Source organism: Marmota flaviventris, chromosome 7 (assembly GCF_047511675.1).
Source record: "Marmota flaviventris isolate mMarFla1 chromosome 7, mMarFla1.hap1, whole genome shotgun sequence".
Lineage (NCBI taxonomy): Eukaryota > Metazoa > Chordata > Mammalia > Rodentia > Sciuridae > Marmota > Marmota flaviventris.
The window spans coordinates 37,496,179-37,568,267 of NC_092504.1; the positions used below are offsets into that span (position 1 = coordinate 37,496,179).

The 72,089-nt window shown below is 33.3% G+C and overlaps 1 protein-coding gene across 1 annotated transcript; it reads right to left on the reverse strand.

The window, feature by feature from the left end:
• Positions 1–41,150: 41,150 nt before the first annotated feature.
• On the reverse strand, positions 41,151–41,396 carry Cox7b2 (cytochrome c oxidase subunit 7B2). The gene has a single exon (XM_027937663.2). The coding sequence runs from the start codon at positions 41,394–41,396 to the stop codon at positions 41,151–41,153; it is 246 nt and encodes an 81-aa protein (XP_027793464.2).
• Between the last annotated feature and the right edge of the window lie 30,693 nt (positions 41,397–72,089).

A 72,089-nucleotide genomic window follows, 5' to 3' on the forward strand; every position in this document is an offset into this window, starting at 1 on the left:
TGTGTTCCATGTTGTCACTATTTTTTTCACAGATCCACAGATGAAAGGCAAAGTGGATGAAGCTGCCATAAAATACTAAGCTGTATTTTACAACAACTGCACAATGACTACCAATGAATTCCCTGCTGAAAACTGTCATGAGCAGACCTTTCCTTTTTTCCTTTATATTTAGGTAATATAGAAAAAGGATTATAAACAACTCAAGATGTCATTCAATGCTTTAGTCTATCTCTAACAAAGTCCAGATTTTGATTCCCCCCCCCACAAAGAAAGTAAATTCATGTGTTTATTTTAAAGAACACAAAAAGTAAAACTAGATGACATTCCAGTTTAAAGGTCTTTAATTGACCATAATATCTACTGATTATCTATGCTAGGTAATATGCAAATTTACAGGTCATGATCTTTAACCTTAAAAATTCATAATAGCCTTAAAGCCTTAGTTAAGAACAACAAATGTCAGATGATATGCTATTAAAGAAATCTTTACCACATTTGGGTAAGAGAGGAAATTGATTTTCCCAAAAGCGCATATCTCAGCATATAGAGGTAATATTTACATCAAAGTAATTTCAAAATTCATTCTCATTCATCTACCATATTGCCCCTTAATTGGTCTCATCCATCACTCTTCCTAATTTTCAGAGTGTCTTTGAGCAGTGATTTGAATCTAGACACTAGCATGAAGAAGAAACAAGTCCTGGGTATGTTTACCTTTCCTGGATGACTTCTGTAGGCGCACAGTCTAAAATATTTATTGAAAATTTATGCAATTATAGACTAAAATATGATCCAACCCAGGCTGTCTGTTGAACCCATCATTGATGTTGCTAATCGACTTCAGTTCATTTGAAAATTAGCTGCAAATTCTTTATTTTCAAAGAGCTGAGGGTGGCATTATTAAATATTTAGGTTTATTATATAAAATTAAAACTGCTTATTAATGCATAGTCTAGTCTAAACTTTATCTCCTCAGCTTATTATATACTGAGCACACCATAAAAACTTAGTACAGTATTTTGTACTGCATAAATATTATTACATGACATCTAGAATTTACTGGCAATCAACAGAATCTTTGTTATAGAAGAAAATTAAAATGGTTTCACAAAATGTATTCTTCACAAGAATTGCTGATTATGAATCTTCCTCTGATTCAGAAAACCTCCATTATACCTTGTCTTAATGTTAGTAATTTCAATTAGGTCGTAGAGGCAGAAGTGGAGCCATACCAGATTGAGCTGCAAGGGGTGACATGGGGAGTAGAAATGTTAAATACATATTTCCCTACATATAAGCTTTAATAAAGCAAGCAAACAAACAAACAGAAAAACCTCTGTTTACTTTGAGGTATATACTCATGGAAAATGTGTGAATTGATTAAATAATAATAAAATAAAAGAAATATTTAAAAATGCAGTTTTATCCTGGCTTGCAGCCCTCAACCAGTGGAATGACAGGATATACTAGCATTTAAGGACCTACATTCCTTATCCTTAGGATTTTATGAGAACTCAGAGACCTATTTGTATCAGCAACATGGGAGGCAAACTAGAGTATGCAGCTGTTCAATGTTGGTTCATAAATTCTGGATAAGCCTTCTTTCCCTAGGTGGGTCACAAGATGCCTCTGAAAGCCTCAAATCCTGTATTAGTCAAAAAAGATCCTTATCATTGTTTTCTAGACTCTATGTTCAAAGGTCAGTCTCCATAGGCATTTTGCAGCTATCCACCAGTGAAATCTTACCACACTGTAGAGTGTACACACACATGGATAACATATCCAACCAATCTTCAGTCCTCACAAACCAAGAATCTCATCCTTTGCCAAAGTCAGGTATTTCCACTCTCTTATCTATGCCTCTAATCATTTGGACAAGAACTGTCCAATATGACATCTATTAGCTTCATTTAGACAGTGAACCTATGAAATTTGGCCAGCCTGAATCAGGTGTTCTATGAGAAACATACTGTAAATCAAAGACATATGAAGAATTTAATGTATTTATGATTTTATTGATTATATGTTGAAACAATATTTTATATATATTGCATTAACCAAATCTATTAAGATTATTTTCATCTCTTTTTTAAATTTTAAAAATATGACTACAAAAACTTAAAACCTCAGATGTGACTCATGTTATAACATTATTAGAGAATTCTACTTTAAGATAATTTCAGATAATTTACTGGAATATTACTTATTTTAAGGTGTTTTTTCAAAGAGATGAATTTATCATAAATTTTCCCACTCCCAAAAGAACATAGAGAAAATTCTAGCTGTCTTGGAAAAAGCAAAGGGAAAAAAACACTTCTCATTTTTTACCTTGCAGAGCATTTAGTGAGAAAGATGCAGAGTTAATTTTTCAGTTAGAAATAACTCAGAGCTATCAGTACTACTGTGAGATTTAAAGATGAATCCAAGGTAAGAAAAAATTGTCTTTTCCCTGTGTTACAACAAATTACATAGCACAACCTTTGTGAGTTACTCTGGGTTTCAGTCTCCATATTTCAAACACATACAGGCTATTTAGCTGTTTCCCATTTAGACCCCCTGTACTATACAGAAACCATCACCTCCTTTTCCATGTCATTAGAGAAATAATCAGACTTTGGTGGGCAAAATCAGGTTCCACCAAAAGTTTTACTCTTCTATCCTTGCAGAAAGTTGAACTTTCAAACTTTACATGGTTGGCCAAGCCACATCTGTGTATATTGATTAGACAGATTACAACAAAACAGAATTACCAGACCATTGACTATATTCCAATTATTTTTGTCATTCAGAAAAAGTTTTCTTAAGTTCATTTACATTTATTCTCCTTCTCATAGAAATGGTTCTGTATTGTGCTAGATTCTCTTAGTATCATTTGAATCAAACTCTTTCCACATCTCAGGTTCTACCTGTGGATTTCAGTGTCCTCTTGGGTTTCATAAAGTGGCATGACTTTTGTAACTTGGGTGGTAAGAAACACAATGTTCTGATCCAGTACCCAGTTAAATAGCAAGGAAAATGACTCTCTCTTAAAAGATAGATGCTTTTCTTCAGAACTAAATCTGATGAGAATTTTAATTGCCACTAATATAAAGTCAATATTCATTTTAGAAAAACAAACAGAAATGGCTTTTCATTGAAATTAGAATGGCTTAAAGGGGTTTAATATTAACTGGTATCTATAGTATTCAAACTTATGCCTGAAAAATATAGCAAGATCCAGTATCCTGTCTACATTTCATACAATGTGGGTAAAGGTCTTGATTTTAATCTCTTTTAGTGCTTAATTTTCTTGAAAACATTACATTTCTAAACTAATATCTCATATTGAAAACTAACTAAATGGACATGACTCAGCTGCAATTCAACAAAGATACTGTCCAAAATTATCCTTCTCAGCAACATTACAAAAGATATATGACTTTCCATTAAACTAAACTCTTTCTTTTCTGGCAAGCATTTATACTGGATAGTTCCATTAGTTTGTTTATTTATGTTTTATTTATCAATTCTAATGTAGATGTTATTCTAATGATATTTGATTTTTAAATATTGACATCTTTCCATTAAAATATTAAGGTATGTGGTTATTAATATTTCATGATAAGAGAGATGATACAGGAATGATCTTCAATTCCGGTACAGAGTAATAGAATTTTTGAGGCACTATTCCATCATGGAGATGTATTAGAGAATGGGAGTGATTATACAAAAGCCTCCTCTAGATATACTTAAGGATTAGATTGGTGACTAGGTGGTTTAAGAAAAAATCTTAAAGAAAAATAGTCTACATTTCTCTTCTATTGCTTTAAAATACCATAGCTGTCTTTTTAATTTTGGAAAGATTAGAAAATATACTGTGCTATGTCCAAACAAAAACAACTAACTGAATAGTATTTTAATTAACTGGATTGAAGCTTCTGATTTTATATGAAATAAATAAATACAACAAAAAGTATCCAATAAAAGTGAAAGCTTCTAAATATCATCTAAATACCATCTCTACACCAATAATCACCAACATGATTTATTTCTTCTGTCCCCAACCTTCTGTTGAAATTATTCTCAGTAAAACTACTAAATCACCAATATCCTCCTGATATTGAATGCCAATTTTTGATGCTTCATTTATTTGATGTTATTGCCATATGACCTCCCTAAATGCTCAGAAATTTAAATGCTTACCTTCATTACCTTTTGTGCAAATGCTTTTTCTTGCTTTTGCTTTTTGCTATGTGGTCATTCATTCACAGATTTATGCTTCTTGTCTTAAGCTTTTAAATAAAGATGTTTTCTTGGGGGGGGTGGTATTTGCACATTGTGTTAAACAGTTTGAGACAACAAACAAGGGAAGTACAGCCCTCAATGACTCATAGAGAAGAAAACCATTACCATCCCTGTGTCTGAAGCTAAAAGAGGATTCTGGAGCCCTGTGAAATGGAGTCAGAAGGGAGAAGCCAATTGGCAAATGCTTTGTGTTGAATGAATTGTAGAGCAACTTCTGGAAAACTACCAAAGCAGAGAGGAAAAAAAGACCAAGGAAGAGGAAATAAACCAGTTGCTCTGATTATTTCAGTATTGCTCCTTTTGTCAAACCTGACCAGAAGTTAGCCAGAGAAGAGGTAGAGGATACAGTCCTTAAAAATCCATCTTCCAACAACCAAAGCAAAGCAATAATGTCAGATAAGGTATTCAGGGTTGAGGTAGAGGGTAAACAAGGAAGGGACAATTGGGGATTTGGATTAAAGATGGAAAAATAAAGCCTTCTATAGCATCTTTTACATCTTCAAAAACTGGGAGAAAAATCACACACACATATACACACCCACACACCCCCAACACACACAGCATAACAAACATACACAAAAAGTATAATATTCAATTATTCTTGGAAATAAAGTACAATTATGAAGAAATACTACAATATTTTATATTGCCAAACTTTAAAAATCTGATAGATAAAAAAATGGTATTTCATCTTAATGTTCATTTTAGTAAGTTTGGCCAATTGTATTTAGTTTATTTTTCCTTTTTAAAGTGCTGGTTTATTTTGTCCATATTTTTAAGGAGAAACGTCTATCTATCCTTTTCTATTCATAACAACATATTATAATTAAATAAATAAAACCTATGTTAATTACATTTGGAAAAACTCTATCCTGTACCTAAGTGGTACCAACAATCAGTATTTCTACATAGACATTCAGAAATTTTCTAACCAAATACAGCCATGTGTATGTACTCCTTTTCCTTGTGGAGCAGGAAAGTGAGAGAAATTCAAATGGTGTTGTTCATTTAACCCACAAGTTAATTTCATTGATTGGTTGTTATAACTTGTTCACAGTGGAATCTAATAAGAAGATTTCTCCTTTGAGAGAAAGGAGAACAATTATAAGAATATAATCTTATAATTTATTTATAAGATTTAAAATCTTCCTTTAGCCTACAATCAATAAAGTTGACAACTCTTCAGTCTATAATGCAAATTCAATATTATATTCAGTTATCCAAATTTTATATATATACACACATATACGTATATGATTTATATATACATATCATATATATCATATAGATATGTAGATAGATATGTATGGTATATATATGATATATATAAATTACATATATATATATGTGTGTGTGTATATATATATATATATATATATATATATATATATTTCTTACCAATTGAAAAATATATATAGTTAAGGGGGGTACTGGGGATTGAACCCAGGTGTGCTTTTCCACTAAGCTACTTTGATCCCCAGCCCTTTTGATTTTATTTTTTATTTTGAGGGTTTCACTAAGTTGCTAAGGCTGGCCTTGAACTTGAGAACCTCCTGCTTCAGCTTGCCCAGCTGCTAGGATTTCAGGAGTGCACTACATACCAGGCCAGACTAAGTCTTTTCATTTGGATAATCTATCATTATCTGAAAATTAACTTGCCCCAAATTGAACCTGTTTCCCCTAAACCAGTTCCTCTTAAAATGATAACTCCTGTTCTTATTAAAGGCCCACCAGTGACTTAGATATTTAACATGAAAATGTTGAGATCTTCTTCCAAACAACTCTGAATTCAGGCAAGAAGGAACTCTGCCTGAAATACATACTTAAAAGGAGCTCAAATGCACACACACACACACACACACACACACACACACATCCTACTCCATTACTGAGAAAGGCATGGATCCCCACCCCCCGCCATTGCCGCCCTTTTTCTCTCTCACACAGACACACACGCACGCACACACACACACACACACACACACACACATCCTACTCCATTACTGAGAAAGGCACAGGTACCTCAGTCATTGTAGATGTGTCACTCAGCCCTGGAGCAAGGTGAACAGTGCCACTAATATCTTTTCTCTTGACTGGAACCCTTGAGAATCCATGAGAATGCTTCTCACACTTTCCCTGTATGCTTGAAACAAAAGGGTATTGCTTCTGGACAATAGGAAGGAGTAGGGGTTATGTCCCTATTGACTTCAGAGAGAGATCTTGCTGTGAAGAAGGATGTGGATATAATCTGCAGACATGCTTAGTTAAATGAAAAGACAAATTAATGAACTTGTCAAATCCTTCTTCAGATAGCACAACTACAATGGATGCTTGCAATAATGAAATATCATTTCCCATTAGTGCGAAGCATCCATTTTCTTGTTCTCTTCATGTTCCAATTTGTAGTTCCAGAGGGATTCAAGAATATTGTTTCAAACTATTTCTCAATGGAGGCTGCAGAACATTTAGCAATATTAACAATGCATATCTATTTGGGTATGTAAAGGTGTATACATATATATTTGTATATATAAATACCAAAAGGAAACATTCATGAAGTATGGTATTAGTCCTTTACATTAGCAACCAAATGAACATTGAATGCTGAAAAATTAGTTAAAATAATGATATTAATTACAATTTTAATTTTAATTTTGATAAATAATTTTATTTTTAGGGAAGAAAAATCTTTCATAAAAATATAAAAATAATTTTTGTTCCATAAATCTGTCATTTTGTTGAAAATATGTTAAATTACATATACTTCTGAGTACAATTGCATTTTAGTTTTTTAATCTCTTAGTCCATTATTATCTTGAAACAATGCTGACCAGAACACTCTGATATGTACAGTAGTTATTAAATTTGATTTTGATATGTTGTCAACTCTGTCATATATAAATCATAAATTAACACTATGGTTAGTATGATATTATAAAGCTATATTTTTCAAGATAGGAGGATAGGACATATTTTAAAGGGTTGATAGTTTTAGTTATAAGTTTTATTCATGAAACTTTGGCTTGCATTTGACTTTGCATCAGGACCTTGAAACATATGCTGCCAGCTGTGTCTTCCTAATCTCTCATTCTTCTTCACTTCCACTCAATCCTTCACCAAGTCCTGCTACTTCAACTTCTATGCTTCTTGTATTTCTCCCTTTCACTACCAATTTATCTCTAATGCCCCGTGGATTGAACCTGGTGATAAAAGTAGTCCTCTACCTCATTCCCACTCTCATCAAATCTGTTTTTCACAGTTGCAAAGAGTGATTTTTCTATACATCAAGCAAATTGATATCCCTACCTGGTTTTAATTACTTAATATCCCAATTGACTTTTGGATAAACTATGAACATGTTATCACAACATGTTCAAGGACACTGTGTAACTTTTACATTGCTCTCTGGTCATTTTCCCATATATCTTATTCTTGGTCTTATTGATTTTTAATAGGCTTTTGTTTTTAGAGAGAAGTTTTAGGTTCACAGAAAAATGTAATACAAAGTTTATAGAATTCTCATATGTCCCTTGCTTCTGCACATGCCTATTCTGTCTTAGAGTGGTATGTTTATTACCATCAAAGAACTTACATTGACACTCTGTCACCACCCAGAGAACCTAGTGAGCATTAAGGTTCACTTTGTTTATTCTGTGGGTTTTGAGAAATATAACATGTATTCAATATGTTAGAATAATAATTAGCAGTTTTACTGACCTAAAAATCTTCTCTGTTCTACCTATTCATCCCCCTCTCTTCCCTAACCCTTTAAACCACTGATATTTTTACTTTCTCTAAACTTTTGCCTTTTCCAGAATGTGTAGTTAGAATCAGCTTTTACAGATTGTTTTTTTTTTTCACTTAGTAATAAACATCTGAGGTTCCTACATGTCTTTTGAGGACTTGTAAGCTCATTTCTTTTTAGTGATAAATTATATTCCTTTGTCTATATATACAACCTACTACTGAAGGACATCTTTGTTGCTTCCAAATTGTGGACAATTAAGAATAAACCTCCTATAATAACAGTGACACAGCCACACCAATGTTCATAGCAGCTCAGCTATGGAACCAACCTAAGTTCCTTTGAACATGGATAAAAGGAAATGTGATACATATGCACAATGGGATATTACTCAGCAATAAAAAAGAATGGCTTTATGATATTTGCTAGTAAATTAATGGATCTGGAGACTATCATGCTAAATGAAATAAGCTAATCCCAAAAATCCAAAGGTTGAATGTTCTCTCTGATATGTGGATACTAACAAACAACAAGTGTGTGTGTGTGTGTGTGTGTGTGTGTGTGTGTGTTGGGGAGAATAAAAGTTTAATGGATTAGACAAAGGGAAATAAAGGCAAGGGAGGGGGGATAGGAATAGACAGAACAGTGGAATGAATCTAACATCAATTTCCTATGTACATATGTGAATACACCACAGTGAATCTTCACATCATATACATCCACAGGACTGGGATCCTAATTAGAATAAGATATACTCCATATTTGTATAATAATGTCAAAATAAACTCTACTGTCATGTATAACTAACAAAAAAGATTCAGTAAACTGAATAGTGTTGTTTATGAGACATTTTATTTTTTTTAAATATACAAGGAATTGCACTATATGTATAACATCTAATTCTCCATCTATGTATTATTTCATTACAGCCTTGGGCATCCAGGAGTGAGTGAAACAATTAGAAATGAGCCATTCATTTCTAAACATTTTTAGGGGTGGGGTGGGGTACTAGAGATTGAATTCAGGAGCACTCAATCACTGAGCCACATCCCCATCCCTATTTTGTATTTTCTTTAGAGACAAGGTCTCACTGAGTTGCTTAATGCCTCACTTTTGCTGAGGCTGGGCTTTGAACTTGCAATCCTTCTATCTCAGCCTCCTCAGCTGCTGGGATTTCAGGCTTGCTCCACTGCACCTGCCATTTATAACCATTTTTGTTCAAATGTCATGGCTAGTAAATAATGAGGAAGGGCATTGAGAGGGAGGGAGGAGATGAGGGTATTAGGAAGCACTGAGGAATGAAATCTACCAAATTAATTAAACTGTGTTCAGATATGAATACACCACAATGAATCATATATATATATATATATATATATATATATATATATATATATATATATATAATTGTAACATATATATAATTGTAACATATATATAATTGTAACATATATATAATTATAACACTTTATTATTAATAATAATAATGGAAGGGTTATGTGTTGAGTAGAGCAAGTGGATTCAGGGAGGGAGGAGAGGGAGGAAACAGAAGATATTTGAGAATGAAATTGATTAAATAATGTCATGTGTATGTACGAATAGGGCATAAAGAATCCCACTATTACTTCGATTATAACGAACCAATAAAATAAATAAATTTAAAAGAAAGGAAGAAAAAGAATAAACCTGTCATAAGCATATGTGTATGGTCAGAAGTTTTCAGTTCATTTGAGCAAATATCAAAGAGTGTGACTGCTGGATTGTATAGTAATAATATGTTTAGTTTCACGAGATGCTATCAAATTGCTTTCCAAAGTAGTTGCATAATTTTGCATTCCCACCAGCAAAGAATACTGCCCCATATCTCTACCATCAATTGTTGTTAGCATTTAGGTTTGGGTCATTTTCAATAGTTGAGAAGGGGCATTTGTTTTAATTTGCAATTACCTCATAGCATATAAATCTGACCATTTTTTTCATATTGTTATTATAAATAAATTTTATATATATATATATATATATATATATATATATATATATATATATATATATATATATATCTCCATATCCTCTTTAGTGAGATCTGTTTAGATATTTTGTCAATTTTTAAATCTGGCTGCTCATTTTCATATTGTTGAGTTTTGACTATTCCTTCTATATTTTGATTAAGTCTAACAGACATGTCTTCTACAAACATTCTCTCCCAGTTTGTGTCTTGTCTTCTTATTCTCTTGGTAGAAGTTTTAATTTTAATGAAATCCAATTTATTAATTTTTCTTTTTTAGCTCATGATTTTGGTGGTGTACTTGCCAAAGCTAAGGTCATCTACTTTGCTCTTAGACTAGTGTTACAGGTTAGGTTTCTATACTTAGGCTTATGATCTAACTTGAGTTTATTTTCATGAAGCCTGTAAGGTTTGTGTCTAAGTTCATTTGTGTGTTTATTTATTTACTTTGCATGTGAATATCCAGTTGTTCCAACATCAATTGTTGACAAGACTATCCTTTCTCCACAGTAATGCCTGTGTTCCTTTGTCCAAGATCAGATGATTGCACTTGGAGAGGCCTCTCTCTGGGTTTTCTATTCTGTTGCATTGGTCTATTGTCTATTCTGTCCCAGTGTCACACTGTCTGGATTATAGCTTTCTAGTAAGCCTTGAAGTCAGGTCGTGTCAGTCCTGTATCTTTATTCTTTTCCTTTAAAATTGTGTTGACTATTCTTAGTCTTTTGCCTCATCATATAAACTCTAGAATCCGTTTTTTCATATTTGTATCCAAAAAAATTATTCCCTAAGGTTTTAACTGGTATTGTCTTGAATCTATAGATGAAGTTGGGAAGATCTGACATCTTGACAATATGATCTTCCTATCCACGATCATGGAATATCTTTTTTTAAAAATTTTTATTTATTTATTCTAATTTGTTATATATGACAGTAGAATGCATTTCAATTCATATTACACATATAGAACACAATTTTTCATGTATCTGGTTGTACACAAAGTAGAGTCACACCATTTGTGTCTTCATACGTGTACTTGGGGTAATGATGTCCATCTCATTCCACTGTCTTTCCTATCCCCATGCTCCTGCCCCTCCCCTCCCTCCCCTTTGCCCTATCTAAAGTTCACCCATTCCTCCCATGCCCTGCCCATCCCCATTATGGATCAGCATTCTCATACCAGAGAAAACATTCAGCTTTTGGTTTTTGGGGATTGACTTAGCATAATGTTCTCCAACTCCACCCATTTACCTGCAAATGCCATGATTTTATTTTCTTTTAATGCTGAGTAATATTCCATTGTGTATATATGCCACATTTTATTTATCCATTAATATACTGAAGGGCATCTAGGTTGGTTCCATAATTTAGCTATTGTGAAATGTGCTACTATAAATACTGATGTGGTTGTGTCCCTGTAGTATGTAGTTTTTAAGTCCTTTGGGTATAAATGGAAGAGTGGGACATCTGGGTCAAACAGTGGTTCCATTTCAAGTTTTCCAAGAAATCTCCATACTTCTTTTCATATTGGCTGCACCAATTTGCAGTTCCACCAGCAATGTAAGAGAGTGCCTTTTTCCCCACATCCTCACCAACATTTTTTGTTGTTTGTATTCTTAATAGCTGCCATTATGACTGGAGTGAGATGAAATCTTAGAGTAGCTTTGATTTGCATTTCTCTAATTGCCAGAGATGTTAAACAGTTCTTTTTTCATATATTTGTTGATTAATTGTAAATCATCTCCTGAGAAATGTCTGTTCAGTTCCTTGGCCCATTTATTGATTGAGTTATTTGTTTTTCTTTTTTTGGTATTAAGATTTTTGAGTTCTTTATATATTCTAGAGATTACTGCTGTATCTTGTCACCAGCTGCCCGGACTGGTGAGATGAGCTGGGTTTAAAGGAGCTGGATGCAGCAATAACTAAGAAAATGGTGAAGAAACTACACAACACACAAAAATGAGTTTCTAAGGTCGAGGGCAGGACTGCTCAGTAACCCCATGGGTCAGCTCCATGCTGGGCAGAGCTGAAAAAAGCAAGAGAGAGAGAGCACACCCAGAACCCCACTATCTATTGGGGAAAGGACTATTTATTGGGGAATATTCTCCCCAAATAAGGCAAGGGATAGGGTTTCGAAGGGTAGAGTCTTGCTTGGTAATATCTTGTGGTCACTAGAATGACTGACATCTTGGTAAGTCACACCCATCTCAGATGTTGTGTACAATCACAGGAAGAGTGAGAGGAAAGGCACACTTGTGTTGCACAGCCCAATCAGCATGCAATGCCATACAGGTCCCCTCATATGCTCAAATGCGCATAGCTCACACACAGAGCCCATGGATGGCTTGAGACACTATCTGATGTGCATGTGTAAAAATTTGCTCCCAAGATATAGGCTCTCTATTCACATCACTAATTATTTCTTTTGCTAAGAAGAAGTTTTTTAGTTTGCATCCGTGCTCTTGATTCTTGATTTTAATTCTTGCACTAATAATATATTTTATGTGATTCTAGTTCTCTCCTGTTTCTTACAATATAAATTGTACTTTTTTTCTTTTTTACTTTTTTTGGTGATTGCTTCTAGAATTTGTAATAGTCATTTACAATTATTCCAAGTCCACTTCCAAAAATACCATACAAGTAGTATAAGTACCTTATGATAGCATAGTATTCCTAATCCCTCCTTCCCACCTATATATCACTGTTGTAATTATTTCACTGAACCCATATGCTATAAGCATTGAACGCATGTTACTATCATCTTAAGGCATTATCTCTTCAATTAATGAAAATAAGAAAAAACGTTTTTATTTTACCTTCACTTATTTCTTCTATAGTGCTTTTACTTTTTCTTAGTGTAGATCCAATTTTCTGACCTCTACATTTTCCTTATATCTGAAGAATGTTGAACACCTCTTGCAAGGCAGTGCTTTCAGCAACAACTGCCTCAATTTTTTTTTGAGAGTCTTATTTTTCCTTTACTTTTGAAGGAGAATTTCACAGGATACAGAATTTTAGGTGGGTTTCTTTCTACTTTCAACACTTTAAATATTTCATTCCACTGTATTGTGGATTGCATGATTTCTATGAAGACTAAAGCAGTTCTTGTCCTTGCTCCTCTATGCAGAGGAATTTTTCTTCCCCTCTAGCTCTTTCAAGTTTTTCTTTCAGAATTTTGTGTTTGATTTTTCACAGTTTGAATATGCTATGTCTAGGTATATAATTTGGGGCATTTATCTTCATGATGTTCTTCATATTTCCGGAATTTGTGGTTTTGTGTTAGACATTAATTTTGTGAATATCTGACTTACTACTTCTTCAAGTATTTCTTTAATCCATTTGTACTTCTTCTTCTCTTGATATTGTCAAAATACATTTTCCTTTTTTTTTGGGGGGGGGAGAGGGGGTGCCAGGTATTGATCCAGGGGCCTCACACATGCTAGGCAAGTGCTCTAACACTGAGCAATACCCCAGACATATTTAGCAAATTTTGTTATCCTACAGTTCTTAAATATTCTGTTTCTTTTTTCAGTATTTCTTTTTCTATACTTTTATGCCTCAGAAGTATCTATTGAAATGCCCTCAAGGTCACCAATTTTCTTTTCTTTTAGCCTTAATTAGTCTACTAATGATTACATAAAAGCCATTCTTCATTTCTGTTAGTGTTCTTGATTTCTAGAATGGCAATTTCTGTTCACATTATCCATTGGTTGTAGCAGATTGTCTACCTTTCCCATTACCGTCATCATAGTTGCATTGGTATAGTCATCGTAGTTGCATCAAATTCCTTTTCTAACAATTCTAACAGTTCTGCCATATCTGAGTTTGCTTCTCATGATTACTTTATTTCTTAAAACTGGATATGATGCACTGGGTAGAGAAAACTTCAATAAATTGGTCTTTAGTGAAGGTAAGAGGTGGGGGAAGGAAAACACTATAATTCTTTAATGAGACCTGTTTTTAGTGAACCTGTAGCCCTGGGTCATGAACTTCTCAGTCATCCCAATCCCTACCCTTACAGGAAATGAGATGGCTAGATCCAACTAGAATTAGACTGAGTAAAATCTCAGTAGGTTAGCCTAGCAAACTATTTTTTCTTAACATCAGGACTTGTTAAGAAAATCAAAATGCTCTGGGTGTATTTCAGAATAGTTACTCTGATTTCTTCCTGTGCAAGGGCATGAAGGAATTTATTGATAACTGTTTCTTTGAGAATCTGATAGGGCTTCTGTGTCCCCCAATCTTGGACCCCCTGGAGTTTTTGAATCTCAGACATGAACCCCTTATGTTGTCAGTTACTGTTTAAATTTCTGCTCTAGTAAGTTGTGATTCTCTGTGTCTACCTGTCAGAGTCTCCAATATGTAGGACAGTGGCATGCCCTGTGATATCTAGTTCTCTGATGGATATAAGAAGAGGTATACATTATCAGCTTTTCAGCCTTTTAATAATCATTATGACAGTTAACAATGTCCAAGCTCCTTACCTATCAGACCAGAATTCTCAAGATATTGTTAACGTCTTAATTTGTCCTGGTATCTCTTTTATCTCAAAGCCTTTACACAAAGGTGTGTATGGCTGTGTTCTCTGCACTTGATGCCACCTCTACACTAATCCACACTGTGGAACAAGAATCTTTGTTTCACTTGAAGATGGAAACTATATATTCAGTGTCTGACAAGGCATCAAGAAACAATTGTTTAAAAACAACAAAAGACTAGAAAGCCAATCAAACTAGCTTAGTCAAAAAGGAAACTAAACAGCTTGTTTAATAAGAAAATAAAATAGATATTGTTGTTATTATTTCATACTTGGCTCCATTTGAGTGTTGAAGTGTTATCAATAAAATCCTGATTCTTTATACTAAAATGGTCTGTATCCTCATCTTAAAAAGGGCAGCTCTAGATTTGCTGAATCCTTATACAGATTATTCCCATCTCCAAAAACCAATCTCTTTTCTAATCTATATCTGTATTAACCCCCTGAAAAGTTCTGGAGATTTTACTGTTCTCCAAAAGAAGGATGAATCAGACTGGGTTATGATCTTTCTCTGAACCATAGGCTCTCACATAGACAGCAGGGGAACTTAATCATATAAAGGTCATATAAGATATAAAGGTCATACATAAATTCTATGGTTTGTAATCTAGTAGGATATGAAAAGATGTTCAGATAATGAATATAAATCTCAATAGACAACAGAAGTTAATTATGCCTAACATCACTATTTTTCTTATTTATTTTTTGTACATGTTGCTCAAATTCACTAAAAATTTATTAACTCTCATTAAATAAGGCAGTTTGAGATTTCCACCATATCTGCCCCAAATATTATATATCCATTAATAGTTTAGAAAATGTGATGTAAATTAACAACAGCTGTGCCTCACAAAACTCAATTTTATCCAAAAATTATCTTTAATATGATTCTTCTATTGTTTTAACAATTATAATTTTTTGAAAAAATCACTGTTGCATAAAAGAGAATATTTTTAAAACATTTTGAAAGCTGTTTCCATTACTATAGAAACAACCACACCACCTGCTATTTAAAGAAACACTAATTTTTGCAATTGTGGCAGCTTTGAATGTGAATTTAATAATCTTTCCATTATTATGATAACTTGATAAGGATTTCTTGTATTGTCTAACTCTGGTTTAGAGTTTAGAACACTTTTGACCGCACCAACTAAGAAATATTGACATCACTATGAAGGAACATCACAGATATGATTATTTTCAGCACCTTAAGGATAAAAATTCTAATCAAAGACAGAATTTCTGATTTGTCTTATTTACTTATCATATCATAGACAAGACTGAAAGAAAGAATTGATCTTAGCACAAGGTGATTCTACAGTTCTCTGCTCACTCAAAATTCCCTAATTCATTCATTCATCAAATATTTCTGGAGTGACAGCCCACAGCAAATGCTGTGCTAGATACTGTATTTCTTTGCATTCTTTGTAATTGGCTTCCAAATATTTCTCTTGGGTGAAAATCTAACTACCACAATTTTGTTATGTGTTTCATTTCTTTACTTTTCTATAGTTTGTGATTTTCTTTTAAGATGTTAGCAATATGCACAATCATACATAGATAATGGAAATACACAGAGAAACCTTAAAAAATTGGCCATTTCAGTCAAGCTACACACTACTAAATATATAAAACAAAACTGTTGGCATATATATAAATATTTTCAATACAGAATAAATTTTGACACAAAATTCTGAAATATATATAATATATAAATATATAATATATGAATATATAATATATAATTATATATTATAAATATATAATTATATATCCATAGATATAGATATAGATATATAATTAAATATAATTGCATTAATAAAAATAATAAATAATAATAAATAATAATAATTTCAAAAAAATCTGCAAAGGACCCAAGTAGATAATTTGAAAGAAATAATAAAGAAGTCAATAAAACAAAAAGCTTGAGTAATAAACAAGGAAAACCCAAGAAAAATAGGTGTAATTTCTATCCATAGAATTGGCAAGTTTAAAAACCATTAATATCATGTTCTATTGAATCATTGCTGAGAGGTCCTCTCCTGTACTGCTGATGGATATATTTTAGAACATAATTTGACATATGAATTTTAAACTTTTATGACATTTATTGCCTTTGATTCAAAAATTTTACTTCTAAACTAAAATTCTGAAATAATCAGAGATATAGGTAAATATTTATGTACAGAATTGTCATTGTAGCTTTACTTATAATAACAATAGGGAAGGAAACATTTTAAATTGCCATCATGAAGGAGAATAAATTAGATTATGGTATACTCATGCATAAAATGGAGAAACTAAGTTTCCTTTAAATTTTATTTATGAATAATTAATATTTGCATGGAAAATATTTACCTTACAATGTTGTGATCAAATTGGGATACAAAGTATACTAGGATTATAAGTATAGAAGTAAAAAAAAAGAAACAGCTTATTTGAAAAAGATATTATTACTAGTGATAAGATTATTGGTGAAAGTTATTTTTTGTTCTTTATGTTTCTGAGTAGTGCAAGTTTTCTTCAATGATTGCATATTTGTTTTAAATTAAATAATAACACTTACTTTAGGCAATCACTTTACCAATCAACCACAGCCCCACCTGATCTTAACACATTTTAAAAATAAGTTACTTGTGGCTTCTGGCTCAGGGCAGCAGATTAAATACAAATTTTTCTTCTCTAATCTCAAGGTTCCTATAAATTGACAATAAAGAGTAAAAATACATACATGAATAAAGTAAATAAAGAGAAACAAGGGCTTTCATTTACTAAATATGTTAAAACAGAGGAAGAAAGCAATCCTGGAGTTTAAGAATCCTGCATAAATAGAAGCAACCAACCTTTCAGGTGTAACACCTCTGGAAGAGGTTTTCTTTCTCTTTGCATTTTTAAACCTAATTGCCTAGTAGTTGCTTATTGTGTAAACCATTTCAAATGAGTGGGCTTGCTTTTCATTCTGAGATTAGTTCTTAATGTTATTTTGTTCATTATATTTCAGTTTTAGGGTTTAGTGTGCTTTGTTTTAGCTTACATAGTTCATTGTGAATGTTTTTTTTTTCCTGACAACTAGATGTTTCATTTAGTTATCATTTGTTATAAAAAGAATTAATCTTTACCTTTTAAAATCTAATAGCTAACTTATTATACTCCTACGGATTCGAATATACTGTGTTCTCATACTCTTTATTTTCATGAAGTCCTGAAATTCTGATACTTTTTCTTTTACCTGAGAGTTGTATAATGATTAATTTCATCTGTCAATGTGAGAGAGCCACAGGGTATGCGTTATTTGTTCAAATATTATTCTGAGTGTCCCTGAGGGTGTACTTGAATGATATTAACAGAGTCAATACACTGAACAAAGCACATTGTCCTCTCCATTGGTGGGCTAACCTTCAGGCTAAGCCAAAACATCAGGTCTTATAGGGTTTGAGCTTGTTGGTCTTTGGATTAGAACTTGAAGCCCTGGCTCTTTTGGTTCTTAGGCTTATGGGCTTGGACAAGAACGGTGTATCAGTTTTTTGAATCTCTAGCTTGTCAACAATAAATCTTGTGACTTCATAGCTTCCATAACTGTGTTAGCCATTTTATTATAATAAATCTCTGTATGTGTATATAGTGTATGTATATATTTTTCAATATATATGATATACTATATATTGTGTACATACATACGCATGAATGTACACACACATTCTTTCTATGTATCTGGAGAACTCTGACTAATACAAGTTCTTAGCAGAGTTTTATTTATTTATCTTTATTAATGTATGATAGTTACACATAATACTGAGGTTCATTTTAACATAACCATACAAGCATAGAATATAATTTGCTCACTCTCCAGTAATTTCCCTTTTACTTCTCATCCTTTCTTTTCCTGTTCTCTTTCCTCTACTCTATTGGTCTGTTTAATTTATAGTTTTTTTTTTTAAATTAATGCATTACAGATACATAGAAAGATGAAATTCACTGTAGTATAGTCTTATACGTACATAGGGTAGTTTGGTCATTTTCATTGTACCATTCTTGTGTTTCCCTGTCCCTCCTCCCTTTCCTTCAATCCCCTTCCTATACTCCACTGATCTCTCTTCTATTTTCATAGTATTACCTCCTTTCCCCTAATTTTGGTTTAGCTTCCACATATGGGAGAATACATTCAACACCTGATTTTCTGGTTATGGCTTGTTTAACTTAGCATGAGAGTTCGCCAGTTTCACCCATTTTGCAGCAAATGCATAATTTCATTCTTCTTTGTGGTTGAGTGAAACTTCATTGTGTATATATATCACATTGTATTTATCCATCTGTCTGCCAGAGAGCAACTGGGCTTGTTGCATAACTTGGATACTGTGAATTGCACTCTTATAAACATTAAGGTAACTGTATCCATATAGTATTCTAATTTTAAATCTTTGGGATATATAACAAGGAGTGAAACAGCTGGATCATAAGGTGGTTCCAGTCTTAGCTTTTGAGGAAACTCCATTCTAATTTTCCTGAGTAGTTGTACTAATTTGCAGTCCCACCAACGATGTGTTAGTGTATCTTCCTCCCCACGTCTTCATTAGTATTTATTAATTCCCATTCTGAATGGTGTGAGATAAAAAGCTCAATACAGCTTTGATTTGCATTTCCCAAATTGCTAGTGATGTTGAACATTTTTTCATATATTTGTTGGTAATTTGAATTTCTTTTTTTCAGAAGTGTCTGTTTAATTCCTTTGCCCTTTTATTAATTGTTGTGTTTTGTTTGTTTGGTTGGTTTGTTGTTTTTTTTGTTGTTGTTTTGTTTTGTTTTGAGTTTTTGAATTCTTAGGTATTTTGGATACTACACTCTTAAGGAGCAGCTGGAAAATATGTTTTTCCTATTCTATAGGCTCTTTCTTCATACTCTGGGTTCCTTTGTTGTACAGAAGTTGTTAATTTGATGCCACCCCACATATTAAATCTTGTTTTTATTTCTTTAGAAAACTTGCTGTGGTGCTGACCCTATGTTTTCTTCTAGCAGTTGTCAAGTTTCTGGTTTAATTGTTTGATCCATGTTAAGGGGAATTTTGTACAAGATAGAGACAGGAATCAAGTTTTATTTATCTACACATGTATATCCACTTTTCCAACATCATTTGTTAAAAAAGACTAGCTTTTCTCCAATATATATTTTTGGTACCTTTGTCAAGTATCAGATGGTTATATCTATGAGGTTTGTCTCTGTGACTTCTATTCTATTTCACTGGTCTTGGTATCTATTTTGGTGCCAAAACCATGTTGTTTATGTTACTATAGCTCTGTGGTATAGTCTGAGGTCTGGTATTGTAATGCCTCCTGCATTACTCTTCCTGCTCACTACTGATTTGGGTTTTCTGTGTCTCTTTTTCTTCCAAAAGAATTTTAAAACTTTTTTCTACTTCTGTGAAAAAAATGTCATTGGTATTTTGATGGGGATTGTACTGAGCCAGTACAATGATTTTGGTAGCACGACCATTATGACAATAATAATTCTACCTACTGAGAACATGGGAGGTCTTTCCATCTTCTAAGGTCTTCATCACTTTCTTCAGTATTCTATAGATCTCACTGTAGAGGTCTTTCACTTCCCTGGTTAGACTTATTCAACAGAATCATTATTGGAATAAGAAAAAGCAATTGATTCATATATGTTGATATTGTTTTCTGGCACTTTGATGAATTCATTTATCAGCTGTAGAAGACTTCTGGTATTTTGTTGGGTCCTCTAGATATATGATCATGTCATCCACAAAGAAAGATAATTTGACTTCAATTACATTTGTATCCCTTTAATTTCCTTTTCTTGCTTGATTGCTCTGGCTAAAGTTTTAAGAACTTTATTGAATAAAAGTGGTGAGAGTGGACATCTTTGCCTTGTTCCTGTTTTTAGAGGCAGTGCTTTCAGTTTTTCTCCATTTGGTATGAGGTTTACCTGGATTTATCATATATAGCCTTGACAGTATTTCAAGTCCTTTCTATTCATAGTTTCTCTAGTGTTTTAAATATGAATAGATGCTGTGCTTTGTCTAATACTTTTTCTGTGTCTATTGAAAAAAACACATGATTCTTGTTCTTAAGTCTATTTTTGTGTTGAATTACATTCATTGATTTGCATATATTGATCTAACCTTACATAATTGGGATGAAACCTACTTGATCATAGTCCGCTATCATTTTTATGTGTTCTTTAAATGTGGTTTGCCAACATTTTATTAAGGGTGTTTGCATATATATTCAACATGGATATTGACCTGAAGTTTTCTTTCCTGGCTGTATCTTTGTCTGGCTTTGTTATGAGGATAATTCTGGCTTCATAGAATCAACAATGTTCCTTCCTTTTCTATTTCATAGAATAATTTGAGGAGGGTTGGCATTAGTTTTTCTTTAAAGGCCTGGTAGGACTTGGCAGAGAATCATTCTGGTCCTGAGCTTTTCTTTCTTTATTTGTTCTTATTACTTCATGATAATAGAATGTACTTTGACGTATACATATATGGAGTATAGGTTCTCATTCTTCTGTTCATACATGCTGTAGAATTACATTGGTCATGTAATCATATATACACATAGAAGAGAAATGTCTGATTCATTTTATTATCTTTCCTATTCCCATTCTCCCTCCATTCTCTCATTCACCTTTGTCTAATCCAAAGTACTTCTATTCTTCCCTAATCCATCCCCACTTTATTGTCAATTAGCATTTTCACATCACAGAAAACATTTGGCCTTTGGTTTTGGGGGGATTGGCTTATTTCACATAGCACAGTATTCTCCAGTTCCATCCATTTACTAGTAAATGCCATAATTTCATTCTTCTTTATGGCTGAGTAATATTCCATTGTTTATATGCAAATGTATATGAAAATTTAAGCCAGCTAATACCAAACAATTAAATTGAAGCAGCTATTAGAAACTTTCCAGAAAAGAAAAGCCCAGAACCATTCTTCCCTGGAAGGTTTCTAATAGGTGCTTCAATTTCATTGCTTGTTATTAGTCTGTTTTTCTGTAACTGTATCTTCATGGTTCAAATTGGGTAGGTCATAGATCTCTAGGAATTTGTTAATTCTTCAAGATTTTCTAGTGTATTGGAAAATAAATTTTCAAAATTATTTCTAATGATCCTCTGGAGTTCAGAATTATCTATGGTGATGTCTCCTTTCTCATCTCTACTTTGTTGATTTGAGTCTTCTGCTTCTTTTGGTTAGTTTGGCTAAGGGCTGATCAATCTTCTTTATCTTTCAAACAAAAAATTGTTTCATTGATACTTTGTATTTTTATTATCAATTTTATTAATTTTATTTCTGATTGTAATTATTTTCTATCTTCTAGGATTTTGGAATTAGTTTGTACTTTTTCTATGAACTTGAGGTGTATTATTATCATTTATTTGGAATCTATTTTTTAACGTAAAAACTTAATGTCATACATTTTCCTCTTATTTAACTGCCTTGATACTATCCCAGAAATTTTGATATGTTGTATTTCTATTTTCATTTGTTTCTAACAACTTATTTCTTCCCTGAATTATTCTGTGATCCATTCTTTATTCAAAAGAACATTATATAATCTCCAGGTTCTATAATGATTTCTATTTTTTATCTTTTCTATTTCTAGTTTAATTCAATTATGATCTAATAAGATTATGATGCAATGAATTATCTATTTTGTGTGTTTGTTAAAATTTTATTTCTATCCTAAAATATGACCTATTTTAGAGAAAGTTAAATGATCTGTTGAGAAATAAAGTGGACTCAGTTGTTGATGGGTGAAATATTCTATAGATGCCTGTTATGTCCATTTGTTTAGTAGTATGTTTAATCTCTAAAGAATCTGTACTTAGATTATGCATAGATATCCTATTCAATGGTGAGACAGTGTTGACACTAACCAATATATTGTATTGTACTCTACTTTTTTCTTTATATTGAGAATGGTTTTATATACATAGATGCATTGTTTGGACATAAATATTTATATCATCATATCTTGCTTGGATGAATCTTTTTATATGAAGTGACATTCTTTGTTTCTTCTGATTAATTTTGTTTAGAAGTCTACTTTGTATGATATGAAAATAGCTACACCTACTTGCTTTTGGCTTCCATTTTTCATGGTATAGCTTTTCCTATCCTTTCACCTTCAGTCTCAATGACTGTGCCTATAAGATGAGTCTCTTGTAAATAATATATGATAGATTCTTATTTTTTAATCTAATCTGGTCATCTAGGTCTTTTGATTAGAAAATTTGGACCATTTACATTCAATTTTATTCTATATAGGGAGATGATTTTTATTTCCTGCCATTTTGATTTATTTCTAATGCTCAATTCAGAATTAATTCTCCTTTGACTATTCATCTAGTACAGTTTATAACTATGTTCATTTCCATTTTTATAACTTTTTCTGCAAGAAATATATTTTATAGTGCAAACAGTCGTTATGAATTATTTAAATTTTGGCGTATCATGGAAGGTTTCTATTTCCTCATTAATTCTGAAGAATATCTTTGCTGGATATAGTGATTTCATTTGGAACCTCTTTTCTTTCAGTGTTTGGTATGTATTATTCCAAACCCTTTTAACTATTAGGGACTGTAATAAAAAATCAGTTGAAATCTGATTTGACATATATAAATGTGACTTTCTGTTTTTTTCTTATGGTTTTAAAAATTCTATACTTATTAGGCATTTTCATTATCATGTGTCATACAGAAGATCTTTATTGGTTTTTCCTATTTGGGGTTCTGATGTTTCTTGTATTTGGTTTCCAGTTCATTCCAAGATTTGGAAAATATTTTGATATTCTTTCATTGAAAAAGATTTTGGATTCTTTTATTTTGCTTTTTGGAGCCTTCTTCTACCCCAATAATTTTAAAGTTTGCTCTCTTAATGTTATTTTCAATTTCTTGAATGTTATAGTCATGCTCTCTTAACATCTTTTCTTTATTGTCAACTTTATTTTGTCTACAAGATCTGAGGATTTAGCATCAACATGGTCTAATATACTTTTGAGTTTTTTCACTGACTTTTCATATTTGATTTACAGAGTCATTTCCAGGATTTCCATTTAGCTCTTTCTGTTTGTTGAAATCATTTTCACTTCCTGTTTTTTAAAATTCATTCTCTACATCATCTTTTAATTCTTTCAACATTTTAAATCCAAAAGTTCTAAATTCTTTCTCCAACATTTCCTGCACTGTGGTGTCAATGGGATCAGTTATTGAAGTGTTGGGAAATCATTGTTTTTTTCACTTGCCTTTTCATATTGCTTATATGTCCACATATCTATTGGGATGATTATCACTTCTTTTATGCAAGGAACTATTTAATTAACTTCTTTCTATTAAGAGGCCCTAACTGGGAAATTATGTAGGTATTGCTCCTTTCACTCAATGTATTTTTCCCCAGTATCAGCACCATTTGAATGATAGAAGACATTAAACCCTGTTTACTACAATTGCTTCAGAGCAAAGCTGGATACTAATCAACCTTAGGAAAAACAAAAAGTTATTGATAGCATTCTCTACAATTCCTCTAATATAGGTATAAATGTTCTCTCAGGTCAGTTGCTCCTTCACTGTCTCCTTTCTGGGGTATGGAGGGCCAGGAGTCATAGCAAGTTCTGCTCTGCTGCCCCTTCTAACCTAGTAACTGCACCTCTGCTTCCCCCTCATTGTCGTGTTTGTCCTTCTATCCCATAGCCTTGGTGGGGACCACACCAGAAGAAGAGACAGGCATATTATGGTAATTTTCAAAATGGCGCCCTAAGCTATTACAGAGTTTTATCTTTGTATTCTTTTTAAAATTCTGATGGAAGAGGCTTTCTGTTTTATGATTAGGGATTTTTTTTAAGTTGCAATGTAGACAGTTAATAGAATATATTGCTTTAATTATATACATGTATGCAATCTTATTTAGTAGGACTTTTATAACCACACTATTTTGGAAGAAAATGAAAACTTATCTTTTTGGCTTGAGGAAAGGTGTAATTCTCTTCCTTTTGTCAATGCCTCCTCTTTGTCCTTGAGTATCCTGTGGCTTATTTTTATGAAAGTTGTTGCTATATTCAGTGCAATCTACTGTCATGAACTGTTTGCCTAAACTGGAGTGGTAAATAAAACAAAAATAAAATTTTATTTGTTCATACTGTGTATACTTTTTTCCTCTTTAATTTTATCTTACTGTATCTAACTAACTATAGAAAAAATTATCAAGTTTATGGGTCCAAAAAGAGATAGGCTCAACAATTTAGCTTTATTAAATAATCAGTTCAAATTAACATGCATAAAATATGGCTCAAGTTTGGAAATGATTCATAAAAAGGCTACTTTTTTTGTTTTACCACTTTTTCCCCACAACCATTTTGAATTCTAAAATTCTGTTCCACAAACTAGTTAATAATCTTGCATTCGTGGAGGATTCATAAAATTATCCAAAACATTATTAATTTATAAAGGGTAAAGAACACAAAACAGTCTATTAGTTGAATAAGTGTAAGTATGTTAACTTTCTATTGCAGTGAGAAAATACATAAGAAAAATAACTTAAAAGGAATACAGGTTTATTTTGGCTCATGGTTTCAGTTCATGGTCATTTGGCTGGTTTGTTTCTAGGTCATAGTGAGGAAGAACATCACGGTGGTGAGTGTGTAGTAGAAAGCAAAGCTGTTCGCTTCATGGTGGCCAGAGGCAGAGAGACAGAGAAAAAGGGGTCCATAACAAAATAAAGACTTCAAATATATGCCCCAAGATCTACTTCCTTCATCCAGGTTCCACTTGTAAGTTCCCACCACTTCCCCATAGCCCATTAAATTATGACTCCATCAGTAGATTAATCCATTGGTAAGGCTACAGCCCTCATGATTAATTGAAGGGATCAAACTTTCAGTCCAAACCATTACTTTATATGATAAATAAACAAAGTTCTACTTTAAAATTTTATGTGAATATCAGAAAAAGCTGTGAATAGTATATTTCTTACAATTGCCAGAGAAATTTCCCTTAAAATGTATTAGCAGCATGTTTTATTTTACATAAATATCCCAAATTTCCTTTTTTTAGGTAATAACAAAAGAACTAAGCACAGTGAAGTTGCACAATATTTAGGAAACTAAAGAAACTCTATCTTTATTTTGTTGGTTAGATTCATTAATTAACCAGATTTTAATGCAATTTGTTCCATCATAAAAAGTAAAATTATTATTTTTAAAAATTGTATCAAACAATTTTCATGCTCATCAAAGTCATTCCATATCATCATAGTGGGAAAATGACAGAAGCGTAGTTCAAATTTATTTGGCTTTCATGAACAATACTTTGGAAATCTGTTAACAAATTGAATTTACACTTTTATGTGTGAAAGGGAGTAGTTCTTAACAAGCAAATAACTTTTTTGACATGTGTGAGGTCACAAGTCTTATCTCATTGAAATGGAAATAATAGCCTCTACTACTTATTCAGTATTTTTGAAGAGTAATTTATAGAATTACTGGAATTGAAAAAAAACTCTTGGTATTACAACTTAGAGAATGGATGAGGTAAACTATTTTGGCAGCTTGATCTGTGAACATCACCACCATTCTCATAATAGCAGATGATACAGTAATAATGTAATAATCTGCCTACTTTTTTACTAGAGTAGTAATAGTTGGGAATGCAAGTTCACAAATGATTTAGAGGTAGACATAGAGATAAAAAGAAGAATTTAGAGTGAATTTGAGGTTATTCCTAATATATGTCCCTCTTACATACTAGCATTTGAATGTTTCATTAAGGCAAAAAGTTGTGGTGGCAACTATAATGTGTTTGAAATTGTGTTTTAACTATAAACCTATCTTAACCTAAGGTAAGCATAATTTGAAAAATACATGGTTAAAATACATGAGGTAAGTATAAATTATATGACTTGAAATGTCAGTGCTTCCTTCAAATTAGTAATTGGAGAAATTCTATAATTAATGTAGTAATTATGTATTATGAATACTTTTGTGAATACCTGTGATTAACCCACAAAAATATATATGTTCTCATTGCTTTCATATTTAAAAATAATCAAATTCTGAACACAGCCTTGGAAGTTGGTCATAATCCATTAGTCTTCACTTGTTGCAGCAGAAAAAACTTAATTTTTTTGCTTAATTTTAATATTGTCTATATGGTAACATATTAATCCCATCATACATGCATTTAGTTTAATCAGATTTCACCATATAGATTTAGTGATAGAGACAGGGAGAGAGAAAAGGCAGAGATGGGGTGAGAAGGGGAGAAACAAAGAGACTAGGAGACAGGTATAGAATGATAGAGATAAAAAATTAAAAAGATAGGTAAAGAGGATAAGAAAGTTATATACAGGACAGAAAATTCCATCTATGGTTTTGCACAATAGGTCAGCATGCTCCTGAGTTGTTGTTGTTGTTGTTGTTGGGAGGGCGTGTCACTTTTCTCTCATAAGGGCATGTCCTCACACTCAGTGAAGTCTATTGTAATATTACATTTGTCATGAATAATTCTTGGCAAATGTATACTACCGTATGAATTTTTATGTGACAGAAATCTATATTCAAATGGACACTACATTTTTATATGCAATTCAAGAAAATATTTAAAATATGATAAATAAACCTGTTAGGTAAAAATCTACAATATGAACAAGTTTCTTCCTTATCCTAGTTCATATGACACAAGTGCCAAACAACAGTTTAAAAGTGAAATTTTGGATATTAGCTATATTTCAAAGTTAACTTCATGGTTGGAGCTCTCAACTATTAGAGAATGTGGTGTCCATATTTAATATCTATTTCATAGAACAAGACTAGCTTTGAATAACCATTCATTGCAGAGCTGTAACTGTCATCATCAATACTTCCATCATTCATTAATTTGCTTTATCAGATAAATATGGACAACTGCTTATTAAGCATTTATCTTAACTCATGTAATCTTGGAGCAAATTCTGTAATTTAGTTATTATTGCCCTCAACAATAAGAAAATAGGAAAGATGAGCTAGATAGCCATTGGGCTGAGTTAGGCTCTGAACACAGATCTTTCTGAATCCAAAGTCTATACTATTTTAGGAAATTTTCTTTAATGCAAAAATCTAAAAAGAGCAATATGTAAAAGGAATAATAGGCAAAGTGTTATTTTCAAAACTGTGTTTTACTTTATTTCTGTAGTTGGCATCATATTTACCATTTATTTATGAAGTAGTTTTTAAAATCTTTTGCATATATTATCAAATAAAATATCCATATACTTCTTTATTCTTGTTGTTATATTTGTCAGATACCCATCAGTTATGGTTATGTTTCTGATTGGAAGATTTTTCATTTCAAGAAAATGTGAAATGTTTCCATGGAGATCAGCTTGAGATAGCCCAGTGACGAACTTCTTAGCTATAATTTCACATTGGTTTCTATGGTTTCCAGATAGGGGAAGAAAATGAAGTTGCAGATTTTCGTGTAATGTAAAAGGTTACTGGAAAATAAATAATACTGCTTAAATTAATGGCATCCCTCTCATGAAAATAATTGCTGTTAATATCAAACATGAAAGATTTTATGATTATGTCATACATATATGCACTTTTCTGTAGTTTTAATACCTATCATGATACTTATCAGGATAATTAAACAATGCAAAATCAGCACTTACCTCTCTTTATTTTGGCAACTGTTACTAATAACTGGTTTGCAATCTCAAATTCACATTTCTTATATCACATCTTTAAAGATATCATACAGCACCCGTTAAATCAGTAAAAGAAAAAAACTTTGTGGGAAAAAATTCTATGACAAAGATCTATGTCTTTTCTATATCTATATTTATTTATACCTGAGACCAAAATTCATATGGTTAGTTAGGCAGGTCTTATAATTATTGATTAGATGGTTTCATGAAGTAAGAACTGAATTTCATATTTAAATCCCATTAAATTGGTTGCACACAAATCAGAGTGATGAAATAAATATCATCCACTTGGCCCTACTAACTAGTGTGACTTTTTTCTTTCCAATTCTCCCAATAGTTGGCATGCAGCCACACCATTTATCTATCACTTAAACATCATCTCTCAGGATAAGAACAGTGCTATCTTTTCTTGGAAAGTTTGTGAATTTTCTAATGGAGCAATCAACTAAAAACCAAGAGGTGTGTATTTGATTTCTATCTCCATGTTTAACTGACCTCCATGTCATTTAACCAACCCATAGCTAATAGTGGGTATATATCTAGTCAACAGAGTAAATGAACAGTTAATGGAATTTACAGAAATACTGTAAATTTCAAAGGAGAAAACATTTTGTCCTATACCAACTGTAAATGCACATGGTTATGATGAATTTTAATTATTCACTTTCTACCTATTATTCATACTTAGAGCTCAGTAGTAAAACATACCTCCAGTAGACCAGTTTCCAATTAAAAAATAGCATGTGTTAAAACTAATTCTCCATCTTGTATGAGAGCAAACAAATATGTTCAATAACTATCAAATAGTATATTTTATTAATAATATATAATAATATAATTTTCCAAGAAGTATGTAGGACAATGTAAGAATAATGTTGTGGTTGGTAAGTTTTCTGGAAAACAACAAAATGGCTTGCATCCAATATTTTAAATATGGTCTGAGTATAATTAACTTTGAGAAAGGTTAGGAATAGTAAGATTTAATATCGAACTTTGATTATAAGAAACCAATGGCCAAAAAATCTATACATAAGAATTATTTTAAGGAATATATACACACATGTTGCTTAATATTATTGTGCTTGGAAGAAATATGTGTATATAGGTATGCATATTTACTTCTATTTTTATAGACAGACATTAAAACATACACATTTTCTTTCTCTCTACACACACACACACACACACACACACGCATATACATATGTAAGTCTAAAGAAGTTGATTTAAATTCCAGTTTCAAATAAGCAAATATTGTGGATAAAGTTAAGGAAAAAAAGTAACTATGATTTTAAAATACTTATTACATGTCACACTCATACCTTACCACCAGTTCCTATTTGGTACATTCTTTTCAGAATCTTATTTATTCCCATAACTTTCACAAAAATCAGATTCTCTTTCTAGCTCCTTATTCAATCCTCTATTACAACTTTCAACTTACATGTGAAGAAATACTGGTAAACAGTGTAGCTTGGAAGGAAAAGAACAGGTTCTACTAAGGAGGTAAAAGATCTCTACAATGAAAATTATAGAACACCATAGGGAAAAAAATTAAAGAAGATCTTAGAAGGTGGAAAGACTTTTCATGTTCTTGAATAGTCAGAATTAATATTGTAAAAATAACCATACTACCAAAATAAATATAAAAATTCAATGTAATCCTCATCAAAATACCATGACATTCTTCACAAGAATTAGAAAAAAGTTATGAAATTCATTTGGAACAATAAGACACCCAAAATGGCCATATAAATTTTGAACAAGAAGAGTGAGGCAGGAGATAATCACAATATGCAATCACAAATTATATTATAGAACTACAGTAACAAAACAACTGATATTAGCATAAAAACAAACATGTAGATAGAACAGAAGAACAAAGACAAATCCAAATTTTTACAACTGATACTGGACAAGGTGTCAAAAATATATGTTGGAAGAAAGACAGCCTTTAAACAAATGGTACTGGGAAAGCTGAATATTGATTTGTAAGATGAGAAATTAGATCCCTATTTCTCACCCTGTACAAAATTCAAATAAAAATGGATCAAATACTTAGGAACTAAACCAGAAACCTTGCAACTTCTGGAAGAAAATGTAAAGCCAATACTCTATCCCAAAGGTGCTGGAACCAACTTCCTTAGCAGAAACTCCTAAGACACAAGAAATACAACCAAGAATCAATAGGTGAGGTGCCATCAAATTAAAAAGCTTTTTGCACAATAAATGAAATTATTAAAAGCATGAAGAGAACATCTAAAGTATGGGAAAAAATTCTTTGCCTGCTGCTCCTCTAACAGGGGAGTAATATCCAGAATACATAAAGTACTCAAAACTAAAAGTCATAATAAAAACAACCCAGTCAATAAACGGGCAAAAGAACTAAATAGACATTTCTCAAAAGAAGAAACACAAATGGCCAACAAATATATGAAAAAATGTTCAACATCTCTATCAATCAGAAAAATGCAGATCAAAAGTACACAAAGATTTCATTTCACTCCAATCACACTGGCAATTATCAAGAACACAAATAATAATAAATGCTGGTGAAGATGTGGGGAAAGGGTACATTCATATATTGTTAGTGAAACTGCAGACTAATACAACCAATCTGGAAAACATTTTAAAGATTCCTCAAAAAACTAGGAATGGAATGCTCATATGTCCCAGCAATCCCATCCTTGTTATTTATTCAAAAGAATCAGCCATTTAAATATTCACAGCAGCAAAATTCACAATAGCCAAATTATGGAATCAGTCCAGATGAATATCAATAGATGAATGGATCAAAAATACAGATGTATATTCTCAATAGAGTTTTACTCAGCTATAAAGATTAAGGAAATAATGAAATCTGCTAGTAATTAGATGGAAATGGGTTCAAATGTTTTCTCTCACATGCAAAATAAGGGAAAGAAGGTAATGGTGGGGATTGGATATCACAAATACATAAGGAAGATCAGTAGGGCAGAAGATAGATAGAAAGAGGGAGGGAATAAGGACAGGAAAGAGGAAACTTTGGATTTAATTTTAAAAATCATGTTATATGCATATATAAAGATACCAAAGGGAATTTCACCTTTATTTATTTGTAGAAAGTACAAATTAAGTAAATAAAGGAGTGAAAGGAAGACCAGTAGAGCAGGGGAAGGAGAATAGGAGAATAGGAGAAGGGAGTAGGGGAAGAAGGAGGCAGCGTGGGAATTGAAATAAAATTCCTTGCATGTATGATTTTGTCAAAATGAACCAAATTACTTACTATAATGCTCTAAAACAGAAAGAAAGGAAGGAAGGAAGGAAGGAAGGAAAGGAAAGGAAAATAACAGGTTCTAAAGCCAAAAGAGATCTTGGTTTGAGTCTTGAATGCGTTGTTTACAAATTGTTTGTTCAGGAAAGTTTTAAAACTAGAGATTACAGGCATGTCCATCTATAACCCCATAGATAGTTATTATAAGCTTTCCAAAGAAGAAAAAAATCAGGTTTGATCCTGAAGGAAAATGATTTTTTTTCCTGAAGAGCTGTACAATTGTTCTTCCTCTCTAGAAGGAAAGATAGTCAGAAGGACAATTATACACGGAATCATGAGTACAAGCTAATAACTTGATAGGATGGTCAGAGAATTAGAAGGAACTCTTAGAAAATTGGTAATAAGAAGTCTGAGAATGAATTGTATGAATATATTTCAACAAATGAGTGCAGAGATAATATTCATGTCCCACATAAATAAATGCTCACTGAAAAGATACTCAGCAGAGAAGCATCTTAATAATGAGGTGGACATGATGATCCATTATTATAGCTTTCCTAGCCACCCTGTGTTTTCATAGTGTCTCAGAGGTAAGAGTTACCATGGCAGCAAGGATTAATGTTACATATCAGCTGTGCAATGCAGACTTACACTCATGAGAGCTAGTCTGGTTATAGCCATTGCTGAGCCAAATGGACAGACCAACACTGTACCTACATTTGGTACCATTCTCTGAGGAAGAGAAAACCATCAGTACTGAGTTGATTACATTAAACCAATTCTATCATGGAAAAGGCAGCACTTTGTTCTCCTTTTAATACACATTAAGTAGATTTAACTTTTATCTCTATAAATCTTCTATGAACCACTGTCATCCATGGACTTGAAACATACCTTATTCAGCATCATGTTAGGCTATTCATTCCTGATTCTGATTAAGAAAATCATTTTATAACAAATGAAATGCAGTGATGTACTCATGCTATGGGAATCAAGTAGTGGCATGTTTTCAATCACTGATAAAACAGTGTAACAACCTTTTGAAGTGTTAGATATAGGTTTTTAGTCAGATTTTTCACTTCTGTGACAAAAAGACCTGACAAGGACAACTTTAAGGAGAAAAAGTTTATTTTGGGGCTCATGGTTTCAGGGGTCCTCACTCCATGGAAGGCTGGCTCCATTCCTTAGGGCCCAAGGTGAGACAGATCATCATGTGGAAGAGTATGATGAAGGGAAGAGGCTCAAGACATCACACCAGGAAGCAGAGAGAGAGACTCCACTCACCAGATATAAAGTATATACCTATAGGCATGCCTGCAATGACCCATCTCTTCCAGCCACACCCTACCTGCCTTCCATTACCACTCAGTTAATCCCTCTCATGGATTAATTCAATGACTGGGTTAAACTCTCATAACCAAATTATTTGACTTCTGAATATTCTTACCTTGTCTCATACATAAGATTTTGGAGGATAGTCCAAGAGCTCATATTCATCTCACAGTGAAAAATATATTTAGTCAATTTCCAAGAGTCCACATAGTTGCAGCTGTTCCAAGATTTCCCAAAGTTCAAGTCCAAAGTCTTACATCATAAACCTCTATAAAAATCAATAGCAATTTACAAGTATCCAACATATAAAGATATAGAGTAAATATTTCCATTCAGAAAAGTAGGGGCATAGAAAGAAGGGATGGGACCAAAGCAAAATGAAAATCCAGTTGGGCAAACAAGTCTTGTAGTTCTGTGTCCAGCACATGGAGCACATTGGCATCATGATTTCTCTCTCCAAAGTGCTTATGGAGCTCCGCCCCTGTGGCTTTGCTAATTGCAGCTCACATTGCCTCTCTGTTGTCTTGTCTCTGCTCTATTCCTGCAGCTTTCCTAATATTCCACAAAAACAGCATTTTTTAATCTTGGAGGTCTCCACTTTGGCTTTGGCTTCATCTACACTTCTCTCAGGGGCTGCCTGCAGGGACTATGGCTGGTCTGCCATTTTTCCTTTGAAATTTTCGTGGAAGCCTCCATGATTCTCTAACTCCAGCATCCTGAAATCATGCAGAAACAGCACCATGTGGGTGACACCAAGGTCTGCCACCATCTCGATCAATAGGATCAATAGACAAGTCTCCAGGGATCATGGCCACTTAGGCAGCTTCTGGGAGCCTGAGCATGGTAAAAACACTTTGTAGACTGCCCAATGCAAGAAGAGTGCCCAACTAGACTCTTCTCCAAGGAATTTTTACTTTTACTCCCTTGAGGCTGGGATGGGTATGTTCCTGCCAATTCCTGAGATGCACTCAAGTCATTTTTCTTATTGTCTCTGGTCAAAGTCTTTAGCATTTCTTTAGAGGCTTTAAAGTCTTTAATAATCACAGTCTCAGTTTTACTCCTACCTTTCAAGTCCAAGATATTCAAATATTTCTGCTCTGCTCTCAGCTCCTGAATATCACAACAAACTTTACTAAAAGCTGCAAGCAATAACCATGCCACTGCCTGAATACTATGCTGTCTAGAAACTTCTTCTGCCAGATTAATAATTCTATCACCTATCAATTCATCCCCAAAGAAAGTCTCAGGACATAGGCAAAATGAAGACAACTTCTTAGCCAGGACAAATATAAATAGTCTCTAGTCAAAAGGAGTCTTCCTCCTCTGAAACCTCATGAGCTCACTCTTTACTCTCCACAGACAGATCAGTATTTTGGTCTTCTAAGCTCCCATCAGAATTGCCCATAAAGCTCTGCTTATAACAATCTAAAACTTTTCCAGCTTGTACTGCTAAACTTTCAAAATTCCTCCCACAACTTCCAAAAAGCTAGAAAAGCTTCTTAACCACACAGTCAGGTTAGTAACAAGATGTAGGCACTCTGACCACGGAAATGTACAGGAAAGCATTCCTCTGGTGAGCAAACATCGGCGGGTAACAGGCACTGTTTCCCACACTTGGATGCCCAGCAGTTTCCCCTTGAAGCTAGTAAGATAAATATACAGGCACACTATCTAATTTCTATGGTGATGTCCTTGGAGCAAAGGACTCTGTTTTAGTTAGCTTGGACTTGATCTCAGTTATCTAGCACTTGGGATTAAAGGAATACTAGATCATAATGTAGTCATGGTACTAAGGAGCTATGTAACTTTTGAGATAAACAAGGCTGCTTGAAGGAGCAGCCACTTCTTTTCTTGCCTCTGCATCTTGTCTTTGTGTCTCCTTTGATTTTCTTTAAAAGAATGGTCCCACTTCTGGTTATCAATTTATTTTAGTTTCTTCACTGCTGCTATGAACAAAAGACCTGACAAGAACAATTTTAAGGAGGAAAAGTTTATTTGGGGGCTCATGGTTACAGAGATCCTCAGTCCATAGAAGGCTGGCTCCATTCCTTGGGGCTCAAGGTGAGGCAGAACATCATGGTAGAAGGGTGTGGTAAAAAACACAGCTCAAGACATCACACCAAGAAGCAGAGAGAGAGACAACACATACCAGATACAAAGTATGTACACCAAAGGTACGCCCTCAATGACACACATCTTCCAGCTAGACCCTACCAGCCTTGAGTTACCACTGGGTTAATCTCTATCAGGGATTAATTCACTGATTGAGTTAAGGCTTTTATAACCCAATCATTTCAGCTGTTATGCCTTCTTTCACTGTCTCACACATGAGCTTTAGGGAGACACATCACGTCTAAACCATACATATAGCAACAATTGGTTAACACCATCTTACATGGCTGAACTAATATCTTCTAGGATGTTGGATATGCTTTACATTCTCAGAGGCAGATTTGTAGGTCTGGAAATAAAAGGTGAATATAAGAGTGGTTATTCTCACTCTTACACCCAAACATCCACAGAAATGTTTGTCTTCTGTTGCCCAGACTGTAGGCTTTCTGGGACTAGAAATCTTAGTTTTCTCTTAGGGATCACAGCAATGGTGACATTAAACTAGAAGGTGAAAGCCTGACCCTAAAAGGGCTTTGTAACATTTTTTGGTGGGGGGATAAAGACAGTATTTTTTTAGTTTAAAGAATGTTGCATCATCTTAGAAGGAAACATGTTTTGCTGCTGCCTTCATTTGAATTGAAAGTATGGATAGGATAACTGTGTACTAATGTCAAGTTGGCATAGCATAAAATAGCTTTCTAAGTGTCAATGTAGGTAAGTTTAAACTAATTTTCCCAGTTTTATTAGCCTTAATTATTACAACAAAGTATAAAAAGCAGCTAACTATGAAAAGAAAAGTTTAATCTAGCTTATAGCTTTGGAGGTTCAAAGTCCAGGATGGGGCAGACCTATTGCTTTAGTAAGAGCACCAGATGGCAGCTCATCATGGTAGGAATGGAATGTGTATAAAGAGCTACATCACCAGTCAGGAAGTCTGAGAGAGAATAGCATCCCACAGTTCCTTAAATCATGCCCTCAACTACTTAAGGATCTCCCACTATGACCTACACCTCTCCATAGGGCCATCTTGGGGACCACACCTTTAATATATGTACTTTTGGAGACACTCAAATTCAAATCATAGCACCAGTGTTCCTTTCCCTGTTTGGTTTCAGGTTAGAGTCAGCCACAAGAGAAAAACGTATGAGATAGTGCAAGTGAATGTGAAATACAATTTTACAATTAGGAGGTTAGTGTAGAGCATCCAGCACTATGGCAGCTTGTGTAATTTCTTGCTGATCTGGCTTGTTTCTTTGATAAGAAATACTATCTAGGCCTGTAACTATTTAAACTCCCACCACTTTTTTTCCTTCAGCATTTCTGAGTCCTTGGCCAGGTGAATATGTATTCCCATAGTGAGGAGCACAAATTCTCTGGTAGGTCATCCAAGTTATTTTAATTACAACTAATCAGCTTCATGATTTCAGGGCATTCTTCCCAATTCCAGTTGGTTGTACCTTTCCCCCACTTCACATGAAGCTTTTCTGTACTGACAATCTGTTTTATACTGGATACACAGGCAATAGTCTTGTAAAGGATTCTCTACCAGCTCCCATAATTGCACTCATTCTAATTATTCCATAATTAATCACATATTCTATGCTACTCATACTGGTTCTGCCTCCCTGATTAAACTCTTACTGATCTAAGTGGTATGCAGAATATACAAAAAAAAAATCTACAAATAAGTAAAACCAGCAAAAGAGAAAAGTAAGCAAAAAAAAAAAAAAAAAAAAAACAGAAAAGTCACACAATAGGAAAAAAATGAAAAGGTAACACAGGATGTTCAAACTCATAAATAATCAGAAAAATAAAAATTAGTTAAAAAATAAAAAAAAACATGAGCTACTATTTCATCCTCATCAAAGTAGAAAATAGTAAAACTTATGAGAACTCTAACCACTTTCAAAAATAATTTAGAAATACCACAAAGCTTAATATGGGCATTCCCTAAAACCTACTAATTCTGCATGTACAAAGAATTCTGGAGGAATTCAAGACAGTAAAAACTGGGGATAGGGTGACATGTAATATCCTTTATCTTGAGAATAATTATACTAACATAGATATATTTGATGTTGAGGATATTAACCTTGAAGTTGGTCATACAGCAGGAGGAGAAAGTCTTTGTTGGCAATTGAGTATCCCTTAAGGTAGCCCCCAATGATCTCTTCCATCAGGTAATCATGTCCTTGTATAAACCCACCCCCTTATGTATGGGCTTGATTTAATTGCTTATATCTGGAGAATAGAATGTGGAGTGGTAACAGACTTTAACCCACAAGATGAAGCCACAAAAAGATTGGCCTCTACCTTGGGAATCCTCTCTAATTTTGATGGATATCAGGTAATTTATCATGAGCTTCCTTAAGGAGAGATCCACATAACAAAGATTTCATAGCCAGCCAACATCTAACAAGGACCTGAGGACAAACAATCATATAGGTAAATTTGGATGTGGATCCTCCCTCAGTTTTGCTTTGAAATGATGAGAATACTTTATGACACTCTGTAGAAATATGAGATCCCATACTCAAGGCACCCAGATAAACCATGCTCAGATTCCTGACCCATAGAAACTGTGAGTTAATAAATGTTTTAAGCCACTGAGTTTGGGGTTGTGTTACTCATCTCGGTGTTGCTGTGACCAAAATACCTGACAAGAAAAACTTACAGTAGGAGAAGTTTATTGGGGGCTCATGGTTTTATAAGTTCATTCCATGGTTAGTCAACTTCAGTACTCAGTACTTTAGTTCCAAGATGAGGCAGCACATCATGGTGGAAGAGAAAGGCAGAGGAAAGCTTGTCACTTTCTGTTAGTCCAAAAGTAAATAAAGAAGATGAGGTGGAGGGCCAAAACACAAACCCTGAAGTCATTTCCCTAGTTATCTATGACTTGACTCCTCCAGTCATGCCCTACCTGCCTACAGTTATCAAATCCACTCAAATTTTTAATCAATTAAATGGATTATTCAGTTTATTAGGTTATAACTCTCATAACCTAATAATTTCATCTCTGAAAACTCTGCATTATGTAACATGAGTTTATTGGGGACACCATCCAAACCATAACATTCTATCCCTGACCCCAAAACAACACATTTATCTTACAATGCAAAATTGTGAGATATTTAATTAATCATCAAGTGTCCTCATAATTTTAAAGAGTTTCAGATTTGCCCAAAAGTTTAAGCCCAAAATGTCCTCCAAATCTCAAAGCAAACTCTTATCCATGAGTCCCTATTAACAACAACAAAAAAGATAAAATACTGTATATTTTCAATATACAGTAGCATAGACTAAATATTCCCTTTCCAAAGGGGAGAAAGAGAGATATAGAAGGAATGATGCCAAAACAAGAATGAAAATCAGCTGTAAACATTAGGTCCTATAGCACCATATCTAGCATCTGGGGCAAATGGAAGTGAACTGTGCTCTCCAAAAAGCTTGAGCTTTAGGCCCTGCCCTATGGCCTTACTGGCTGCAGCCCACATCATCTCTCTCTTAAACTGGCTCTGTATGCAGATAGCAACTACCTCAGTAGATGTTCCTCATTACAGGCCTCTCTTAATCCCCAGGGTCCCAAGGTAGCTTCAGTTTCCTTCTTACAGTTTCACATATTGCCCTCTCAAGGACTTTCCATAAAGATTCCACCAGGCTTTCTTTTGAAAGCTTTGTGAAGCTTCCATGATGCTATAACTAGCATCCTGTGTTCCTGAAGAAACAGCACCAAATGGACGATGCCAACATCTGCCATCAACTGAAGCACTAGCTTGACCACAACTGCAGCAATTTCTAGTACTGGGGTGGATAAACATGGTGAAATGAATCCTAGTGAAATACCTCCTAGGTTCCTCTGTGTAAGCCAGGTGCCCCCCAAGTTCTCTTAAATGAGTTTTCATTTTTATACCCTTGAGCCTGACATGGGTATGGTTTTGTTGATTCCTGAGATGACTTTAAGGCACCTTTTCTATTGTCTATATGCAAAACACTTAGATTCTCTTTATAGGCAGTAATCTCATCAACAACCATGCCTTGCTTTGTCCCAGTCTTATGTCTGCTTTTCTGTACAAACTGCAAATTAAAAAAAATATATATATTAATCTGCTTTCTGATCCTAGTTCTGCTCCTGGATAAAAGCTGCCAGAAATACCCATGCCACTGCCTGAATACTGTGTTACCTGAAATTTCCTTCATCTGGTTAATTAGCCCATCACCTTTAAACTCAACCTCACAGAAAGTCTCTGAGCATGGGGAAAATGTAGACATGTTCTTTGCCAGAATTTAACATGAATGGCCTACAGTCCAATTCCAAACAGAGTCCTCATTTCCTGAAAAGTCATGAACATAGTCTTTAATGTCTGCATTTCTCTAGGCATTTTGGTCTTCTGAACTCTCACCAGAATCATCCATTAAGCTCTGATTACAAAAATCTAAGGCTTCTCCAGCATGCATTTTCAGACTTTTCCAAACTTCTCCCACAAATCAGTTCCAAAACTTTTGAACCACAAGATCAGATTAGTCACAGGAATGACCCCACTTCTTGGTACCAATTTCTGTATTAGCTTTTCATTAGTGTGACCAAAATACCTGACAAGAACAATTTACAGAAGGAAAAGTTTATTTTGGCTTATGGTTTAAAGGTTCAGTTAATTGACTCAATTGTTCTAGGTATAGAGTGTGGCAAAACATTATGGTGAAAGGAAATGACAGAGGAAAGCTGCTTGACTCATGGCTGCTAGAGTGTGAGAAGCCAGGGACAAAGCATATAACTCCCAAGGCATGTTATCAGTAACCTGCTTCTCCAGCTATACCCCATCTACATAAATACAACTTAGTAATCCATTCGAATTATTAATCTATCAACCATCAAATGAATTAGTCAGCTCATGAGGTTATAGCTCTCATAATCTAATCATTTCACCTCTGAAATTTTTTACATTATAAACATGAGCTTGTTGGGAGACACTTCATAACAAATGCAAAAGTAGGATAATTCCTAAAATGGCAATAATATTCTCTCCAGTAATCATTGAAACCCACAGTGGAAAAAAATCATATTAGTAGATTAATAAGGACTCTGTATTAGCTTAAGTCTCCCATTAATTCATTAATTTTTTCTAAGTGAAAGCCTATCTACCAGGTCTTGTTCTAGGGTTAAAATGATTAAAAAAAAAAAAAACATTCTAATTCCTATGAGTTTTACACACCAAAAATAAATAAGTAAGTAAAATATATGATGTGAGATGATGTAAATACTAGAGAACAAAATAAAGTTAGAAAGCAGGATAGAGAAAGCCAGGTCAAAACTGTAACTGTAATTTTAAAAAGAGTAAACAATCGCCTTTTCCTGAAAAGATGATCTGTCAAGCAATCTCAAAATAACATGACAATGTGAGTCATACAGAACTGGAGTCATGCATTCCCTATACAGGAAATATGCATGCAGGAGGTAAACTTGTCAATGCAACATGTAGGGAGCTCCTATAGAGAGAATTCTTGTTCTTTTACCTCTGAAGAGAAATGGGGAGTTATTAGATTTTGAAGTGAATAGTGCCATCAATAGATTATGTTTAAAATGATCACTCTGCTGCTACAATGAAAACAGAATGTATGGTGTTAGGGTTTGGGGTTCAGGCTTAGGAACAAAGGAAGAAGTACAGAAGCAAAGAGGCAGATAGATAAAAATTATAATAAATTCAGTAAATAGAAGAATACATGTTTTATTAGTTCTACTTTCAAATATTTGTTATTTAGCTGAGCATGGTGGCCCACACCTGTAATCCAAGAAGCTCAAGAGGCTGAGGCAGGAGGATTGCAAATTCAAAGCCCATTTAAAGCAACTTAGAGGTTCTAAGCAACTTAGCAAGACCAATCTCAAAATAAAAATTAAAAAGGGCTATGAATTTGGCTTAGTAGTTAAGGACCCCCAGGGTCAATCTCTGGAACCGAAAAAACAAAAAACAAAAACAAATATATATATATATATATATATATATATATATATATATATATTCATAGTATCCTGTAATCTAGACCCACTGCATTGCTTTCAGGCACTAAAATGAAAATTCTCTATGACTTTAAAGATTTTATTTTTTTTCAAGCATATACATTGTAATGAGCAACAGTGCTCAAAAGACAAATTGGCTTTGAAACAATTCTGAATTATAATAATAGTGATGATTAATGATTATTCCACTCTTTGGGGGTAACTCTGCCAACAGGAGATGGGTTCCATTGTATCCCCATCTGTGTAGTTAAAAACACCCATGCAACAACACAGAAAGTGGTGCCACTAGCTAGTACTATGTTGCCATATTTGTCATGAAAATCTGGTGATTGTTTTATGTGACTCTGTCTTGCCATAATTTGCTGAATTCTCCAAATTTTGAGACTACTGAATGCGTATCTTGCCAAGGAAAACATCATGAAGGTATGACAGGATTGCAGTTGATTGCAGTTACTGGTCTAGAGACCTGGGAAAACAAACAAAAAGGGCAATGAAATCTGATCTGCATTCAATTCCTTGCTTTCTGAATGTTTTGCCCGTATCATCATTTGGAGCAGTGGTTAGGCATGAGAGTTTTGGTATCATGATGTCTGGATTTGAATCTCAGCTTTGCTATTGGTTAGTTATATGAACTGGGTCAGTTATTTTACCTCTATTTGCCTCAGTTTCCTCTTTGACAAACTGAGATAATAATGTCCAACAAGAAGTTGAGTAAACATGCAATAAGTGCTAGCTTTTCTACTTTTCATAAACGTTCAATGGCTTGCTCTATAAATAGAATCCAACTTTAACAGGCTTAAATAGCTATTTAAAATCATATCCAAAGTGGCCCATTATCTAACAATCTAGTCTCATTTCTAATATATACTCCAGACTTCAGTCAGAATTATCAGGCAATCACAAAATATGTTACATCTTGCTTTATCTTCTTCTTGTTTAACTCCTACTTCTCTCTTCTGCTCTGTCTATACCTAAACATTTAATTTCCCCTTTTTACAAGAAAAATTCTGTTGGCATTTGAAATTTCAGCATAAAGTCACTACTCCTGTGAAATCTTTTCCAAGCATCCCTAAGCTGAATAAATCCCCTTTCTTGGGCTGCCACACTTTTTAACCCTTCTTTTGTAGCATTTGACTTGAAGTATCATCTTTTAAAAACAGCTTTTATTCTTTTAGAGCAGTTTTGGTTCATAGTAAAATCAAACTGAAAGTACAGAGATTTCCCAAATACCCTCTAACACCATATAATCACAGTCTCTTAGATATCTACATCTTCCAGTAGAAAAACATAAGTGTTGTAATTGATGAACCTATAGTAATATATCATTATCAATGAAAGTTGACAATTTACATTATGCCTTATTATTGGGGCTGTATACCCTATGGGTTTTGAGAAATATATGATGACACATACAGAATAGTTTCTGTTACCTAAAAATCCCTCTGTGTTCTATTCATGCTTTGTTGTTCATTAATTCTATCAACCACTGATCTTTTCATTGACTCCACAGTTTTACCCTTTCCCAGAATGTCATATAGTTGGAATCATATATTATATAGCCTTATTAGATGTACTTCATTCACTTAGTGATATGCATTTACTTTTCTTTCCTGTTTTTTTAGGGTTTGCTAGTTCATTTCTTTTTAGTGCTGCATAATATTCCATTGGTTGGCTAGACAAAGAGGTTTTTTAATCCATATTTTTATAGAAGAAAATTTTGGTTCATACCAATTTCAGGCAATTGTAAAAAAAAATCTAAACATCTATGTGCAGGTTTCTATGTAGACATAAATTTTTGATGAATTCAGGTAAATACCAAGGAGTGTGATTACTGAATCATATGGTAATAGTATGTTTCATTTTGTAAGAAACTATCAAACTGCCTTTCAAAATGTTGTGCACATATATATTTTTTTCACTTCCACCTACAATGAATGAAAGTTCCTATAGTTCCTTAATAGCATTTGGCATGTTAATGTTTGGGATTTTGATCATTCTAAGAGGTGTGTAGATTATTTAATTTGCAGTTTCCTAACTGACATATAATGCTGAGCACCTTTTCATATATTTATTTGCCACCTGTATATCCTCCTTGTTGAAGTGCCTGTTTCAAATATTTTATCCATGTTTTTAATCAAATGGTTCATTTTCTTATTTTTGAATTTTAAGAGTCCTTTGCATATTTTGAATAACATGCCTCTATCAGATGTGTCTTTTGAAAATATTTTCTCCTTGCCTATGGTTCACCTTATAATTCTATTAAGGTGTTATCTTTTTATTCTTTCCTGTTACACTGTAAGGTCTCTGAGAGGAAGAGATCGACATTTTCATGAAAAGTAGATTGATACAAAAGCCTAGAGAGAACTTTTTGAACCAATTCAAAGTATAAATGAATATTGATATCCTCATAAGAAGCCACATAAATACAAAAGTAAGTAAAAAATAACAAAATCATATGTGTGTTTTGTAATAGCTCTAATGATTTTATTTCTTTATAGTTATAATAATAAATATAGAAGTAGAAACAGATTGAAGAATTCTCTTGATTTCCCTTTCTTCATGAAAGCTGTCAAACTGCTCAGCCTTTAGCAATGACATATGTTAACTGTGGCCTAAATGTAGACAACATGGATATAAAAGGGCCTGAGGTCAATATTTACAAACTTATAATTGTTCACTGAGATTTGCCAACTCAAAAGAATTTATTCTCAGCATAGAAAATAAGACCTTAAGGTTCTCTTTAATTTCCTACCATATGGTAAGTGGTACTCCTCATGATTGTGACAAACAAGGCAAATACAGAGACAAGTTAATTTTTTCTGAAGTTCCAAATATTCAAAGATGTTTCTAATTAGTGGTGAACCTCTCCACCAAAAGGCACCAAAGTTTAAATCTGAATTTAATTCATAGTAAACTGAAAGTAAAGTAGGTCAGATTGTGACAGGTGTAGCCTTACTTCAACACAAAAGCACATATGGCACATACTACTTTTGGACTTTAGAAAGGCAGGTAACCAAAGGACCTCTAGTGGGTCATCAACTCATGCCTGCTGCTTTATGACACATTGATTGCATTACTCCCATCTTCACAATGTTAAGTTGAAACTCAGATACTTTGCCTCTTATAACAGTGATTGCATCAGTTAGTAGTTTGGTGCATTCTTTGGTGAGTCCTGTCATTATGAGGCTTTTCTTTTCTATCCATCTTGAATTTTCTTGCAGCAGCAAGTGCCTACTGTTAAGAATTGTCCTTACAAACTCTTTCTGTGTTTGTGGTTAGCACTTCATATTATAATTAAATAATGCAATCTTCTCATTCTTCCCTTGTTGGCATCAGTTGCCTTCAGATCTAACTTATATCTATCTTTGTTTATGAAACATATGTAAAATCCACTGATTGGAGGAATTTTCCATTTTGCTTAACTCCCCATGACTCTCCTTTTCAATCAATGTGTGATCAGTGAATCCTAAGCCTATTTCCCAATGAACTAAATCTATGGGTTCCAATAGATTACCCTAGGTGTGTGTGTGTGTGTGTGTGTGTGTGTAACACACACACCTATAAATACATATGCATATAAAATGGGGAATTCAATAATATAATGCAGAAAAAGGAAATACTTCTCAAAGCAGATGGTTTCTGATGAGAAAAGACACAAAGAGATGGAAGCAGACAGATTTCTTTAGATAACAAAAACAAAGTAAAGATTCCTCATGCCTGTGGCAATAAAAGAATTATGTTCTAAATAAATATAAATAGTTAAAGGGAGTGATGTAGCTTGTGAGGATTAAAAGGAAATATTGTGTCATCTGTTTTATACAGGAATGTTGAAATTCAGTTCAGAAAAACAAAAAAAAGACCTCAGTCTAACAACAATAATAAAGTATCTTAAGATTTTAAACTTCAGTGGTAAAAATAATAATTTCAAATCACTGAAGACAATAAAAGTAGGTATTAATTGTGTAAGAAGATCTAACACTTCTTGACTGTGCCAGGATTTTGCACATCAGTAAGTATGTGCAATTACTTATAGAAAGGTGTTTATTTTTTCCCATTTTCCACATAAGAACAAATGATAGGACAGAAGTGAACACAACCACTCTCATTTTAAATCTAATGAAATCTTATAAAATTTTCAACTACTCAGGTCTTCTTAAATACTTATATTTACCTATTAACTACTACAAAACAAGACAGAATTCAATCAAACAAAAACAAAAGCAAAATTGTATTTACCAGACATGGCCTTTTAATTGAAATTGGGCTGCTGAAGTTTATAATGTACTCATTGAGTGACTACTGCATGTCTGGGCCAGGACTGAATGCCAGCAATACAATGCCTACCCTTAAGTAATATATGGTATACTGAGGAATAAATAGCTATATTCTAAGAAAGAAAACTGGCTAGAGATGGTATACTGAGGAATAAATAGCTATATTCTAAGAAAGAAAACTGGCTAGAGATGAGAACATGGTCCCTTTCTAGACAGAGTTTTAGATGAAATGATATGCTGGATCTTGAAAGATATTTTAGAAATAGAAAATTTAAAAACACTGGGGTAGGGGATATGACTCAGTGGTAGAGTGCTTGCTTAGTGTGCACAAAGCCCTGAGTTCAATACCCAGCATTGCAAAAACAAAGAAAACCAAAAAAAAAAAAAAAAAATGGGGAACTTATGTAGATGAAGCAGAAAAAACATAACTACAGAGGCCTGAAATGCTATGGGGACAGTGCAATCTGATAACCTCAATAACACCAAATAATAAGTGTTGGAGCAACAAATTTCCAATGGATAAGCTGGAGAGATGAAGAATGTACAGGCTTAATGAGGATTTTACATGCCTTCTATGGCATTTAGACACAATTTTACTGGTTAGTGGTTACCATTATTGAAAAAAAGTTCTCAAACTTTATGTTTAAAGCATGATACAACTATAAAATTAAAATGTTTTCAAATTAAAAATGAATCAATGTATAAAACAAAGAATATTCAGATTTGCCATATTCAGTATGACAGTTAATATTGTCCTGAAACTCTACTTCTACTTGTAGAGGTGATGTTTCCTTTATTTTCATGTGTGTGTACTATATAGGAAGTTTTGGTATGACTAGGTTCTTCTAATTTTGCTTATTTTGTTTCAGGCATTAGCAGATTATTTAAATATAAAAGCTGCGCACATTCTTTTTGTGTTAATACAAAATGCATAATTTTATACTAATGCAAACAAAATACAAAACAAAGATGAACAGAAGCACCATTAATCAATAAGCAACATTATCCAGGTCTCATTATTTTCTTATATTTTAATATTATGAAAATAAAAATGCAGAATTAAAATTATTAACTTACATCAAAGACATACATCCTTTACATGAAAATTGCAGTAAATGTTTCACTAATGTTTAACTTCTTTACATTATTTTTTTTTGTCATTCTCTCCATCAATTCTCTACCTAACAATTATCTGTGTGAAGTGATTTTTATTCCCAGACTTTTCCTCTATCTTAAACATAAAAGAAGATAAATTTGATTTCATGGCTGCATATAGAAAATGATTTTACAATTAAATAATTTAAGATGGCAAGTGATAATGTTTCCCTATGAAAATATTCTTCTACACATAACCCACATTTGAGAAGAAACTACTGATTGGTTTAATCAGAAACAGACTGAGATAACGGAAAAGTCTGGGAATTAAAACCACTTCACACAGATAATTGTTAGGTGGAGAACTGATGAAGAGAATGACAAAAAAATTTAAGTAGTTAAACTTTAGTGAGACATTTACTGCAATGTTTCATGTAAAGGATGACAATGATATCAAATAATTAGAAATATTAGAAAAATGAAATCCAATTGATTTAGCAAATGAGTTACTCTAGTTGAGAATTCCAATAAATTATTCTCTATGTTAAGATTTCGGCTAAAGCTCTGTCCAAATTTCTGCTCACAATCTGTGGATAGATACTAACTCTGTATCCTGTAGATAACCCAAGGGAATCATAGTTTGAGTGGTCTATACATAAAATCCAGAATAACCAAAACATATATAAGTGAGGTGCTCTAAAAGGGAGCAGAATCCTGAAAGGATTTACTGTATGATCCTAAAGAAAAAACTTTATGGACCAACAAATGACCCATTCAGCTAATATAAGGCTTTCTATGTAATTTCAAGGAGAAAATAGGAAACAGTATCCTATTTTGCAAATGTGCCAGATATTATTCTTAAATACCTCAGAGCGATCATGCACATGAAGGAATTAAATTTACATTAGGACTTCCTGTTTTGTACACAACTGATACTTTGGTACAAATAATTCTTTGGGGATGAAGGGTTTAATACTATGCATTTTATGATGTACTGGCATCCCTCTTCTACCCACAAAATACCAGTAGTAGCAACTTCCAGTTTTTTAAAATATTTTTTTAGTTATCAATTGACCTTTGTTTTATTTATTTATATGTGGTACTGAGAATCAAACCCAGTGCCTCACACATGCTAGGCAAGCACTCTACAATGAGCTACAACCCCAGCCTCCAGTTTTGATACCACAAATATCTTCTTACATTGCCAGTCACCCAGTATGTGAAATAACTTTCAGTTGAGAATCACTGTTGTATACAGAGTAATATTTGTCCTATTTCTTTCCCCACAATTTATAACATCTTTCTACTCAATACAGAAGATAACCTATGTTCTAAGGAATTATATTCTGTAATTGCCTTCCATGGGATACAAAAAGGTTGCCCATCAACAATTTTCCCTGAACTAAGCCCAATAATGAAAAGTGTTTTACAGTTCAACAACTTAGATGAATCACCTAAATCTATCTGGGCCATAACTTAGATGAATCACTTAAATCTATCTTCTCCATAAAATAAAAATCTTGAACTAATTTAGTTTTCCCCAAACCTGCTTAATCCTAAGCATCATTTGGAACCTTTATTATAAAATGTAGATTTCTAAGTTTCATGGTAAGTGTATTGTAAAAGACTATGCTGAGGAGTAGCCTAAGAATCTGTATCTCTGAAATAAGTTCTCATGAGAGTGTTATCATCAGACATGTTTATGGAACACTGAATCAGATAGAGTTAGATAGTACCTTAGAGACTAACACCCTAGGCCTTTCCAAAGTGAAAACATTTTAGGAAAACCATTTATTCTTTTAGGCCACTGAAAAAGTACAGTAATAATTGAATTCACTATCATGGTAATTTAGAAAGCAGTACCTGAGTGACCTGAAAGAGTTATAGGGACCCCATGGGAATAAGTTAGTCAACAGAAACATTTGGCAGCATTTAAAAACATTAAAAGCACTAGTAATACTGGTACTTTGCCATATAATGAATGATACAATTTCAAAGCTAAGGCTCCTAGACAACATTACTCAACCGAAGCACCTTCATTTCTACATGCTTTTATTTCCACTCTTCTTTTTAGAGCCTTAGAATATCAATGCAAAATAAGAAACAATAAAAAGTCAATCTTCTTGAAATGAAAATGCACATAACCTGCAGTGTCTTCAGTTCATTTATGTATTTGTCAGAAAACTGTGATGCTCAAGGGGGGATTAAGTATACACAGTATGAGTGTCTTCCATCAGGCTACTTAAGTTCTTGGTCCTTTTATAACAGGAAATGTGGGAACCCTGCAGGAAGCAATGCTGCTGGTAGAAAAGCTGAACAATGGTTCCATTTTATATGTAATAGCATCATCTACTGAGTCAATGAATTGATGTATAGTATAGCTTTTTGCTTAAGGCTATACTTTCTGTCACTTTATTAAGTCTAGTAAGTTATGTAAATCAATGCTACCTGAACAAACAGAAAGGCAGAATGCAGCAATGGATTGATATGCCAGAAGGCAGAAAGAACAGAGTAGACAAAGATCTTTATAAATTAACATCCTCCAAGTCCAAATGTTGTCTGAAGGGTTAAGGGCTATAAGATCTACATTCTTCTCATATTATTCCCATAATCAAAATCTAAACCAACATTTTATATCCTATATGGGATGCTGAAAAGTATTCAATAATGTCTGCCCTGGGAATAAGGAAAGCATTAATTGAGGCATTTATTTTGTGTACTTGATCATGTTAATATGGTTCACGTACGTAACTACCAACAAACAATATTTTATTTGTTCTAATTAGTTATACATGACAGTAAAGAGCATTTTGATATATCATACATAAATGGAGTATAGCTTCTTATTCTTCTGGTTGAACATGGTACAGTGCAGAGCTACGCCAGTCATGCAATCATATAAGCACATAGGGTAATAATACCCAATTCATTCTACTATCCTTTCTAACTTTATACTCCCTCCCCTTCATTCACCCACCTCTGTCTAATCCAAAGTACCTCTATTATTCCCTAGCCCCTCCCCTTATTGTGAATTAGCATCTGCATATCAGAGAAATTATTCGGCCTTGGTTCTTTGGGGATTGGCTTATTTTGTTTAGCATGATATTCACCAGCTCCATTCATTTACCAGAAAATGCCATAATTTCATGTTTCTTTAAGGCTGAGTAATATTCCATTGTGTATATATACCATATTTTCTTTGTCCATTCATCTGTTGAAGCACCTAGGTTGGTTCCATAGGTTAGCTATAACACACAATGTTTTTAATCAGTTTTCCAACTATATTAATTCTTTTCTTTCTAATATCTGTGTAAAAGATACAACAGTAAAAAAAAAAGAGCTTGAGGGCTTTTCTTCATGTTGCACTGCAAGTAAGTTGCATGACCATGCAATAATTCTTATTTTGCTTGATAATAAACTTCAAGAAGTGTCGACACATTTCCTTCAATGTATGTACATGTTATGTTTACTTAAAATACTTTTAAAACATTGGAAGTAGCTAATTCTATTATTCTGTTATTTCAGGAAATGTTCTATATTATAAAATAGACAGCCGTAGTTACTCTCGAGAGGTTTTATGTTTTAACTACATTCTGTGGCTCAATGATTGTTGTATAGTCAAGCCTGAATACAATAGTCTATTTCAGTAGCTCTGGAAAGTTAAAACACTTGGATAAATGCATACCATTTATTTCTTCTAATCTAGAAAAAGAAAGAGATCATAGTCATAATAAAATTCCAGAAACGTTGAAAGATTTCATCCATAAACTGATATAGGGTTACTAAAAGACATTAAGAATATAGATTGGTATGTTAAATCTGCAATTAAGAACTTACTTTGATACAATTGTAGAGAAGGATTTGCAGTGGAATATAACTGGACAATGAGAGCTGGCTACGGGGCTATTATAATAGTTCCAATAAGAAAAAATGAGGGCACAAATGCATATAGTTTATCAGTGAAGGTCTCAAAATGTGCTAGTCCTTGGTTATAATCATATTTCTGCATCTAATCCTTAGCTTTGCAGAGCAAAACCCTGTTACTTCTGCATAGGCATCAAGTGATGGCAAACCTATGGAGATCCATTTTATCTCAATGGAACGCTCAGAATTTAATGCATGAACTGAAATGCAGGAATTTATTTCCTTAACTTTAAAAGCATATTCCATTTCAGTGACTGAAATGAATAATCTATTTCTTAGTTTTACTAAACTGACACTGATTCCAATTTTAATATGACCTTCTACCAGTACTTCCCAAAATCACATGCCTATTTCACTAGTTCTGTTTGCCATTAATGGAAACTACTTGAAAAAGAGCTCCAATGGCATATAAGTTTAGGAAATCTTTAAGCATTTTTCAAGCTCTAGGGTCCTTGTGTACACAGTGATTGTCTGAGAGTGTTATATGGTATTTCCAAACTTAGCTAGGCATGTCACTCTTGTATTCCCTGGAGTGTATCTCCATAATGTATTAGGATTTTCCAAAACACATTAGGAGAACACCAAAGGAAGACTCTGTGCTCCCAAGGATGTTACATATTTGTACCCATTTCCAGTGGCTAAGTAGTTCCAGGAGACATTTCACAAAACAAATTGTTTCTTCATGGGGACTTTTAACATATGACTCAAGTAGCACAAGATATATGGTAAGCCCAGGGTATCTTAACAACACTCAATAGAAGCATTTAACTCTGCTAATTTCAGCAGTTTTAATATTTGTGCAGATGTTTCTCTTGTCTACACATCAATCTGTATTCATGAAATGCTCTGTGAATATAAAGGATGCATGTTTCTGCAGAAACCATTAGAGTTCCTTCATTGCATAATTTGGAAATTTCATTTAAATGTTGAAAATGTACAAGTATAGCACTAAAATACTTAGGTGAAAATAAACCTTAAAAAGTTTAACTTTTAGGTAGTAAAGACATTTTAATTGTAAATAACTATTATCAACTCTTTCTGTTTTGCATAAAAATCATTTCCAGTTACTAACTAGAACTTAGGCCAATAAAAGTGTAGTCTAGAAGTTAATTTCAATAAAGATCTAAATTCAGATTGTAATATTCAGCATTATAAGGTTATCCTTTTCTCTTTATATCTGAAGTATCTAGCCCCACCCCCAACTTAATCTATGTTGGCTCTCTTAAATTCTGCTCAAAATGTACCCCAAATTAGACCTTTATGACTAAGGCTTTTGTTATTGCCATCATCTGGACAACTTAGGGAGCATTTACAGAGAATTCCATTTGATGAGAAGAGCACTTCACAGTTTTAAAGTAGTAAATGTGATCATTTTGCAAGTTGTTTACCAGGCCAGTGATATCTTTCAGTATAATTTCTCTTTTTTCCATTGTCATAAAATTTTGGAAACTTTTTCAAAACTTTTAACAAGACATTGGCATTTTACCTTTTTCTTCTTCCATTTTGGATCCATTATTTGGAAGTGGGAAAATCTTTAGCCTGAGGGGCTGGGGCTGCCTCTGGAGACTGACTTTTTTCCCTGTAGAAGCTGCAATAGAAACAGTAAGACAGGATGCACTTTGCCAAACCTTGGGGCAGGGTGCTTGCTTTAGTGAACTGGTATTTCATTTTACTTTTTCTTTTAAATTCCTGAGGGAAGGGTGATAAAAAAGATCATCCTTCTGTAGGTGATCTTCTAGAAGGGTAATCTTCTTTCTTTAAATATTAAAATTTCCACTAGAATTCTATTTTTAGAGGGTTACTAAGTTTTAGTTTCTCTTTCATTAATCCAATGGTATTCAAAATTCCATAGGCTAAAGAGACATTTTAAAACTAAGTCAGCAGAATGTCCATTTAAACATTTGTTAATTGGAAAAATAAAATTTCTATGCACATAGTTAATTATATACAAAGTTAATAAAGCTTAAAACCACTGCTGATAATAGAAAAATGGGCTTCCTTATATAGGTAATAATTTTACTATATTTCATCAAATCCAAATCACTGGATTTGAGGAACGTTAGATCACTTTAAATTGACTGTTAATTAATGTTTGGGTGCTGGCCATTAATGATTAGATGTGATAAATATATGTTGAGGAACAAAGTAGACAGAAATAGGAGATGTAAATACACAGATCCCACTACTCTTTTCATGGTTAGCATGTTAATTAAGGAAAAAGTGTTGAAAAAATATAAATACAAATTATATACATATAATTACAAAAGGAGCACAACGATCTGAGTATAGAACAGATGAGTTGCTTGAATCTTTTGCCCTACTCTAGAATGATGGCACTGAGAATGGCAGATGAAGGGTTTCCTAAGATAGAAAGGAAGTTGCAGAAGTAGATGGAAGGGATACTGAATGACCACTCCCCACCTCCAAATGAGGCCACCTATACAACTATAGATACTTTTGAATGTGGAAGAGAAAATAAAAATGTTTATGCATTGAGTGACAAGGGTCAGGGGTTTAGATACTCTGTAGTTTCTTTCATCTTTATCTCTCTTTTTTTCTATATCTAAAGTTACAAATAAATGTGTTACATTGCCCCAGAGGAATCAATGCTAGGGCCAATTAGGACTATGCAAGGATAGACACAGGCACATCCTTTTTTCTGCAACTTGTTTCCAGAATTGAAAGTTTCAAGATTTTTTTACTACATGAACAGATTCTCTACAAAATATTCAAGAGTACAGTAGGTATTTTATTGTTTTCACATGATTCAATTAATCTGCTATTACTTGACTACACACTGCTAAACACTGGAGTTACAAAAAAAATTAGTAAGAATAGTTCATTCTTTCCAGGAATGCTCAATTAGCAGAATAGACAAGTAATCATAAAGTTTCAATTAGGATATTATGCCACCAAAACTAAGAGACATATTTCTTATCAAAGAGCTCATGAAATACATTCTGGAGTAACTGATGCATACACTAAGTCCACAAACAGGATCAGCCCAATGAAAATAAAAATGGGGGTGGAAAGATTTATTAAAGGCTTTTTTCTACCTCAAGGGTAAAATTTAGTTTTCAAAAACTTCTTTAGAAATGACCTTCAAGGCCAATCATATATAAATCAGGAGACTTTCCTTTAATGTCAAATTCATAACAGCAACATTTGTAACAGTGGTACATAAGCATTATATTAGAATAAAGCTCTTTCTGGCTTTTGCCAATGCTATAATATGATTTCATCTTGATTTAACATCATATAGTAATCACCAAAAAATTTGTTTTTAATGTTAGTATAAACTCATAGGACATAGTCTTCAGAGACTTCTTGAAAACAAATATAATTCATAAAACTGGATCAAAATAAAGTGATCAGAGTTAAGATAGTTAGAATTCAATTGTATTTAGAAATAACAATATCCAAGGTGGAGCCATTTCCTGCATATACACCAGAATTCATGAAGCTGCAGCATTATCTGTAACTTGATCAGTCACATTAAAAAACAGAAAAAAATATATTTAAAAATCTTGGAAGCAATTATGGTAAAAATCAATAGTGGTCATACTCCATAAAACATACTTTATACAGGAGAAGAATTAAGTTAAAGAGTATGAAGTTATGACCTTGAAGTTATTATCACACATTATCTTAGGAGCATACAAACAGTAACTGCTAAAATTTTGCAAAGTCTGAAAATATTGAAAATGCAGACACTCACCAGCTAAATAATGCTGGGAATTCCCTACATAAGGCATTCATTTATTTGACTGCAGTAAACAGTCTCAGAACAAAAAAATATTTAAGTCAAAACAATAATTTATATTTCCTAAATACTATACACAATGTGAGGATATTACATATCAGTGAATGGCAAGATGGAAGGACACTGCCACATGGAAAAAAGGGATCCATATTCAGAAATCTATTCAAGGAACACTGTCCATTTCTGAACTTCCATTGCTCTTCTTTTGCACATCCCAGTTTCTATTCTATCATTCTATATTTATCAGTGGTAGATGTGTCAATGACCTCTCTATTCCCACAAATGAAAAATTTAGATCGTTTTTCTTCACTATTCACTGCAGTAATAACAATGATACTTCCCTTCTCTAGAAATCCACTTTAAAATAGCTTTTATAATTTTCTGAGTTTTTCTGTCTCTGTGGTAATTTCTCTTTTGTAAATTCATCTTCCTCCAACAGATTCTTAAATGTAGAAGTTCTTCATGGTTCATCAAAAAAGTCTCCCTCCATTTTCACTTCTTAATCTCCATCTCTCTAGGTATTACCAACCAAACCAATAAACTTATTTATGAGGGTGATAGATAAAATCAAATTATATCTCCACAAATAAACACTCTTGAGTTTCAGAGCATTACATGAAACTGCCTTTCTAATATTTCTGCTAACACAGTTCAAGTGCATGGAAAAAAATCACCGGGCTTAAGCCTACAGTCATATTCTTTTATCCTCAAACTTGGACCTTACTAATGTTTCCTATCCCAAACACAACCTCCGTCCATCTAGTTGAGCAAGTTAAATTCATAAATAATTCTTGACACCTTTGAATCCCTCACAGGATTTAATGTACCATTGGTTCTTCACATTTCGCATGTTAAGAAAAACTCAAATCTGCTAACTCATCTTTTATCTAAATTGTATCTATGAGATCCAAAATTCTCTTTATGTACTTTCCTTAAATGGTCTTTTAGAAACACCTCTGCCATATCTTATTCTATCTATTCTATCTATTCTCCCAATTGCTAATAAAGTGATATTCTAAAAGCAGAAATATGACTATGCCACATTGACACAGAAAATTCAGTTACACTACCTCTGTGGATCATTTATTTTTAAAAACACTTCAATATAAATAGTGTAACACACGATAATAAATTAAGTTCAGTCTACAGCATAAGGGTTTTCAGTTGGTATTTGATGTACACTAATCAGAAATCTACATTTTAGGAATGATTATATATTCACCTGTCATAAAAGTGGAGAAATTATATACCAGAGGGTTTGTTATATTATTTAGTTCACTAAAAAGGTCATATCAGTCCTAATGCTCTTGCATGAATAGTAACAAAATCAAGTTTGTACAGCAGCCTGACACACTGGGAATAGTACTTTCAATCTATAGTTCCATTGGTCTTGAGTTCCTGTATTGAATGGAGAACTGTGTTATCTAATTCAACTATCTTATCTTTGATATGACTCAGTCTACTTATGTAGCTATAACAAAATACACTTATTGTGTGACTTAAACAGTAGAGATTTATTTTCTCATAGTTCTAGGGGAAGGAAAGCCCAAGATCAAGGTTCAGCAACATTTTGGTTTATATTAAGGGCTTCCTTACTGGCATGCAAATGGTCACCTTCTCTTTGTGTCCTCATATAGTACAGAGAGAGAGAGAGAGGGTAGGGGGGAAGGAGAGAGAGAGGGAGGAGGGGGAGAGAGAGAGGGAGAGAGAGAGAGAAAGAGAGAGAGATAAGGTTTTGATATCTCTTCTTCTTATAAGGAGATCATCTTTATGGAATTAGGGTTCACCCCCAATGACCTCATTTAACATTTAACATCCATTCACATGCTCTTATCTAAAAATAAAGATACAATGGGTATTGAGTTTTGACATTTGGATTGGTGGGGGGTTGGGTGAGGCATACAAACACTCAGTATGTAATAATGATATATAAAACTTTCATGGCTTTTGGCCACTTATTCAGCAACATTTTATAAAAATTCCCAAACCACTTTCTGCAGTCTTAATACATGTGGTTTTCTTTCCCTTTCTTTCTAGTCCTTCTCATCACTGAGTTTTTGGGTTTTTTTCTTCTCACTCCATACAGTCATGCATCCAAATAATCCCTGTGTTACCAAATCAAACTATTCTCAGAAATATATTTATATTCTCTCAGTTACTGTCTCTACTCAAAAATGACAAACTAGGCCTATGGCATACATCACTTGGAATTTTGCTGAAACATATATAAACTTAATGTTGGGGGTGGAGTACATGCCATTTCATTTAGTCAACATCAGTATATCTACTTTCTGAATTATTTCTTATATTAACATTTTATTCTCCTTTAACTTCTAGCAGAAACTGTGGATATTAACTATTATCTTCATTTTATAGCAGACAAAACAGAAAATTCTTATGCTCTTCTGTTATTTGTGACCTTAGGTATTTATTGAAATAGCAGTGATAAAATAGACATGCTCTCTGCCTTTGTGGAGTTTGAACAATATGGAAATAAGCCATTTAATTACCACAATCCTATATAATTACAAAATGTGAAAAATGCTATAAAATACCAAATGCTAAACAATGGGAATAATTAGACTTTATATTGAGTAAGCAGGAAAGATTTACCTGAGGAAAGTAAATTTAAAGTGAGACCAGATAATGATCAGAAATATCCCTGGAAAAAAAAAGGAAAAAAATTATAAGCAAAAGTTCAACATACAAAGGCCCTGAGATAGAAACTTAAAAATGCCCAGTGGACTGAAGAGATGAATTAGAAGAAAGGTAACACCAGGTAGGTAGGAAAGGTCCATAGAATCCACTTGCAACCTTGCAGACCCCTCCAAGGGAATTGAGATTTTATTTGTAAACACAGAACATTATTACAACCTATTATTGTATAAGTATTCTATAAAAACTGTGACAATATTGTTAAATCAGAATATATTAACCATTGTTCTATAGCAATAAAGACAATCTCTTTTAGATATGTTGTTTCCTAATATTTTCAACTGAGAGATATAAGTAAGGAATGACATGACCCTTAGCAATAAACCATAAAGAATTACTAAGAAACCTAGAAAAGAATAAATGGAATTTCCAAAAATATAAATAACTGATATAAAAATTTAGCCAATGTATTTAATGGCAGTTTAGGCCCAGATGAAGAGAGAAATAGTAAACAAGAAGATTAATCCAAGGAAATTATTCGTAATTGAGCAAATACCTAGAAGGGAACTCAGAACTGCACAAGTGAGTGTACATGGAGTCAAGTTATGGTACACTAGTTAGTGTACATGAAGTGAAGTTATAATAAAAATATTACTTCCAACTAGGCCTGCTCAGAATTTCCTTCTCATTTTGACTCTTGAAAACCACTGTGTCTTTTGACTGCTTAGTCACCTGATCTGACTGTAAATCAAATATATGAAAACTTCTTGGAAGACAGATGAGCTACTTACATAGTGAACTACATGTTTTCTCTTTAGCAGGACCTCAGTTCTCCCTCAATCAGAGCATTTTTAAGTGAGTTTAAAAAATTTTAAAAAGCTTTAAAAAGAATGCTATGGTAAAAGAAGACAGAACTCCATGAAAAAATAATCCCTATTCTATCTATACAATCTGCTTGTCATCAAAACCAGTAGCAGGGGGCCACCTAAATTACAGCATCTACAGTGTAATATAGTTTCCTGCTGTTTTCACGCAGCCAAGGTATCCATTAAAGAGCTGGCATAGCTTCTAGAGGCACATTAGAAATGGCCTTTACTAAATACACAATCTCCTCTTCCTTATTCGTATGGATTATATTGCTTTAATTGGTCAATCATTCCTACTGCATTCCCCTGATCCCAGGGCAAGTGAGAGAGCTTAACTGCTTCTGCATATGTTATGGCAACAGTCTCTCTTGATGAGGAAGTATAACATAGAATTAGGGCTGAAATGTATTTTTCACAGGTTATTACTTCCTTTTACTATTTTATGTATGAAATGTGAATGTTTGGTCTCAATATCTCAAGCTGCTTGAAACTCAAAGGTTCACTGCTTTGCTCTAGGGAAATATAGATCTCTGCTGACCAACATGATGAATTGCTTTTTGTTATGCCCTTCTCAGACCTTTGGAAGTACTGCAGATTAAAAATCAAAAGAGCCCAGGAGAAATCAGAAATTCTAACTATAGGTCAGAAGTTGTTGAGTTCAGTGAATTATAAGAGATCTAAAAATCCCACTGTTCATTAGGACACCTTACAGACTCTTTCATCACAACTGCCATCTATTCACCTATTGTTATTGTTTCTTCTTCTTCTTCTATTAAGCAATTAGTGAGAGTGCAAATAACTATATGAATACTATGATCCTGTTTGCAAGAACCAGAAAATTCTAGTCTCAAGTCTGAAACTTTTTTAACTATATGTAACCTTGGGCAGGTTGCAAACATTCCTCATATATAAATAAAAATAATACACCTATTGTAGTCAAAAAGAAATGGTTTCTACAAGGCTTCATGGGAGTAGGAATAAGACAAGAGAATATAATGTCTAGCAAAGAGAAAGTAAAGGAGTTTCAGCTCTTTCATCAAATAAACCACACACTATTGATAATGCTTCCCCTCCTCTTTTGTTTTCTTACTTAATCATAAACAATGTTTTTATGAGGGATTCTTACTCACTTTGATTCTTTTGACAGAATTCCTTGGACATAAAATTTCTCAAATGTTTGCTGAAATAATGAATAATTGAGTTAAGTCATGATAGGTGAACAGCCATAGGGTGACAGTAGACAAACAAAGGAAAGTAAAAGATAAGTTTTTCATTACGGTTTTCATATATCATAGCAGTCAAAGGTAAACATATATAGAAATGTAAGAATATGGTATATACATATATATCATAATTCAGCCAAATTATCCCTTATTTCATTTGCACATATTTGCTTATATAACTGTAACTTCTGGCCCATCCCTATCCAATGGATTTCATACTTTACGAATTTAAGAAAGAAGAGATCTATCACAAAGCAAGAATATGTTCTTTATGTATATGATCTTTATGTATAAGTTCCTTATGACTTCTCAAGTGGAAAGGCAGAGTTTAAATCACTGGACTAAAGATACAACCAACAGAGAATTCAAATACATTTGCATTTTAAGTTTCATCCACGTGTGTGCATGCTAATCTAATGTGCATGCACACATATACACTCAAGCAGATGATTACTGACTTGAGCAACAAATCAATTAATTATCCAGCCTTTTATTTGAGCTAATATTTGAATCTGTTCATGTAGGCTAAATATAATTTATCTACAGGAGGAAGGTAACTCAAACTCTTGAATGATATTAGAGCAGTCAAAAAGGAATCTGGAGTTCCAAATATGGCCAAGGATGATACACTCAGGTCAGAATTGCTAAGAGTACTCAACCAACTATATTGCTGATTTTACATGACCTAAAAGATTACTTTACAAAACTCTTTTCCTTCAAGGACTGTTACTATGCCAGAATTCTTCAGTATATTTTCTTACTATTCAGGACCTTTGTGCTTATTAAGGCTTTGGATATTACTTAATTTCCTCTTGTGAAAATGCTAAGATTTTAAAAGAAAATATTGCCACATTTAAATACATATATTGATTGTCAGATAAAACCTTATTTTAAAAAGCTGACATGCAAAAATATTGAAAACAACAAAATACATTTCTCATTTGATGAATGCCAAGGAGAAATGATATCAGCAAGATGGTGAAATAGGTATTACCAGCACATGTCTCTTTACAGAAATATCAGTTTGACAAACTATCTAAAACATTCATAAGAACTAATAATATATCCGAAGAGAGATTAGAGCAGCTGAATGGAGCACAGAAAGAAGAAAAGATGCATTGAAGAAGAAAGGAAGGACAGTTTCATGCAACTTGGGTCACTCCTCCCTCAAGCCTTCACAGTATACACTGAGATACCCACTGTAGTGGGGCAAGAGAAGTGTGAACACCCAATTTCACTGCAGACTCCAGCAACAGACGTGACCCACTGAATCCTGTCACACCAAACCAGCAACTACAGTCCTAAACATCAAGCCAGATCCTGTGGTCCCAGGCTCCAGGCCTGGCTCACATATAGGCTTGCCCAAGTGGCCCTAAGCACTAAGCCAACACCTATCCAGGCTTCATTCATCTCCAGAGGCCCAAACTCTAAACTCATTCTTGTGGCCCTAGGCTCCAGGTTAGTACTACAATTTGTATCTAGGATATCCACCATGGGCCCAAACTTTTGAGGGACATCTGAGCAACAAGCAGGCACCGAAAGCCCCAGAATCCAGGCCTCCCTCCAAGGATTCAGATGTCCTACGGATATAAACTCTAAGCCTGCCCCTACTCTCCAGGCTGTCTACTGTGGGCTCAAACTTTAGGCCTATCCCAGCACCAGAGTGGTCCAATGGCTTTATGCTTTTCCTAAAGTAATGGATATCTAAGAAATGTATAATGAAAAAATCAGGACAACAGTGTTAAAGAAGCTTAGTGAACAATAAGAAAATACAGATAGACTAATGAAGAAAACAATATATGAATAAAATGAGATATTCAACAAAGAGAAACTATAGAAAAGAAACAAAGAAATATTCTGGTCTGAAGAAAACAATAATTATACCAAAAAAATTCAATAAACAGCTTCAATATCAGACTTCATTACATAGAAGTAAAAAAATGGTGAGCTCAGAAAGATCATTTAGGATTCCTTAGGGGAAAGAAAATTGTTGTTTGGATATGAAATGTCTCCCAAAAGCTCATGTGTGAAACAATGCATGAATGTTCAGAGGTAAAAATATTGGATTATGAGTCATAACTTAATCAATTAATTAATACATCTGATGAATTAATAATTTGAAAAGACTACTCTCCTAGGAGGTAACTAGATCACTGGAGGACTCCCCTTGGGAAATTATATTTTGTCCTTGGTTCCTTCTCTCTCTGCTTTTTGTTTGTCATAAGCTGAGCAGCTTTTCTTCCATCATGCAATGATGTTCTGCCTTATCTCATGCCCAGAGCAATGGAGTCAGCCAACCATGTACTGAGACTGTAAGCCCCAAATAAACTTTTCCTACTCCAAAATTGTTCTTGTCAGGTATTTTAGTCACAAAGATGAAAAACTGACTTAGAAATAACAACTACCACCACCACCCAAAAAAGAGTGAAAAAGAGTGAAGAAAGTCTATGGGACTTATGAGATACTATCAAGTAAACCAACATGTATATCACCAGTATGCTGAAGGAGCAGAGAAAGAGAAAGTGATATAAAGCTCAATTAATATCTAAAATAGTGCTGGTACACAATGGAGTATTACGCAGCAATAAAAAAATGACAAAATCATGAAATTTGCAGGGAAATGGATGGCATTAGAGCAGATTATGCTAAGCGAAGCTAGCCAATCCTTAAAAAACAAATGCCAAATGTCTTCTTTGATATAAAGAGAGCAACTAAGAACAGAACAGGGAGGAAGAGCATGAGGAAAAGATTAACATTAAACAGAGATGAGTGGGGGGAGAGAAAGGGAGAGAGAAGGGAAATCATATGGAAATGGTAGGAGAACCTCAATGTTACACAAAATTACATATAAGAGGTTGTGAGGGAAAAGGGGGTGGGGGACAAGGGAGAGAATTGAACAACAGCAGATGAGGTAGAGAGGGAAGATGGGAGGGGAGGGGAGGGGGGATAGTAGGGGATAGGAAAGGTAGCAGAATACAACAGTCACTAATATGCCATTATGTAAAAATGTGAGTGTGTAACCGATGTGATTCTGCAATTTGTATTTGGGGTAAAAATGGGAGTTCATAACCCACTTGAGTCAAATGTATGAAAGATGATATATCATGAGCTTCTTTTAGAAAATCAACTTTTAGTTTCATTGATCTTTTCTATTGCTTTTCTAGTCTTCATTTATTTCTGCTCTAATCCTTATTATTTCCCTCATTCTGTTCATTTGCACTTAGTTTGTTCTTCATTTCAGCCCAGAAAGAAATCCACACATTTATAGTCACTGGGTCTTGGACAGCAGTTCAGGAATATAAAATGGTGAAAAAAATATTATTTTCAATAAACAGTTCCTAGAGAACTGATGATTCACATGAAGAATAAAATTTAATGTTTTTCTTGCCCTATATACAAACATCAACTCAAAATGGATTAAAGACTTAGATGTAAGACATGACATTATAAAACTACAAGAAGCAATACAGATGAAAACTTCTGGACCATAAGCTTCTGCACAGCAAAGGAAAGAATCAATAGTGTGAAGAGACAATCTAAGGAATGGGAGAAAATATTTCTAATCCATGCAGGGTAAGAGGACAATGCCCAAAATTTGAAAATTTTAATTAGTAAAAATAAAAATACTAACCCAATTAAAAAGTGAGTGAGCAAAGGACATGAATAGATATTTTTTCAAAGACATAAAAATGGCTATTTCAATAAACTTTCTGTCACCTTGGCAAAATACCTGAGAATATCAACTTCAAAAAGAGGAATGGTTTATTTTGGCTCAAAGTTTCAGAGGTTTCATTCCATGGTAAATTGTCTCTGTTGTTTCTGAGCTTCTAGAGAGGCAGAACATTGCCGCATGGAATACATGGTACAGCAAAACTTCTTAACTCATGGTGTCCAGGAAACAAAGAAAGAGAGAAGAAGGGGTTAATGTCCAATGACTGACTTCTTTCATCTAGTCCCTACTTCCTGAAGGTACTTCCACCTTCCATCAGCACCACAGAGTGTCAAAAAAGCCTTTAACACATAAGCCTTCAGGAGACACCTCAGGTCCAAACTATAGTAATGGCCAAATGACAAAATGCTGGGCATCACTAATAATGAGGGAAATGCAAATCAAAACTGTTGGGGACAGCAAATCAAGTCAAGATAGCGCCTGGCAGTTTGCCAGGAGGAGTGGTTTGTGAGGCAACACCACCGAGCCATTAAGATGGTGAGAATTCCTTATTGGCTGATTGCTGTATCTGGATGATGCTAATTGAGTCAGGCTGTGTGTAATCAGTTAGGTATATATACCGCTGTTGTTCCGTAATAAAGCAGTTCCCGCTTCAACCTTCAAGTTGCTTGTCACCTCCGGGTTATTTTGCACAGCCAGACTGTGGCACAAAACCACAATAATAAATTGCTTCATACTAATTAGAATGGTTATTGTTAAAAAAAAAAAACCAAGAGATAAGTGTGTAAGTGTTGGTGAGAATGTAGAGAAAGGAACACCTTTAAATGCTGTTGCTTTCTGGAAATGTAAACTTGTATAGCTACTGTGAAAAACAGTATGGAAGGTCCTCAAAATATTAAAAATAAAAATACCAAAAAACTCAGCAGTCCAATTTCTAGGCCTATAACTAAGAGACATAAAATCAATATACTGAAAAGGTATCAGCACTCATATGGTCATTATAGCATCACTCACAATATCCAAGAGTTGAAATCAACCAAAGTGTCTGTTGTCAGATAAATATAGAAGAAAATGTGGTGCACATGTGTGCACACACCCACACATTTCAACAGATAGAATACTATTGATCCATAAAACATGAGATTTTGCCATTTATAAAAACATGGAGGAATCTAGAAGACATTATGCTAAGGGCAACATTCTAGAAACAGAAAGACAGAAAGACAAATATACAATTTTACCTCACATATATATGTTATAAGTTAAACCTTTATAATTTAAAGCTCTAGAATTAGAGAGTATAATGATAGTTTCCTGATGCTAGGGTGTGATAGATATGGAGATATGCTAGTTAAAAGATAAAACATTTCAGTTATGTGGCCTATATTACAGAAATCAAATATATGACATGGGCACTAGAATAAATAATAATTTATTACTATACACTTGAAATGTGCTGAGAGTAGAATTTAAATTTTATCATAGCATATGCAAAAGAAAGTTAAATATATGTGGTTATCTATACATTAATTAAAATGATAGTAGTAATTATTTCACAACACACAAATATGTTGTATGCCTTAAATTCATACATATTAACTTCAGTATAGCAGGGGCTGGAGAGAAAATTTGATAAAGGTAAAAAACAAAAAAGAAAGAAATGCCAAGGAATGTTCTGTAGGTTTCCTCAGCAGCAAGATCACAATAGAATACCATGTCCTCATTTTCACACAAATACTTTTCAATTCATATGGAATGATTTGTTTCAGATGATCAAATCATACTATCCAAGTTGAGTCTTAAACAACAAGATAATTTACTGCTAGTGCCTACTGATTAAGGGTACCTATGCCTATAAGTAGATTCTGGGAAATCAAATTGCCTATGGATTTTGTATGGTGACATGTAAATAAGATTTATATCCATTTATTTATTTATTTACTTACTTACTTACTTACTTTTAAGTATGGACTTTAAAGCACAGACTTCAATGTCCATGGAACTAGAAAAAATGGAAAATGTGGCAAATTGAAGGTTTTCTCATAAATTAAATAGAAAATTTTTATATTTTGATAAAATTATATATTCTCTGCCTTATTGAAATACATGCAATATGAAGTATATTTTTAACTGGTTTGATTTTCCATTCTAGATAAAGACATGGGAACAGAGAAATATTCCTCTACTGTTGCAAGAAAAATTCATAATGTAAACATGATAAAATAAAACATGAGTGCTTGTTAGCTCTCCATGTGGGTATTGTGTAAGCTTCTATGTGGGTAGAAATGGGTATGTTGAAAACCATGATGAACTAGGGAAATCTTGTTCTTTCAAAAAAATACCAAATGCCCTGACTTTTACCATACTAGAATTTAAGCTGGATGTTCACATCTAATTTTTTAAGAGAAACGAATGTCAAATATCTTGACTTTTAATAATAGACTTAATTTCCAAAAATTCAGTGTAAGGCAGAAAGATCTGGGGGCTACAGTTAGTTTGTGAATTCATACTTTGGGGCTTTTATCTATAAATATATTTTATCCAGATAATGACTAAACTTAATTTTATGAAATTAAGTAAGAAAACCATGATTACAATAATTGGAAATGTGCCCCTTAATTCTGTTGTTGTGCTGTTCTCTAACATGTACCTGCATTTTTGCTCTCAACTCTGATTTTCTGGAATTTATGAACATTCCATTAACAGTCTCCTTCTAGACAGACATAACAGATTTAGTTCATGCTTTCAAGAGATTGACCCCTTTGTACATTATCAATAGTTCAAATTGCCATTATTGCATTCTTCTAAGATGCCTCCATTTTTTGCAAGTGAATTCTCCTAGAAAATGCTGTTCTCCTTACTTGCATTGGTATACAACACATTTTTTTTTTATGGAGAATAATTTTTTTTAAAATTTTTTATTGTTGGCTGTTCAAAACATTACATAGTTCTTGATATATCATATTTCACACTTTGATTCAAGTGGGTTATGAGCTCCCATTTTTACCCCATATACAGATTGCAGAATTACATCAGTTACACATCCATTGATTTACATATTGCCATACTAGTGTCTGTTTATAACCCACTGACTTAGGTCTGGTTCTACTAACAATGGCTACTTTCAATCTGTGGTGGATTTTAAATTTATCAGAACTTGCCTTAAACTTCAGAGAAATTATACTAGTTCTCTGACTAACTATATTCTGTTCCATGGTCTAATTTTATTATTTTTCAAGTATATCAACAACTTTCTAGGTCTTCTGTGGATAGTCTATCATACTGGCATCAAAGTGGGGATCTTGACATTAAAGAAAACATGATGTGTATGTATCACTGGAGGATTGTTTTCTGTTCACCTAATTCCATGTATGGAGTGTCATTAGTTGATATTGATGGCTATGTAGGGTTTTTTCATTATTTCTCTTTTCTCTTTCTCTGATATATACCTTACATCACTTTCATATATCTCTATGCTTTTTCACTTATCTCTCCTCTCTCAAATCTTAAGTAGTTTAAGATGGTAGTTGATCATTAGCAATCTTAAGAATAAATGGATAATTTTTTTAGCAGTAATCTTGATTCCAAAAAAACCAACAATTTAAATGTTTTATAGATATGACTAAAGCAATTTATATTTTCACTATTCAACTTAGAGTAAATTATTCACCTAGAACGTAAGAGCTCTTTTTTCTAATATGTTATGAGAAAAAAGACTATACTTACTTTAAAAAAGAAACAAGATATACTACTTAATTTTCAAATAGTTCATTGATGTTTCTATATCTGTGAAACAAAATTAGTTTCCTATGAATTTTAGTATTCATATTTGTAACCTCAACTGCATAATTACCTCAATTTTAGGCATTGTGTGTGGTATTGCTTGATACTTAATCATAAATAACAAGTGTACAAAATTTGTTAGCCAAATTATTGAGTATTAAGAGATTATTATTATTAAGTATTAAAGGAATGACTACCAAAAACAAGTCATATTCTTTAGAGAAGAGGATGAATATGATGTCCAATATGTTAAGAAAATCATATAAGAGTATATTTTATAAACAAGATTATCGTATCTTCTTCAGCCAAATTTTCACATTATAGTCATATATTGTGAAAAGACTCCAATCTATCTGTTCTATGGTGTTTTAACAAAATTGAGAAAAGTCATTCTACTTTAGGATGACTTTTAAGTCTCTCTTTATGGAAAGCATGATACTCAGTTTTTAGAATTTACATTTCCCTGAAATATACTGGACATTATCATGCACAACTTTTATTAGCCTCATCTTTCACAATTTGGTGATAAATATGTTGACTGTTTTTGTCTGATTGTGTCATGCCACAATGATCAGCACCTTGAATTATGTATGGATATGTAATAGAAAGATTTGAGTAATATCTTTTTCTCCATTTTCCAAGTTAAATCTGTTATAGCAGCAAGATACATAGAGAGCCAAAATCTTCGATTATTTATGATGGCTTAAAGAACAGTAGTGGGGTTCAATGGGGCTAAAGTAAGATGAATTAGGATAGAACTTTAGACATAGACTTTGGCTCAATGTGAAGTTAGAATTATAAAGTTTACAGGCATCCTATGAGAAGTAGCTTTTCTTACGAGGTAGTAAGATCTCTGTTGTCGAAGATACCTGAAGCCAAAAGGAAGATGCAAATACTAAGAAAACAGTCAACATTATTTCCGAGTCCTTGGTGAAAGGTAAGGTGCCAATATTTGGCAATTCTAGAAATAAGAGCAGAATATTTAATTAAAAATATCTATCTAAACATATTTATTTCATATTGGAAACTGTCCTGTGCCCTGGAGATAAACTAATAAACAAAATATACTTCCTGACCTCAAGGAACTTACAGTCAATTGGATAAGTGGATAATTAAGACAGGTCAAAATATACATGTCCTTGGTTGTAAAAAAATGTAGGCGGCAAGGTAGAATTAAGGTATAATTTGCTGCAGTCTGGCTGGGCAAAGTAACGGGGGCGGGGGGGGGGGTGACAAGCAACTTGTGAAGGTTGATACAGTGGGAGCCACCTTATTGTAGGACAGCAGGGGTATATATACATAACTGAATACACAGCTTGTTTCAATTTAGCATCATCCAGTTACAGCAATCAGTCATCAAGGAATCCTCATCATCTTAATAATTATACACAGATTAACTTAATTGACATAATCTAGACACAGCAGTCAATCATTAAGGAATCTCCATCATCTTAATGGCTCGCTGGCATTACTTCTCAAACCACTCCTCTTGGCAAAGTGCCAGGCACCATTTTGACTTGTCTGTGGCTCTCAACAATAATTTTATAGTATAAGGTATAATTATATAGTAACATGCTTATGCCATCAAGAAAGCAAGGGATTCTTCTGACCCCAAAACCCCACATTTAAAGAAATTTACATGTTATATGTCAAACAGCAAAGTACACATGATGGCAAAAACAACTTTTTGAACTTATTTTTACCATTTACTGCTAAGGAATTTGGACTAGATCTATGAGGGCCCACTAAAGAATTTTAAGTTGGATAAAAATCTGAGGAGATTTTTTTGTTGTTGTTTTCTGGAAAGAAAATTCTATGTATGATGTGAAGAGGAACATAACCAGAAAATCAGAAGCAGGATAAGCACAGATGAAATAAACTCAATAGGAAGTTTAAAGTAGTGGTGATGGAAGTGCAGAAAAGTAGAAAAAAAATTAAGAAAAATAGTTTTACCTGAATTTGTTAGCTGGTTATTTATAGAGAAAATAGTGGAAGAATTAATAATGTTGCTTTGACTCTGGCCTCCATTCTTCTACCATTTTATTTCAGTAACTAGAGATGTAGAACATAATAAACCCTTGGACTTCTATGTAGTAGTAGGAGCTCTGTAAAGATTATAAGCATCATTCCTTACTTAGAACCAATAAAAGGAGTATAGAATCTCTAAGCATTCTATACCAAAGATTTAGGGTTTCTCTTGAGCATCACAAACTGGCTAGTTTAAAGTTGTGCTATCAACTGTTTTTCCACTTTCAACCTTTGTGGGAAAGCATATCATTTACCATAGATAGCAGCAAGATGATGCTGGTTACCTTTATTTTTAAGTAAATATCCCAATTTCTTCTTACGAATTCCCTTCATTGGATGAATGTTAAATCTAAACAATTTAAAGATGCTGGCAAGACTGCTGCATCATCCAAACTGAACATGGAAAAAAGTCAAGTCCTATATGGAACTAAGGATACTAAACTGTCTTAAAATTTATTTTCTAGTTCCAAGAATTATATAATTTTCTAATAAATTTACTCCTCTGGGTAAATACATGAATCATTAATACTATCACCCTACAGTTAAGAGAACCTGTTCCTGTACCATCTCCTAGGTTGAAAAAAAAAAAAAAGCTTGCTTAATATCTCGATGACTGAAAATCAAGTATTTTCAGTAATTTTATGTTTACTGTGTCAAAATACATTGTAATGTTTCTCTGAAATTCATCCTAATATCATGGTCAGAACGAAATTTGAGAAAGTCTTCTGGCAAGTTAGGAAATTATAAAGAGTTCCATTAGTTTAAAATGGCATGTGTTTTAGTCAGCTCAGGCAACTATAACAAAAAATACTAAAGACAGGGCTGTTTAAATAAGAGACATTTTGTTCTCACAGTTCTGAAGGCTAAGAAGTCTAAGATGAAGAGCTGAGAGATTTGGTTACAGGTGAGGGTTCTCTTCCTAATTTGCAGATGATTACCTCAAGGTATCATCAACCTCAAGGCTCCAGTGGGAATTCATCTGGCCTGAGGAAACTGAGGCAATGGTTGTGATGACCTCTAAACCATATATGGAGTCATTTTTCCTAATTTTTGAAGAACAGTGCATTTTCACATAGATGAGACTTGTACTCTTATAAAAGGGATTCTAGAGAGCTCCCCTAGTTCTTATAATAAGTAAAGACACAGTGAAAATACAGTCATCTATGAACCAAAAGGTAGGTCTTGAGTAGACTCTGAATCTTCTGACACCCTGATCTTGGATTTCCCAGACTCAAGAACTTGAGAAATAAATTTCTACTCTTTCCTAGCCATTCTATGGTATTTGTTACAGTAGAAGAAATAGACTAAGAGGATAAGTGATAAGTTACTTAACAGTAATAAGCAGAGGAATGATATACAATCACAACTTATATTTAAAATATGACTCCTGTGTCAAAAGAGGATATAGAGGATGTAGCTGGCCATTGTGGTGCATGCCTGTAATCCCAGTGATTTAGGAGACTGAGCAGGAGCATCACAAGTTCAAGGCCAGACTCAACAGCTTAGTAAAGCCCTAAGCAACTTAGTGAGACCTAGTCTCAAAATAAAAAAATAAAACGGGCTGAGAATGTAGCTCAGTGGTTCACTCCCTGGTATGTATGTACATTCATTCATACATACATACATAGAGGGATAAAGGTACAGGCAGGAGAGAATTGGAAATCATGTCTACTCATATTGATTGGCCAAATATGGTAAATAACATGATCAAGCAACAGAACAGGGTGGCAAAGTATATTCCTTCTACAGGGTAGTACTGCTTGATGTTACAAGAGAAAGAACTTGAAAGTTTGATTCCAGTGAAACAGGAATGAATTATGGAGCAAAACTACACTATTACATATTAGTATTTATTGTATTTTAAATCCTAGGACTATATGAGATTGTCAAATAAGTCAATGTAGAAACAGAAGAAAAATTATCAAAAATAAGGCCCTGGATCATTCTATTTTTAGTATGGTAAGCAGATGAAGGGAAAGTGATAAAAGGTAAGAAGCTATTGGTGAAATAGAAAAGCAAAACTATGATCAAGTGAAAAAGGAAATTCAAGGAAAAAAGATATTTATGTCAAATGGCAATGACAAGCTAATACAGACTGAAAAGTGATCTTTGGTTTAGACAAATGGAAGCCTTTTAACCTGGGCAAGTGTAGTAAAAGCCTGAATACGTTGGTTTTTAAAAAGAAATGGAAAAGAAATTGGAAATGGTCAGTGTAGATAAATCATAAGGCATTATGCTTTTAGTAAAGACCAGATAAAAAGACCAGTAGCTGAAGGAGTTGGAGTAACTGAAGGGGTTGGGAAAACATGTGTACTTTAAATAATGGAGAAATAATAGTGTCTTTGTCCTCTGATTTGGAATTTTCCAGTAGATAGAGGGGAAAAAAACTAATACAGAAGAGAAAAGGGAAAACTGTTAGAATAACATCATTGATAGACATGAAGAAAGGAATCCTAGGTACAAATGGAGGCAGAGGCACTAGCCTAGAGGTACTCAGTTCATCTTTATTATAACAATTAAGGTAGTATATGAACTACTATCTACTAGGTAGATAGCTCCAGTTTTCTCAAGGAATGCACATAGACATATAATTAAGAATCAAGAGTGTATGAAAAACAGAGTGTCATGGTAGAGCTAGACACTGCAGGGCTTCAGTTCCTTCTTCAGTCCTTAATTAGATATGTGACTTAAGACAAATCTCAAACTTCTCCATGCCTCAGTGATTTCAATACCAGATGAAAATACTAGTATCTCCTATAAGGCTGAAAGGAATGATAAAATCAGTGATATATCTATCTTTACTCAAAATATAAGCTCCATGAATACATTGATTTTCCATCTTTTCTTGCTTTTTGTGTGTTTTACATGCTCTTTAGCATATATTCAGAATTCAATTAATGTGACCTATCATTATCACACCAGCTAATTTTAAAACCATCTTTGGTTTGGAGAGAAAAAAATGTCTTCTTTAACAAAGACAAAGGACATTCCTTTCTGACTGGAATGGGTACAAGGATTGGGGAGAAGGGATTTTAGAAAGTATGGCTGTAAAATAACATTTTGTAACAGGTACTTGAATTTCAGAATTCTTTCTCAAGGCTATAAGAACAAGGCTAGAATTTTTCCAATTATCACCATTTCTGTTCATATTTATCCTAAAGTAAGTTAACCTAGTTCAAACAAGTATTCTCCTGTCCTCATTAATTTTTACTGTTTTAATACACAGTAATGACAATAACATACATTTGGCAAAATGGGATGTCTTCCAAATGCTATATGTTATCCATATTTTCTTCCAATAATACTGCAATTACAAGTAAATAGATGTAGATTCTCACTTTCATTATTTTTCATGACCATCCTACATGTTTGATAACTAGAACAAGAAAAATAAACACTGTTTATCAAATTCAATTATGACTGACCTACTTAACAGTTTCAAACTGTTACTCTCAAACTAAAAAATATGCATTTGATACTAATGTATGAGATGAAGCATATAGAATCAGTAGATATTTTAAATATAGCTTGTCTTACATATTTAATCACATCAGCTGATGATGCCCTGAATAATTTGGTATATTACTCTATCAGCATTAAAGTATTTGCTAGTATTTTTAACATCTATTACTTCAGCTACAAAATAACCAATTAAATGAAATTTTCAGTGTAATAATTCCAGTACTTTGCCTAGCTAATACAATCAAGGGACACATTTTCAAAAAAAAAAAAAAAACCAGTATTATTGTCATTTGTATATAACAAAGAGTTTTCATAATTCAAACACAAACATATTACATATTACTCTTGCCATGTAGACACTGGAAATAT

Coding starts and splice junctions, on each gene's coding strand:
- Cox7b2 (XM_027937663.2), bottom strand. CDS start 41,396: ATGATGTTTTCCTTGGCAAGATACGCATTCAGTAGTCTCAAAATTTGG.